This window comes from Lissotriton helveticus, chromosome 2_1 (assembly GCF_964261635.1).
Source record: "Lissotriton helveticus chromosome 2_1, aLisHel1.1, whole genome shotgun sequence".
Lineage (NCBI taxonomy): Eukaryota > Metazoa > Chordata > Amphibia > Caudata > Salamandridae > Lissotriton > Lissotriton helveticus.
Window position 1 is genome coordinate 958,306,633 of NC_136059.1, and position 72,089 is coordinate 958,378,721.

A 72,089-nucleotide genomic window follows, 5' to 3' on the forward strand; every position below is an offset into this window, starting at 1 on the left:
TACCGATTCGGTATTCTAGATTCAGTAAATCAGATGTAGGAAAAAAATCGGTAATTTTTACCAAATCTGTATGATTCTGTAATTACCGAATCGGTTTTTACCGATTCGGTAATTGCCATTGATTCCTATGGACCTTGAGGCCCATAGGAACCTATGGCAATTACCAAATCGGTAAATACCGATTCGGTAAAATTACCGAATTGACAAGGGGGACATGGTGTCACTTTGACACCCTGTTGCACCCCTGATTCAGGCTTGTGTGCCATGTGACACACATACATGCCCTCAGGGCATGTATGTGTGCCACATGGCACAGGTGTACATGCACAGATGTGCATGTACACAGGAATTCATTATTTACCATGCAATAGTATTACATGGTAAATAACGAATTCTTAGGGGCCTGTGGCACTGTTTCCAGTGCCACCTACATATAGATTTACCGATTCAGTATATTTACCGAATCGGTATTTTACAGAATCTGTATATTTACCGAATCAGTAAATTTACCGATTCTGTAAAATATAGGCCCCCTACATCTCACTCACCAAATACCGGTCGGTAACGGCCGAAATTGGCCGTTACCGACTGGTATTTGGTGACCTACATCTGGCCCCAAGGGACTTATTTACAAGCCCTTTGCGCTTCTGGTGCATCACTTTTTATATGGGAAATAGTGACCTACTGGTGGCGCAAGGGGCTTGTAAATAGGCCCCTAGATGTGTAGAAGACAATTGCTTATGCTGCAGGAGCATCAGTGTTTGAAACACTGGGAAACAGAAGAAAAGAATGCCTGTCATAAATGCAATGCCACATTAAACAACACAGCTTCAAATACTGTGTCTGGAGAGAAACTGCCTTCGCAGTTAATGTGTTAGTGAACAGCTCTCCAGAATATCCGTAGCACAAATTAAACTCCCGCGAGATTACTACTGGTACATGCCAGGAACTTGTCCTCATGTGCTAGTGTGCTCCCAATAGATATCTGGAAGGCACTTTGATGATCAAATATGACATGCTGCTGCTTATTAATGCATTTGGTACGATTCTATTAAGCCCTGTGGGGCAGGTCAATGATGGCAATTGTAGTCTTCAGAAATGGACACAACCTCTCCTGGTCGTCTCTGAATGATTTTGTACATTGGCACCTCAGACCTGGACATATTGCCCACAGTAAAGTGCAATGTGGTGCCTCCATATTACGACATATTACTATGGATGAATTACCTGAACTGGAGTAAATGCTTATTCTATAAGAATAAGACTTCTAGAACTTAAGACAAAGCTTAAGAGGAGGCACCAGGAATAGACACAGTGCTTAAAATAAGGCTTCTAGAATTGTACACAACACTCCAGATAAGAGAATCAGAACTGTACACAGCTATAGCTGAGGCGTCCAGACCAAGACATAATAATAATCCAGTTTAGGCCTTCAGAGAAGGACAGTAGGGTTTCCATAAATGGGACAGTACTACACAAAAGGGTGTATGTCACAATATCGAGTGATGAAATGTCATCCTGTCGCAATATCATTATCTAAATATCGACTGCAATAATATTGTGTAGGTATGAATATGTATAAGTAAGTATAGATCTACTTTTCTTAACTCCAGAAGCAGGTACATGGAAGATAAATATTGACAGAACATAAATAGGTGAAGTTATGGATAGTAAATCTACACTTACCTCTATATACTTACCTTTACAACGTTACAATAGTCAATATTCTGATCACGATACTCTGGCCAATGTTTAAAACTCAGTACAAAGGGAGATACAATTCAGGAGGCCTTTAAAGTTGGAGACTTCATGTGAGGGTACCAGAATTAGGCAAACTAGGCTTACACACCCAAATGAAGCCACTACACCAGTAGACATTCTTTCACATGATGCAGAGAAAGCTCAATAACAGGATACAAAGCTTGATTTTAGGCTAACAGAGTTCGACACAATACTCCAGATAAGGTCCCAGAGCTTGACAAAAAGCTGCAACTGAGTGCTAGAAAAATGGACCCAAAAAGAAAGACATAAATGAGCTTCTGAGATGGGAGGCATGCAGAGCACTTTCTATAAAGCGCTTGAAAACCATGCTGCTCTTTCAAAATCATCACCAAGAAAGTTTGCAAAATTAGCCTTAGCATGCAGCACTTTAGAGGGAAGATGTGGATAGATGACTGGCAGTAGACACTTGAGTGATATGTCTGTGGCTTGCCAAGGAAGAGGGAGAAGTTCTCTGGGTGAACCATGCATCTGTTGGTCAGAGAAACCTTTTGTTTTAGCTGGGAAGTTGACCTCCCTGTCAGGCATAATCTGTGGTGCACAGATGCCCCCTAACACAGCCCATAAGACCCTGGGAGGAAGATCACAGGAGTCAGCTGTTTCCTTGTGCTCCTTCTCAGGCACAGGCCTTCCTTTTGCATGCACCTTTCCAACTGCAAGTATCCTGGAAGCTCTCTCCCAAAGAAGTGTGCTGCCCAAACCCATCAGAAGATGTTCCAGCCCCTGGCTTGTGACTGATGCGCTGGCTGCATGGGGCCCTGATTACTTGTCTTAAGGCTGCTCATTTAAAAGCTAGAAGGATATTTCCAAGGGATTGCCTAAAGATGAAGGAAACCCAAGGAAAAGAATGCACTAGCGGGAATAACATTCTGCCCAGGTGCAATCAGGCAAACCCAAGGTGGTGTATAAACCCTGGATCCACAGGTTGTCAATACACTGTTTTTCAATGATTTAGTGTTTTGCCGCTGTTGTTTGGCCTAAGGATGAAGACTGATTGGAACCAAATTGCACCCAGTTAGTTGTGATCTAATGGTCAAGTGCCCTTACATAAGGGGCATGCAGATTAGAACCAATGTATTTTGCCCTCTACCTCTTAACCCTTCCCCCCACACAGGGTAGAGTTCCCTTACCTGTTGCCCCTTGCACCTATAGCCCATGTCCCCACGAAGCTGGAAAAATTGACACAGGTCTTTATGGCCTAACCATGGGCTATATCAATGTTATGTTAGGATTAATGATGAATTGGAAGTAGACGAGGTATAGAAATTGTAGGTCTCTTTATTGAGTAGATGGTAAGTATATAGATGAGAACCCCACCAGGAGCAGCCCACTTGCTGCTCAGCCCGCTCACAACTGAAGCTCACGCTCACACACTCAAACACAGCATTCTAACCACTCACCAACATTCCACTCATTCTACTCTGGCTGAGCAGCAAGACCAACTATGTTTACATACTACATCACCTTCCCCCTTTTGAACGGAAAACAAAAAATGATGCAAGTACAATAATAATACGAATACATAGTAAGTCTGAAAATTGATAACATTGCATCTGAAGGGGAAAAGCCAAGTTAAAATTCATAAAAATTTTGTAAGGCAATTCTGATCCTCATTAACCAAGCAAATGAAAGAGAGAAAGCAAAAGATGGAAAAAAGATAAGAACAGAAGAAATCATTCATAAGAAATGTGAAAAGCATCTGAAAGGGGAAAAGACAAGTTAAAATTCATAGAAAACAATGCAAGGTAATGTTGATCCTTATTAATCGAGTCAATGAAAGAGAAAAAGTTAAAGATGGAAAAAGAGAAGAACAGGAGAAACCACTCATAAGAAATGAGAATAGAGTGTAATAAATAGATTAAGATAGGTGAAGATTGTATCTTGTTAAACTTTAAAATAATTCCAACATTTCATAAACAGATTGCAGATTCAACACGCTGAATAAAATTCCAGTAACGTAAATTAACAGAAGAAGTAGACATCTAAATTGTGATATCTGTGTATCCTAGAGGATATCATTAAGTCAGAAGACTTATAACTGTCCACGTAAATGTGAACACCATCATATCATGAATAAAATAACCCTTTTTAAGAAAAACTATGAACCATGCACATCAATAGATGAGAATTCCACTTGTCGGTGGAAGACCCATAGCCGAAGCCTATTTCAGTCCTAATCTGAAGAAGAATTGAGTGAATAGTGTATTTAAATATGAAGGTTGTAGAACCTAAAAATGTTATACTAAATGGGTACTTTATTATGATGGTTACTCAGCCCCTTGTGCATCTCTTAAAATAAATATGGATACACTGACCAAAATGAAGGGTACTTAGCTCATTGCGCATTTTTAAAAACAAATATGGGTAAACTGTCCCCAAGAAAATGGGTATTTAACCCGATGCGCTAAAATTAAAGTGGGTACATTGCCCTATGTGCAATAAAATTAGTATACATTTTATTTTGCACATGACCAGTTAAAATATGTAAAAACGCTCTATTGTCCATTAAATCTTTTGCACTTAAAACCAAAACGCAGCCCATTGTGCGTTAATCAATTTGTAATTTAAAATAAAGATGGACTACATATCATTGAGCATTTCTTAAAAAGTATGGTTACACAGGCCTCTTAATTTATTAAAATGAGGTCATTGCGTCAAATCCATATATATTACTATACATTGTGAAATTAAACTTCAAGCAAACCACCATCCATATAGCTAAACAAAGTAAGACTAGGATGTTAATGCTAGACACAAAATAAACCAAGAAGGGTAGAATCAGTGTATAGGGTGTGCACTACCCACACTGTAGATTACCAGAATGTGAAGAGACCGGCTCCAACACAAAAATACCCTAAATGAATCAAATAATGCCTAGAACCCTCAGTAACGGGAATCTAAACTAATAAATAAAAAATTTCGTTATGTGGTTGTTATATGAGTAATTTCGCCAGGTAAGTATGTAATAGTATGTATAACATTTACTCAATGTACTAAACAGATCGAATAAAAGCTGTAAAATGTGAGTAAAAGTAGTAAGGTACTCTAACTTAAATCGACTGAACTCAGTAATGCAGATAAAGTAATGTCATATGATTCCCAATGAAACATATAACTACATTAAAATATGGTAAAATATCGAAGTAATGTGAAACTAAAATTTCTTAACTAAGTAATGTTTTTCATGGTGATCGGTGTCTCATCCGATCTCGAATATAGTTAGAGAATTTCCAAAATGAATCTTGTGAGTACTTTTAGTCCATATCAAGACACGAACTAAAGTTGGAGGACTCAATCTGTCAATAGAGGCCAGAGTCTGTGGACGATTATTTCTACCGAGCAGGAAACTTGAAAGTTGGCAGCAAAATGTAACTTGAAGTGGTAAAGTACTGTGTATGGCTAGAGAATAAATCCAAAATGGTGGTACGCTTGCTGACGGCATGCCGGGTGGTTCGCTGTACGCCAGAGCAGCAAAACGTCCTATTGGCAGCACCTGTAACGTCACTAAGGAGTAAGAAGAACGTATCCTCGGACAGAGGTGAGTGCGTGCCTGAGTTTGTGGCGTATTTTCAAAACCAAAATTGGCAGTTGACAATAAATGTGCGCAACAGGTTCTAAGGTTAAAACCACATTTTTGGAGAAAAATTAAAACAAGTCTTACTTGAATTAGTCCTTCGGTACGAAGCATACACAGAGAGCCAAAACCGATTAAAATATAGGGAATTGGTCGAGTATGGTTAGTTTCTCTCACAAGACCAACGTATTCAGCAGATTGTACTCTCTCCACTGTACACCCATCAGGAAATCGGTGGTTGTTGCGCAGCAAAATTAGTTTTTCTCCAATGGAACGAAATTGTGCAGACTCCTCGAGCAAAAGAAATTGAGTAGTTTTACTGCTCGAATTAGTTTAAAGCACAAATAAAAATTCCTTTTTCATCCAGAAGGTGGCAGCAACCTTTCATTCATTCTCACTTTACGAATAAATTATCCAACTCTGACCTGAATGTTGAGATCGATCTCGATCGAGTCAGATTTCTTTCCCGGTCACTTAAACTCTCGTTAATATTCCGTTGTTCTCCGGATTTTTTTTTTTTTTTAGAAATGATCCTCTCAGGTCTTTGTAGGAAATTCGACAGGTAATCTTTCAACTGAAGAAAATTAGACCAATGTCTTTTCTTTTTAAAAATCAATAAACAGCGAACTGTCACATGGAAAGCCCCGAGTCCTGACACTCCAGCGGGCGACAGATGAAGGTCACTGGTGGGGTCTCGGTGTCAGGGTCTTGAAGACGATTCCGTTTCATGAAGGAGCTTTACCTTAATTAATTCTGTTTTCCGTTTGACCATCTTTTAAGGCAGCAGTAAGGCAGGTTCTTCCGGATCGTCGCCAAATGTTATGTTAGGATTAATGATGAATTGGAAGTAGACGAGGTATAGAAATTGTAGGTCTCTTTATTGAGTAGATGGTAAGTATATAGATGAGAACCCCACCAGGAGCAGCCCACTTGCTGCTCAGCCCGCTCACAACTGAAGCTCACGCTCACACACTCAAACACAGCATTCTAACCACTCACTAACATTCCACTCATTCTACTCTGGCTGAGCAGCAAGACCAACTATGTTTACATACTACAATCACGGGGACACGTCACTGTGAAGACTACTTCAAACCTGTCACCACTCCCGGCAGGGTGATTTCTTTAGTCGGGCCATACACATGGTCCTGAGTAGCCAATGAGTACAGCAGTGTCTTGGTTACAAATCTTAATTATGCACTAATTTAGAGTCTAGAAATAGCAATGATAGTAATAATAAATGACATTTTTGCAAAGACAATTAATTTGACATTGGAACGAATATATCGAACACATTATAAACAAGCTAGTAGGATCCATCATTGTGTTTGCTGCTTATCTGTTTGAATATACCCAAAGCCCTACATGCCTTTCTTCCGGGTAGCCTAAGACGAATACAGCCCTCTTTTTGTCAGGCATCCAAGTCCACCAGCATATTGCATGCTGTCATTTAGTGTGGGAGTGTCTCCCACACTGTCTCTCTCCCTCATGGGTAAAACAAAGGTTTTTTTATACAGTCTTTTTCTGAATAAAAAAATATATAAATATTATTTTCTTGCTTTTCATTGTGCTTGGGAATGCAGCAAATGAAATGTGCTTGTGAAAAACAGTACAAAATATGATCCTGGCACGGATGTGCCCGCCTTGTCTTTTACGGGGCCAGAGTGCTGTAATGACTGCCACAACATATTCTCAATATTGTGACTAGCCAAACAGGACCCACCCATCCTCTATGAATGAGCCAATCAGAGCATACCTGGAAATAGATAATCTAGATAGCTCTATCTTTTTACCAGCATTAACCCCTTCATGCCCACCACAAGCACCTTTTTAGAGGCAAATTTCTTGAAAACTGCTGAATGAATTTAAACCAAGTGACAAAAAGTACAGTTTCTGACTGAAGTTCTATCTTTTTGCCAAATGTGGTCTAATTCCATTCAGCACTTTCTTTCTGTATAAGAGAGCAAGCTCTCATTTGGGAATTAACATAGGAAAATCATACTTTTGGAACCCCAATTAACTGGGCCACACTTCCCGGATCGGCAAAAAACCTTCCATGAATGAGCCAATGTGAATAAACTTTTTTCCAAAGTATTTGTGCAGATTTGTCAAATGGCTTCAAACGTATTACAAATACAAAAAAAACACCTTTCCTATGGAGACTCTGACCTATCTACAACTACACACCATTGAATGAGTCATGATGACCATCCCTTTCCTCAATTATGGTAATATTACACTCAGCACATCTGCATACATGGTTTATGACATGGCATTATTCATGTGTTTGTGTGTTTTAATAAAATATATTTACCCAAAATTTGGATGGAAGGGGTTAAGTGTGTGTGGTAAGGACACATTGAAGTGAATCCCTATTTGAAAAGTTGTTTCCCTGTGTAAATTAATAGTTGCATGTAATCTGTGTGACAGTAAAAAGTGTTTTTCTCATGTCCATTTTTCTGTACTTTGGTAATAAACGTACATTTGACCTTTCACTGTGGTAATAAACATGTGAGTGTGTGTTTATTAATACATTTAATAAGAAGGGTTATTGGGTCATATTTAGTTTCACAGCCATGGCACAAATACACACACACACACATGTATTAGTCATGTTATAAACAAATCATGCAGTATTTCTCAGTTTAGAAAAGTACAAGTCAGTGAGTTTGTGAGATATGGGTGAAGAACACCTCATTGAGGTATTTTATCCATGTGTTTTAAGAATTCTCCCAGGAGTTTGCGCCATATAAAACATACACTTTGGTTGTCTATCATGGTTCTCACTCCCTCCAGGAGTGGCCACTCAGTCGCTACCCTCATACATAAATCAGACAGTAGCTATGCCACGTTATACTTTTCCATGCCATAAATATAAGTCAATAATTCTATGAAACTGCTTTCTCCAGTCACATTGGGAAGCAACCTCAATACTCATGGTTGAATTTATGTACAGTTTATCCATGATCGTTATACATAAAACTTCATTTGTAATTCAACCTCAATGTGAGAGTACGATATTTCCTGTTCTCATATTTATATTTCATATATTCAAAGCAGGCACACCTTGAAACCAGTCTGAAATAGCCGCCAGGCACAGAAGAGTTCATGTGTTTTAACCAAGATCTTATAGTCTTTGCTGAGGACACATCTAAAGAGAATACCCACTTCTCAAGGGTACTGATGGGCAAATTCCCTTGCAATCTCTAGGTGTGACTCAAGCTGCGACACAACATGAAGGTCAACATGGTTTCATCCTAAACCTGTGAGATTGATGACATCATAAGGCAAACCTTGAACAGCAGCGCAGCTCTTAAATATATTACGTGACCGACAGCCGCTGCCAGTGCAGGTAAGAGCGGTAGGGCAGTGGGGCCGGGTTGGAGGGATTCGACAGATTTACTAGATTGTAAATAAATATTTTGCCCCACCGCTCGCACCTGCATGGGCCGTGTCTTGAGACTGACCTACACCAAGAAAAGATTACAGGCTGATTTTTATTATGTAGATGGGAAAAAGGCACATGTAATTTGACCCCATTCTTGTTAGCTGAGGTGGTGTCTGTCCAGAAAGAGTTCCATTGGAACAAAGACTCCAATGTGTCCCACTGTGGAATTCAAGATGGCAACTGCCCGAAGGCGAACTGTGTTGCTACCAAGCCCCATGGAGAGTGGCGGTGATACGTGAAGAATCTCTTTCAGTGGCGTGTACCAGTGACAACATGTTGTGAGCTGCTCCTTTCTAAACCAGGAACCTTGTGGGACAAAGGAGACCCCATTCCATGCCGGGAGCAGGGTATCAGAGATCGAATCCACCAAAGCTAGATGTCGACACTGGATGCTGATTTTGGTGAGGCTTCTTGGGACTTCTTCATCCCTCTTCCTGCAGTGAGAAGCTACAGCACTTCATGAAGAGATCAGGGGCACCTATAGGAACCTATAACAGAAGTGTAAACAAAGGGGATTCTTGTCATGTCCAAAAAGAACCACAAACTTCTTTCTTTCAAATTTCTTCCAAAGTTATTTCAGACTATAGCTGGGACCCAATTTGGTTCGGAGTACTGTGATAACGCTAACGAAGGGGCATCAAAGAGGCGAAGAAGTCCTTACGGCTTTACTGGAAGCTCTCCAGAAGAAACAGGTAATACTAAAAATAGGCCGGTGCCTTTGAATCTTGTTTGGGGGCCTTGTAGTCATGAACATAACCAAACTAAATGGAAACAATTTAAACGGGTACCGCTATTCCTGACAATCCGACTTGGATCCGGCCTAAATTGACCCATGTCAACTTCAGAAATTTGCTTATAGAAACATTTATGAAAAATTATGCTTCAATGAATAATTGCATTCAGAATGACTGAATAAAAACTGTATACCCTGGGGTGCAACTGAGACACATTCTGCTAATATTTTAATGCTATGGTATTTTTCCTGTCAAAACGATTCATGAGCAATCTTTTTTCTGTAAACATTTGCGAAATTATAGTTAATAATTTATCATTTTAGACGCTGAAACAAATGTCTGTTTTACAGTGGAAAATTTAAGTGCAGGTCATAATCTGGAAGCAGAACCTGGTCGGCATTATGAAACGTAATGACTTCCTGGTAGTTGAGAAATAGTTTGCTGCAGTACAGTTGGCAGGCCAGAGGAAAAATGATAAAGTAATAATATTTGTGCTTTTTATAGTGCCAAACATTCAAGCAAGACGCCAGGATTGAAATGCAAGCTATCCTCCAGATGACTGTGCACCTTCACTAAAGATGCTGAGACTGGAGCCAGATATGATCCCGTCCCAGAATATTTATGAATATTGTACCATAGGCGGTTCTGCTATTCTAACTCTAGTCTTAGCTAGGGTGCCCAAATGGCATGTTTGCAAATTCAGGACGGTGAGTGTAAAAAGTCAGGCAAAGGATCAAAATTCAGGCCAAATATTCAGGACAGGAGGTCAAAATTCAAGACAAAAAGCAAGTTTTACAGACACATCAGAAGAGATCGCGCAATAGTATATAAGTAAGTAAATAGACAACCACTTATGTACAAGTGAAAAAAACTTATTAGGTTGAGACAATTGTGCACTTCATGGTTTTTCAGTATGCACACAGCTTTGAGCAAATGTGCAGGTCTTCTTGTGGTAACAACCCCCCCCCCCAACTTTCCAGCCTCCTAGGAAAACGCCTGATGTCAGGTCCAGCCAGTCCGGCCTTGCTACCACCCTCCAGTGGTGACAGTCCACTTCACACAGACTTTTTCTCATGTGTATTTAATTTCTTTTATAGTGCTACTCATCAAAAGTAAGTAGGACAGGGTGTCGGAGTCCGTTACATCACACACATATTATATAGAGACAATGGCTCCTAAATGTAAAAGTCAATCTATAGGAAATGTACTTAAGATAATGGGGGTTACAAGGTGTAATCATTCTTTCATCCATCATTCAGTCTTTCACCATTCATTCTGTCCTTCCATCTCTGTGCCCATCCATATCAATATTCAACCAATTGCAAACCTATCCATCATCTATCCTTTCATCCATCCATCATTCCACTCATCCATCCCTCCATCCATCCATTCACTCATCCATACAGCCATCTACCCTTTCACCCATACAGCCATCCTTTCACTCACTCTTTCATCCACCTAGTCACTCATCCTTCCACCCTTTCGGGCATTCATCTATCCACCGTCCCTTTCTCTCTCCATCTCTCTTTCATTTAGCCACCCGTCCGTCCACCCACCCATCCATCTACTCACCATTCATTAATCCATCCATTGACCCTATCACTCATCCATCCATCCATCCTTTCTCTCATCCATTCACCCATTTACTCCTTCACTCGTCCATCCATCCATTCTCTCATCCATCCACCCTTTAACCCCTCCCATGCTCATGACGAGCTGAGCTCGGCATGAGCCACGGCGCTCCGGTGCTCATGACGAGCTCAGCTCGTCATGAGCCGTGGTACGCTCGCATGCGGGGATAATTCTCCTGCTGTGCGAGCGTTCCACGGCAGGTAATGCACCTGTGACGAGCCGAGCTCGTCATGAGCACAGGAGCGCCGTGCCTCATGACGAGCTCAGCTCGTCATGAGCGTGCGGGCGCTGTGCGCGCCCCCCTCCCGCCCCAGCGCTGCGGGGGAATATCCCCCGCAGCCAAGGGGTTAACTCACTCATCCAGCCTTACATCCACCCTTTCACACATCCATCCATTTACCCTTTCACTTATCAATTCATCAATCCATTCATTAGCCTCACGACCTTCAGTGTCCCTTCTCGGGAGGGCCTATGCATAATAGCGGGTAAAATCAAATCAGGCTCCCCTAAAGATCCGGCGTCACCTAAAGTACTGAGGGGGAGCATGGAGACGTTAGAGCCCTATATTAGACACTTACTAGAGCTCTCCTTTAACACAGGGAAGGTGCCGAAAACCAGGAAGGAGGCGGTGTTGCTCCCCCTGAAAAAAAAGCCCAATATAAGCATGGAGCAATTAGAGAACCTGCGCCCCATCTCACTCCTGCCGTACTTCTCCAAGATTGCGGAGAAGGCTGTCAATAATCAGCTGACAGCCCATATTGAGGCTCAAAAGTTACTCCACCGCTCCCAATCTGGCTTCCGCGCACTCCACTCGACGGAGTCAGCAATACTGCTATCAACAGAGACCTTACGGAAATTCGCGGATGAAGGACAAACAGCGGCACTGATCCTGATGGATCTAAGTGCCGCATTCGAGACGGTAGCCCATCACACGCTGCTGCAGGGCCTAAAAAGGGGGGGAGTGGTGGGTAAAGCATGGGAAGGGCTGAAGTCCTTTCTGCTGGATCGCAGCTTTCAAGTGGCACAGGGGCCATATCGATCTAAAGACATCAACCTGAAACAGGGGGTACCTCAAGGGTTCAGTCTCAGCCCAACCCTCTTTAACCTGTATGTTGCACCAGTAGCAGAGATCACTGTGGTGTTTTCCACATTAAAACAGAGAACAGGACATCATGAATCAGGTAAGTGGGTTTATTAACCTCATCCACAAACTGACACAGGTCAACTGACCAAGTACAAAAATCACGTTCCAAAGAAGAATGCAGATCATAGGTTCATTGATCTTAAAGAAAAAGGACAGAAAAGAAGAAAGGAAAGGGAACATTATCACACATCTTCCTCCCTAACAAAAGAAATGAGAGAAAGAAAACAAAAGAAAGGAAGAAGCATAAGTAAGAACAATTTTTTATGCAATGAAACTACACAATAACAATTAAACATAGTCCTTCAAGTAGACAGGAGCCCTACGTGCTCTTTGTCCCCTCTTATATGAAAACAACATGTTGGACCCATTAGGAGGAACAAGTTTTTTTCACGAGTTAATAAGCCTTCAGTAACAGAGAGTTCACCAGAAACCAACGACCACGGCTTCTCCAAGCGAGAATTACCCTTCAAAGAAGAAATAACTTTACAGATCTCCTCATCTTTCTCCAACTCTTTCATCCACTCAGACTCCTCTATTGTTCCCTCAGTGATCTCACACACATTGATATAATCATCCAACTCATCCATGTCATCCTCATGAAAATCCTCTGTATCAACCAATCTTGATAAACAATCAGCAGACCTATTTGCCACACCAGGAATATACTGAACTTCAAAATCAAATTCCTGTAGAGAAACAACCCATCTTCTGATTCTAGAAGATATAGCATCCAAGCCTTTCTTAAAAAAAAACTTCCCTTAAAGGCTTGTGATCAGAAAGAATGCACACTTTAGAACCCCAGATCAAATTTCTAAACTTTCTCAATGCCCAAAAAATTGCAAGAGATTCTTTCTCTATCACAGAGTAATTAAGCTCAGATCCTTTAAGACATCTCGATGAACAACAAATAAGGGAATCTCTACCATCCTTCTTCTGAACAAGAACTGCACCAAGACCTTTGTCACTTGCATCAGTAAATACAACTGTAGGAAGACCAGGAACAAATGCTTGAAGAGAGGGAGCTTTGTTTAGCTCTTTCTTTATACCCACAAATTCACTCTTGCACTCAGGGGACCAATCAAAAACAACATTTTTTGCCGTCAACCTTCTCAAATTATGAGTTTTGTCTGCAAAATTGGTAATAAATTTCCCATAAAACTCAACCATTCCAAGAAAAGAGAGTAACTCCTCCTTATTAAGTGGTTCTTTTACCTTGTCAATAGATTCAACCAAATCTTTCTTCGGAAAGACACCTTTACCAGTAATACGATGTCCTAAATAATTAACCTCTTCTACTCTAAACTTACACTTACTCTTTTTAAGAGACATGCTCGCCTCATCTAAGCGTTTCAACACAGCACACACACGTCTATCATGTTCTTGGATATCGTTACCATAAATCAACAGATCGTCTTGATAACATTTAACACCTATCAACCCCTTCAAAATTCTAGACATAATTCGTTGAAAAACTGAGGCCTCTGATACAAGGCCAAAGGGCATCCTCTTAAACTTAAAAGTGCCCATGGGTGTAATGAAGGCAGTTAGATCCTGAGAGGACTCATCTAGCTCCACCTGGTGGTAAGCGGAAGCTAGATCAAGAGTAGTGAAATATTTCGCACCTTCCAAAGTCCCAACCATTTCATCAATGTTAGGAAGAGGAAATCTATCCACCACAACCTCTCTATTTAAAGACCTCAAGTCTATGCATAGACGAATCTCTCCTGTCGGTTTCTTAGCGATCACGACAGGAGCAAGCCACTCTGTGGCCTCAACAGGCTCAATAATATCATTCTTTACAAGTTTCTCAATTTCCTCTTGAACTTTTGTTTGTTCCATTAACGGAATCCTCCTCACCTTTGCTACTACAGGAACAGCATTATTTTTTAACCTAATGTGAAGTTTGTAGCCTCGCAAACACCCCAAACTTTCTTTAAACATATTTGGAAACTGTTCTGCTAAGTCATTTGACAAATTATCATTACTCTTGACTTGAACAGAATCACAGACTTCCTGAATCTGCACCTGTGGTGAAGCATTAGGATCAAGTTTTACCCCAAGTTGATGTTGATGTAGCCACCCTAACAATGCATCACCTTTTTTTTTGCAACATAAACTTTTCCAACAATAATATGATTTCCCAATTCTATTTCAGCCATAAAATAGCCTAACATTCTAATTGGTTTCTCACCATAACCCAAAGGGGAAATATCACATTTCATCAATTTCACATTTTTACAAAACATGTCATTATGGGCCAGATGTAGGTAATTTTAATTTACCACCTCTTAAATACCGATTCATACCGAATCGGTATTTAAGAGGTGGTAAAATAGAGGGGGGGAGATGTAGGTATTTCAGGGTCGGTAAATACCGAATCGTTAAGATTCGGTATTTACCGATTCTGTAAATACCGAATCGGTATTGCCCATTGATTCCTATGGGCCTTGCAGCCCATAGGAATCAATGGGCAATACCGATTCTGTAATTACAGAATCGGTAAATACCGATTTTTGCAAGGGTGCAGGGGGTGTCACTTTGACACCCTCTGGCACCCCAAAAATAGGCATGTGCGCCATGTGGCACACAGACATGCCCTAAGGGCATGTCTGTGTGTCACATGGCACAGGTGTGCATGCACTCATGTGCATGCACACCTGGATTCGGTATTTTACCACCCAATTGGATTGGGAGGTAAAATACCGAATCTGAAAGGCCTGCGGCACTCAAAGATGTGCTACCTACATATGCTTTTACAGACTCGGTAATTTTACCGAATCTGTAAATACAGAATCGGTAAAATACCGATTCTGTAAAGCATGCTCCTACATCTCAAAATCCAATTACCAGTCGGTAACGGCCGAATTCGGCCGTTACGACCGGTAATTGGCCACCTACATCTGGCCCTAAATAACTTCTCATCAATTATCGTTATTTTAGAACAAGAATCAAATTTAAAATTTATCATCAAATTTTCTACACTAACTAGATGAGAGGGATGATCTGTCTTTTCACAACTCACCTCAAAACACACAGATCTTACTTGAGGTTGAGACCATTTCTTTTTAGAACTATCACCTTTAAACATTTTTGTTCTACAAAATTTGGCATAATGCTCTCTTTTACCACACAAGTTACATAAAACTTTTAGAGCAGGACATATAGGTGAATTAGCTAAATGACTAACTTGTCCACACCTAAAACATGAACACTTGTTACTCAAACTGGCATTAGAGGTGTTAGGAAAAATATTTTGCTTCTCCTGTAATCCTGAAACTTCTTGTTTCTTAATTTGACATACAGTCTCCTCTACTTTTGTTTCTTCTTTTGAATCAGTACAAGATGGTTTCTCTTTCTCTTTCTTTAATTCACCAACACATTTAGTCATGTGTTCAACTTGTTTTGCAATAGCCAACACTTCTTGCAGAGGAGGTTCATCTTTCAGCCAAAGTTCTTTCCTAATGTCATCATGCGCACATCTCAAAACAAACTGATCACGAATTCTTTCATCCAAAGTCTGGCCAAAATTGCATGAAGATGCCAACTTCCTTAGAGAAGATACATATTCTTCTACCGTTTCATCTTTTTTTTGTTCCCTTAATCCAAAGTGATATCTCTCCATTATAGTGCTGAGTCTCGGCAAATAATGTCGATCCAGGTGAAGAATAGCAATCTCATACTCATTTAAGTTTCTTTGTTCCGCCGCAGTTAAATCAGGCAAATGTTCCAAAACATCTTGCCCCTCTCCGCCAAGACAATGTAGAAGTAGTGAATGTTTCCTTTCTGCGCTTAAATTTGTCCCACAAACTCTTGCATAGTTTGCAAATTTTTTTTCCATTTTTTCCACTTTACGTTCGGTTCACCTGGGCTTGTTAGGAAAAAGGCAGGTTGTGTAACATTCTGTATTTTTTTTTTAAATTAAAATATTATTTATTTTTTTACTTTTTTTTAAAAGCTTCTTCTTTTTTTTATATATATATATTTAACCGAATTTACTTCTTATATGTCAAAGACTGAATATACTGTTACTATAAACTGTACTTTCTTGAACAAATCTGATGAGCAAGAATGTAGATTTCAATAAACCAAAGGCTTTCCTTTTTATAAAAAGAAAATATATTCATATGTCATAAAGATTGTTTTTTTTTTTTTTAAACTTAGGACTTAAATTCGTCACAAAAAGAAAAGAAAGTCTTTGTTCCTTAATGTTGTCGAAGGCTGAGAGGCAGTCTTTGTCAAAGGCTGAGAGGCAGTCTTTTATTGATTTAATACGTAACAAAGACAACGTAGAATGTACACATTCTCTTTTTTTTCTTTTTTTTAAACTTAGAACGTTTGAGTTAACAATGGAGAGAGAGATACGTCCATCGGGTGAAACGCAATCCTCAGGCTGAAACGCAACGTCTGATACGTTAAGATGAAGGACAACGTAAGACGCGTGTAACAGAAACGCAGTCGGCCCTTACGTCAGCTTCTTTCACGCGCACAGTTTACGCGCTATGTTTAGATAATCTTTTAATTTAAAATTGTAGCCGTAATTTCTTGAATAAACAATTTTAACATCCCTCCGCTCTCCTCACCGTATTCTTAACCAGGAAAAAAAAAAAGATCTCCTTAGATTTACCGCCGCCGTGAAGTCAACGCTTCCCTTCTTATACGTACAGCCGCTGGAGGAGAGTTCGGTCCTTCGTCGTCGTGTTGAGGTTGTTTCACCAATCGTCGCCAAATAAATGTGGTGTTTTCCACATTAAAACAGAGAACAGGACATCATGAATTAGGTAAGTGGGTTTATTAACCTCATCCACAAACTGACACAGGTCAACTGACCAAGTACAAAAATCACGTTCCAAAGAAGAATGCAGATCATAGGTTCTATGATCTTAAAGAAAAAGGACAGAAAAGAAGAAAGGAAAGGGAACATTATCACAATCACGGACAAATTCGGGGTGGAAGTCGTGTCCTATGCAGACGACACGCAACTGGTTGTGACTATGACACAGCCAGAGGAACAGTAACTCTTGCTTGCAGGAACTGGCGGCGTGGATGGCCAATAACTGCCTCAAACTGAATGGAAATAAGACCGAGGTACTGATTGTGGGGAAGGCTCCCTTGGTGTGGACCTCGGCCTGGTGGCCCCCAGCGCTAGTACCTCTACCCACTCCGAGCGAACAAGTGAGGAATCTGGGGATATGGCTTGATACCAAAATCTCATTTGAGCACCACACCAAACGGGTGGCAGGCACCTGCTTTGGGATACTAAGGGTTCTCAGGAAAACACTGGACTTACTGCCACTGAAAAACCAGGAAAACCATGGTCCAGGCCTTAGTAACATCAAGGCTGGACTATGGGAATGTCCTCTATCTGGGAGCCAACGCCAAGTGCACTCAGAGGCTGTAACGCATACAGAATGCGGCTGCATGCCTGGTCTTGATGCTACCTAAGAGAGCACCTTTGAATAGATCACTGAGAACACTACACTGGCTTCCGATTAAGGAACGTGCAATGTTTAAAGCCTTATGTGTTGGCCACCGAATCTTACAGGGGAAAGGGCCCACCTACCTCCACAACCTGTTAACCCTGTATCACCCATCCCGACAGCTGAGATCTAGCGGGACGGGGCAGGTTCAAGTTCAAAAATTCAGAAGAGTGAGAATGAGAGGGCATTCCTTTCGTGTCTTGGCAGCCCAACAATGGAACAGACTTCCTCTGAATCTCCGGCTGGAGACGTCAGAGCTGGTATTCCGCAAAGAGTTAAAAACTCACCTATTCCCCAAAGAGTAGGGAGGGGCTAGGCTTTGGGGCTGGTGGAATGAATAGCAGCAGAGGTGCTCTGGCTCTGACTTTGGCTTATATAGCGCGGGGACACACTAGTACAGTGTAACCAGGCGCTTTATAAATTCAATAATTATAATTATTATTCACTCATCCATCCACCCATTCACTCGCCTGTCATCCATCCTTTCACTCATCCATCCATCCACTCACCCATCCATCCTTTTTCCCGTCCGTCTACCCTTCCACCCATATATCCATCTATTTACTTTTTCTCTCATCTATTCTTACACTCACTCATCCGTCCATCCTATCCATCCATTCACCCTTTCATTCATCCATTCAACCTTCCACTAATCATCCATCCAGCCATCCCTTCACTTGCACACCTTTTCACATTAATTATGAGCTGAGCCTTTTTCTGCTGAGTTGAAGTTCACCCCTGCTGTAGTTCCTAAAGCAAGGGGTGGTGCGGGGCAAGGCTCACAATGCCCCTGTACATAGGCAATCCGGAAAAGGGGAAGTCATGCATGATGCACAGTGCCACTGTGACATGGTGTTGTTTCCAGGGCTTTAAGTGGGATGAAAAAATTGGAGGGTCTCTCCAAAGGGGGTGCTCGATGTAATTAAGGGCATGGCTTAAAACACCTAATCTAAAAATCTGTGCTTAGCATAGTGTGCCGCCAGACTGGTAATTTGCTGCTTCTGTCACTGCATCCAGATATATAACACAACAAGTAGTGTTACACCTACAAGCCAGAACTATTGTCTTTGTCAATGGTTGCTAGTTGCATAAAAAAAAGCAGCAGCCATGGCTTTGTTGAATATAACATTGAAAATGCATCAGTTTTAAAATGATGAGACAGTGAAAGACCAATAACCCTTTTTTTAGGTTTCGCCTAGCGAACGCAGCGCATGCGCTGCTTTGCCTTAGCAAGACTATTGTTGTGGGTTTGGTGTGCGAAGGGAGACAAACCATGTGCGCACACGGACAGGCGATGTGCACGCGCATGGCGTCTCCTCTCTGCAAACAGATAAGAAAAGTGTTCATGAAGCAGATGAGCCGCAGTGCACAGGCCTTCCAAGGGCGCCTGTTCTGAGCACTTCCCTTTTCTCCTATCTGATGGGCCGTCACACGCGTCTTCTGTTTCCTCCCTCCCCTCGCTACTCTACCCCCACCCCACTCTCTCTGCTGTTCCTCCCCCTCCCTCCAGTTCTGTGTGGGACGCAATGCGACAGCTTGTTTAAGGATTTACAGTACGCAAGCTCTGCCTGATGGCTTTGGAGCGCTTTATTGAGCACCAGATCATGTTACTTTAAATCTGATGTATTTATTTCTGTTAAGGCACAGGGAGATTACGTCATTTAAACAGTATTTATTTTAAGAATTACCTGACTTCTCTAGTTCATTCAAGCTATGCCATGATGACATCTAAATATGCTTTTCTTTTGTGTGGTGCTATTTCATGCCCAAGAGTTGTATTAAAAACAAAGGTGTGGCATTTGCCTTCTCCGCCATATTCGGTCACTGATTAGAATGTGGTGAGAAAACCCAACACAACTGGTGAAGGTTTAAAGGAAACATGTTCTCCGTTGTGTTCTCAGCTGGCAGTTTACATGACCCCTGAACCAGTGCCTCTCAAGCGTGGCTCGAAGGACAGGAAAAGGGATGTCTAGCTTCACAGCGCTCATTGTTCTTAAACGGAAAAATGCAAATGGGAGTACTCCATGTTTGTATAACTTGTGCTTGATACGCACACTAACCCGTCATGATGAATTGTTTACTGATTCCACCAAACTGGTTGCTATATGTACAATCTCAGGAGAGCATAAGTTCATCACATAAGTTTTTACACTGCAGCAATGGTGTGAAGGGCTCTAAAGCAAGGAGGCAATCGGCCTCCTCCCATCCCCGTTTTTTGGAAGAAAGAGACAGCTATTGGTGGAATGGACTCTTCAAAGCTATCAGCTCAGTGCCACTGTACCTGCTGTACTATCCACAGCAACACCCTTTTAATTGTGCAGACGTGGAGCTACAAGCCTCCATACATGATTATTAGCCAAACACCACATCCTAGTTTGAAAGGTGTCAAAAGACATGTTTTAAACATATGTAGATCATGACCATATGGAGTTGGCAGACACGTTTATATCACATGTAAAACCATGAACATCTGGAGTTAACAGAAATGGAATAAATGAACCTGTGTTTGTTTTTTTTGTGCATAGGAGTGTGAACAGGTCTGTAGTTATTAACCGCTCTTCACCATGTTGTAATTGGGAATTGCCACGGATAGAAAGAGGAGGGAGCCTGCACATAAGATGTGTGTTTCATGTACACCATTACTCACGTTTGGAGGGAAGTGGGCTTCCTGTTAGCACAAGTGATGTCAGCTTTTCCACGTAGCATGGATTCAGCATTCATTTGTTTTTTGGAATGCTGATATTGACTCATCCAATCTGAGTGGAAACATTTCTGTATCTGACTACTGTCATTTACTTACTAGGTTCAGTAGCTGGTAGATGAAGCAGACAGAGGTAGTGGCCATGTTTTTTCAGTTTAATAAAGTTTTATTTTGTTTAAGAAGAGTACAGCATAATACAACAGTATACAAAAAATCAGAACCAATGTGAAAAGACAAGGAAAGGGAGATGAAGAAGAGAAGTGGTTCAGATGATGTGAGAAAAGGAAGAAAGGATCAGAAGAAAGTAGGAGAAAAGGAAAAGAAAGAGAGAGAGAGAAAAGAAGGAAGAGTTAGGAAGAGGAGGGGGATGATAAGTAGTTAGAAAAAGGAAGCCAGGTAAGATCAGATTTAATTTTTAAGGTGACAGAAGAAGAAGAAGCAATTGCAATTCTATGCTCATCACATATGAAATTCCACCATGTATGAACAGACAGTTTAGTATTATCCTTCCAACAGGACAATTGCAATGAAAAGATCAAATAGTTTAGCATTATATGAATGTAAGTCTAAAATATCAGATTGAGAGCCTAAAAAAACATGTAGCAGTGAAAAGGGAACAGGGAGATGAAAAATACGCATGTAAAAATCCCAAACTGAGTTCCAAAAAGCAAGAACAGAGGCGCAATCAAATAGTAGATGCTTGAGTGTGCCTGGGAGAGAGGCGCAGGACCAACAGAGGGGGGAGGACGTGGGAGAGAATTTTGCAATGCTAACAGGGGTGATAAGAGCTCTATGATAGATAAAAAAAAGTGACTGAGTAATTCGAGCTGAAAGCGATGTCTTAAACAATTTGCACCATAGGTGATCCCAAACATCAACAGAAAATGAGATAGAAAGATCAGTTTCCCAAGCAGTTTCAGTAAGAGTTTTAGGTCTAGGCACAATAGTATCTAACACAAGTTTATAAATTAGAGCAGCTTTGGGGATTTGTTGGGGAAACAAAGGGTATAGAGGAGTGGAAGGAGTAAGGGAAGGAAGGGAATCAAAAGTAGGAAGGGTAGATAAGTGAGATAAAATGGCAGAAGTGATAATGTCATATTCTTTACGAAAGTGAACAGGTAGGTCAAACATGGTTTGCATTACAGGAAATGAAATAATGGATGAATCAGAGAAAAATTGATATACAAATACAATGTCCTTTTCTTTCCAATACTTGAAATAGAAATATTTACCCTTATACTTAAGATATTTGTTGTACCACACACTTGATGAGAGAAAACATTGCAAGGGAGAATGACCTTTCGAGAATACAGTGTGTAGCAGAGTATGTGAATATTTCAGTACAGGATGGTTAGTCAGAAATGAACAATTTGACATAAAAAGAGATTGTTGGAAAGTAAAATCCTTTAATAAGGACCGTTCAATGTGAATCCACTTGGGCAGGGGGGTATCAAGGAAATTAAAGGCCAATGAGAAAGCTTGCTTTATTAGAAAGGCGTAGTGGTATGATTTAAAATCAGGAAAGCGAACTCCACCTTCAGATTTGGGGCTTTAAGCTTATGTAAAGCAATACGGGGTCTTTTATTATTCCACAAAAATTTGGAGCAGATAGAGTTCAGCCGAGTAAAATATAAATTAGGGATCTTCATGGGAAGCATGGAAACAGTGTATAAAATATGCGGGGAAATCATCATTTTAATGGTATCTAATCGACCCCACCAGGAGAGGAAAAGTGGGGACCAGGATTGAAGGAGGGATTGGATTTTTTGAGTGAGAGAGGCAAAGGTCAATTTAAGGATTTGACCCAACGAAGGGGAAAACCAAATACCCAAGTATTTGATCTTGGAAGGGCACCAGGCAAAATCAGTGGAAGCAAACATATATTGGTAACAAGTTGAATTTAAGGGTAAAACCTCCGTTTTGGAAAGATTAAGCTTATAGCCAGAGACAGATGAGTATAAGCGAACCTCGTCCAAAAATGGAGGGAGGGAAGAGACAGGATTGGCCATGTAAACCAGGATGTCATCCGCGTAGGCCGAAATTTTCGTCTCAATCGACGACAATTGGAACCCATTAATTAGGGGGTTTGAGCGGATTCTAATCAGGAATGGTTCAAGGCAGAGAATAAACAATAAAGGGGAAAGAGGGCAACCTTGTCTCGTTCCTCTTGATAAGGGGAAAAATTTCAAGAATTGATTATTGACAAAGACGCTGGCACGTGGAGCTGAGTACAGGAGTTTAACTAAAGAGATAAAAGAGGGGCCAAAACCAAACCATTGTAATGATTTAAACATAAAATTCCAATTAATGCGATCGAAAGCTTTCTCAGCATCCAGGGAGAGGGCGGCTAAGGGGGCCTTAAAATTTTTACTGTGTGAAATAACATTGGCAAAAACACAGGCATTGTCAGCAGCAAGTCTACCTTTCACAAAACCGACTTGATCTGTGCAGATTAAAAGTGGGATAAGGGATTCAAGACGGGCAGCTAAAATTTTGGCAAAGATCTTGCAATCGTAATTAATTAGGGAAATGGGGCGAAAGTTTTTACATAAAGAGTGGTCTTTGTCAGGCTTGGGGATTATGACTATCAGGGCGTCCAAAAAGGAGCCAGAAGCCTTAGCGTTCGTAATAAAGGAGTTAAAAAGTTGTGAAAGGTGGGGAATAAAAATAGAGTGCAAGGCGGCGTAAAATTCGATAGGGAGACCATCTGGGCCAGGGGCTTTCGATTTTTTTAGAGAGGTAATTGCCTTGAGGATTTCCTGAGGTGTAATGTCAGTTTCTAATTGTTGCAATTCAGTAGGGAGAGATGGGGGCGAAGGGAGAGCGTCGAAAAAATGGGAGAGGTCGTCGTCAGTAGGATGAGTGTCATCAGTATAGAGGAGTTTATAGTAGTTATGAAAGACGTCTGCAATATCCTCGTCTGAGGTAACTAGTGAGTTAGATGCATCATTGAGAATGGGTCCAATTGATTTTCGTTCAGACTTAATTTTGAGGTAATTCGCCAACATTTTGCCAGCTTTATTCTGACCCCCGTGAAATTTAGATTTAATCTTCAAAAGGGTGTTACAGGCTTCAACTGTGGCAATTTGATTGAGGTCAGATTTGGCTTTGATAAGTTGGAGGAGAGCGTCAGGATTTTTGGAGGAAAAGTAAGAGTGTTCCAGTGTCTTGATATTGGTGAGTTGGGCATTGTATTTAGAACGATTGAGTTTCTTTTTTTTAGAAACATAGGAAATTGTGAAGCCACGTAGGGCAGCTTTGAAGGCATCCCAATTGTTCGAAATCGATGTGTCCTGAGGTAAGTTGAGGGAAAAGTATTCAGAGATGAAATCCTTAACGTCAGACATAAAAACTGAATCTGACAGGAGGAAAGTGTTACATTTCCAGCGGCTAAAGCAGGAGGAGGTTTGGGTGAGGTCAAAAGTGGCAGAAACAGGGGCATGGTCTGAAAGGAAAATAGAACCAATTTCGGACTGCTGGATCGCAGGGAGAAGGGACTTGCTGACTAGAATATAGTCGATTCTGGATCGGGTGTGATGAACATTCGAGTAGAAGGTATATTCCAGCGAATCCGGATTGCATGTTTTCCAAACATCAAAAAGGGGACGGGAGGCAATGGCTGACTGAAAGGACTTGTGCGTCTTATCAGGCTGGAATTTGCAGGAAGATAGCCTGTCTGAAAAGGGATCTAACCACTGGTTAAGGTCACCAGCTATGACAATGTCGGGGCAATCAATGGAGGAAAGGAGGATTTTGATGTTAGACCAAAATTTGGGGTCAGGGCGGACGGGGCCATATATATTCAGGTGTACCATAGTTTTGTTTTGTATGATAACTTTAGACATAACCCAGCGACCCACATCATCAGCTTGAGAAGAGAGAATTTGAACATTCAAACCTTTGCGAAACAATATAGCAACACCACCTTTTTTATCAACAGCAGGAGAAAATACAACTTGACCCACCCAGGCCCTCTTGAGTTTTAACGATTCAACATCTGTACAATGAGTCTCCTGGAGAAAAACAATCTGAGAATTCAACTTGGATAAATGAGATAGTACCTTTTGACGTTTAACAGGGTTGCCGAGACCACGAACATTCCAAGTGACAAAATTACACATGACGGAAGGCAGGAGAAGGGGGTGACATCCGGGTCCAGTACACTGCAGGGAAACAACTACAAGGCAAGACAATGCAAACAAATATATTACAAATGAAAATCGAGTACAAAATACAGACGAAGGCAATGAAAGTCAGGTAAACAGAAAGATACAAAGGACGGGTGAACATATCGAGCATAAAGAGAAGAAAAGGGGAGCAAGGAAAAATACGATGAGCAACAAGAAGCAGGGTGGAGGGGTAAACAAGAAAGAGAAGGAAACAAAGAGGAATAGGAGAAGAACATGCAAGGCCTGTGAAATGAAGGACAAAAGAAGAAAGATAGAAAAGAAGAGAAGAAACAAACAGATCATGGCAGAGAAGCCAGATCTGAGAGAAAAGAGAATACCAAGACATTAGGAGCATGGAAACGCCGGCAAGGGCGCCAACCCCACAGAGCAAGGGAAACGCGGGAAAAACAGAAATAGGAGATAAGAATAAAAGAAAAGTCATAGGAAAAAGTTATGAAGGAGAGACCAGGACAAGGCCACAACAGTCGTCAAGACATGAGTTAATTAATGCAGTGAAGAAAGCAGAAACAATTTCAGTCATTGGTGTCCATAGTGGAAGTAGAGACACTTTGAAGATACGCTCGAAGCTTCAGAGGATCATCAAATGTACGGGAACGACCGTTGTGAGTTATTTTGCAGAGACATGGATGCAGAATTCCATATTGAATGTTTAAGTCCCTCATATGAGGGCGAAGATTCAGGAACTCCTTGCGACGTGCATTCGTAGCGTTTGATAAGTCTTGGGCAATAAAGATGGTATGACCTGACCAAATGAGGCGACGTTTCAGTCTTGCAGCTTTAAGAACAGTCATTAATTCAGTGAACTCAAGAAATAGCAGGATAATGCCCCTGGGTTTGGTCGGGTTGGATGTGAGACGGCCCAGACGATGAGCACGCTGGATGTTTAGAGGATTGGATTCTGGTCGGAGTTCCAAAAGATCATAAAGGAATTTGCGAATGAAGGACACCATGTCCGCCCCCTCAAGGGACTCCGGAACGCCATAAATACGTAGGTTATTCCTCCTGTTACAATTTTCAAGGTCCTCTGTGTGTAATTTCAATTGCTGAATTTCCTTTTCAAGAATGGGAATTTTGGTGGACACATCCTGGATGTCACTGATGCGTTGCTCTAGGTCCAAAACCTTGCCCTCCATGACAACCCATCTATCTTCTATCTGCTTGAGCTTCTCGTTAGTTGCAGACATAAAAGGTTGTAAACCACGAACCTCTTCTAGGATGGAATCCAACACAGGGTTCGAGGAAGAACGAATTGGAGACGGAGGGTCATTCTTGAGGCGTTTTGGTTTGGTACCAGTGACGGAGGATTTCGTGTGACCCCCATCTAGAGACATTGCGGCAACAGAGGAGCACACTAGGAGGAGCGCAGGGATGAAAGCCACACCACAAGACTTAGACCCTATATGCAGAGCTCGAAGATGCAGTAGGAAGGAGGAGGTTACATATGAGGTAAAGAAGAGCAATGGAGAAGCAATACCTCAAATCCACAGGACAGGCGTCAAAATTGAGTGAAAGTTAGTTCAATACGCAGGCAACAAAACCATCCAGCAATGGGGCATGAGAGAAACAGCAAAGCAAAGCGTCCACAAGATATGAAACCTAGAGGGTCAATTAATAATCCACAGAGGGTTGTAGGCAGGTGGGAGAAAGATGGCAAGCATTGCGCAGGAAGAGCACCACAAAATGGCCGTCGTTATGAAGTGATGACGCAGTCACAAGCAAGGAAGGGATGAATGGTGCAAAAAGTCACGAAGGTAGAGCAGAGGATCATGCTTTGACCATCTACAACATACCTTGTAAATATGAGCCCAAACAATGAAGCAGGAGGAGTACTGGTGACTGAGGAGGCAGATTCGTGAAGAAAAACGGGACGCGAGCTCGGCGGCACAAAATGGCGGCCGCTCGCGTCCCGCGACTGCCAAGGAGAACAAAATGGCAAAATGACACAAAAGCGGCAGTTAAAGCATCCGCCGCATCTCGCAACACGCGCGGACCATGTTCCGCCGTGCGGGGATGCCTGCAGCTGGTCTCCGGAGCCGGGAAGAGCACCAGGAAAAGTTCAGAGAGTCCCGCGTCGCCTCGGAGCTCAAGGAGGCAGCGCCATCACTCGCCGGCGCGTAAGCCACGCCCCCCGTAGTGGCCATGTTTAATTTCATGTGTTGGGTGGCATGGCAATGAGGTATTAATAGTCACATGTTGTTGGTCACTAACAGCTATTATTTTCTCTCTTCTCAGTTCAATTCCTCACATCTAGCACATAGCAGTGGGCCGATAACTACGATTTAAAGCTCAGTGCAGTGCACTGATGTTTAATTATTAATCTGGTGACACTGATATGTCTCAGAGCTAATCTGGCCACTGTATACCTAATCTTTCAGTATGTATACCATTAGTAGGAAAGGAAATTAGCATCTAGGTAACAGCTGTTGATTGTGTAGTCTCCAACAGCAATGACATGCTGGACAAAGTGATGGACAAAAATGCTTGAATTAATCTGAACGTCTGGTAATTACTCTGTGTGCACTACTTTCCACACTTTTGTAGCTTCTGTGTACTAATCCCTTCAAAGCCCAACCACCTGCACATTTTTCTTGAGCCAACATCCCCGTGCCTCTGTATTTTTAGTCCGGTTCAAATTGGAACATTGTTTGTGAATGAAGAGGAGAACGTGTAGCTTTTAAATGACACTCGGCAGTAGATGACTAGGACTAGGTCTCTGTATTATTGAACTTTGTCCGTCGCTGCAGGAGCAGCTTACTTGCCTTCCAGCCCTTTTCCAGGCTCTACAGTCACCAGCGCGAGGAGCAGCGTGTGAGCGAGGTCGCAGAGGAGGTGAGAGGTGCGGCCCCGGGACTGCGAGGACCAGCAAGCAACACCAACAGCTGGTCCTCTTCCCGAGGGAGCCGCGCCCCCTCCCAGTGCCACGCCCCCTCTGACCCAATAGCTACTAAAGAGAGAGTACACCACGCAACGCGGGACACGCGCGGGTCGCAGCCCGGGCGAAGCCCGGGCCAAGGGCGGGCCCGTTGTTGCCCGTTAGTGCCCGATAGAGACCGGACCGGGCCACCCCCCATAATTCAAGAAACCTCAGCCAGTAGACCACAATTATGCCGCCGAAAACCAGGAGTACCGCAAAGACAAAATCCAAGAACGCCCAGGAGGTAGCACAGATAACCGGCCCCATTGACTTATTCATCTCACGAACCCACGAGGTAATCAATCAGAGTATCTCCCTTCTTGAAAAGAGAGTGTCACTGGACCTCATGAATGCGAAACGATCATCCCTAGGTACCATAGCAACTGCCCCTTCTCCCATTCATCTTAACTCCCATAATTGTTCCCTTCCCGTGTCTGTGTCTGTACCCGACATTAATACAGTTCCATCTATAGTAGATCTTTCTGTAACTCAGTCTGAGTCTGACCTATCATTAACTTTAGACAACTTAGAGGCAACCCCTGACTTGGCGGCCTGTCAAACTCAGGAAGAATTCCAGACCAACTCAAATTTGCACCTTCAAGGAGAAAGGGAAGGAGCCATCCCAAAACAAGGCAGCACAAAACCCATTGACAATGCAGCAGCCACGGCTCCTTGTTCAGGTCACGTTATAGACCATCTAAACCTCACGACACAATCCCTGCAACAAAACACACTTCTCCCTCCTGCAGCTAATTTCCCTCATTTCACAACCCTTAATGAGGCCACTGACAACCTCTGCAGAACATGCAAAGTTACCTCACAAGTTTTGACCACAACAAAAGATCTCTTGTTTCAGTACCTGAAACCCATCCAACTCAGCATCAGAAACCTGGAAGCCCAGCTGACCATACTTTCTGCAACAATTCTTGATACCAATACACGCATAGAAATAAAGGGCCAGCGAAATGCCCCGCAGTCCTTAAAAACCCATCCTCAACTACAACCACCTAAAGCAACAAAACGATCAAATCCGACTGCCCTACCCCCAAAAAATCACAAACAAAATACTACGAACCAAAATCCACAAATCACAACTCCCCGATTGCAGCAGAGTAAAACCACCGTGGTGCCGAACCAACAAACATCTAATACAGGCCCGGCTACCCTAGACACTCCAGGACCTGTGACAAATAATCCCAGCAATTTTCACTCTATAAAAAAGCCAGTACCTCTTCCACCAAAATCAGTGGCCCCTCAGTCTTCTCCTAAAAATTTCCCCAAAAAAACACCAGCAATCAGACGTCCAGCTCACTTGCCCCCAGAAGCCACTCCGTATACAATAGTACTTACCGGTGTACCAGAACTAACCCATGATACACCTGAAACTGCATGGTCACTCAAAAACAAGGTCATGCAATGGCTAAGCATTAACAGGCCTTTAGAACCCCATCACTCGGGAGGGATCTCCACAACCCGCAGGGTAGTATGGGTAGGTAAAACAACAAAAACGACCTGCGGGGACTGCATTATAGTAACTTGCAGAGACCCCTCCGTAGTGGATCACATCTGCGCGTGGCCCTCGCTGGAAAAAAAGGGGGGAATTGATGCTCGGCATCTTTCTTTCTTTTATCCTCCAGCAAGACAACCTCGCTATACCCCACCCTGGAACTGGCACCAGACTCCTAAAGAACCATGGAACCAGTTGGAGTATACCTACGACCACGGAAGCAGAAATGCCCCGAGAGATTGGCCAAGGCAATACTGGCAAGATAGGCCCCTTCAATCCAACGAAGGCTGGCAGAGCTTTCCAACGCAAAACCGCTTCGACTGCCTTGAGATGGTCGATTGACCACTCAGGGTTGAACCCAGGAACATAAACACCATTATCACCCCACAACTAACAAGCCCAATTCAGCTCCGAGCACCCTCGGAGCCCATTCCCTGTAACTATAAAAACCTATACCCAGAAACGTCAATTGTCTCCCCTAACACTCTTAACAATGTTACCCGCATAACCTCCATAGATCCAGACAGAACCACCACTGGCTTGTACCATCAGCAAATCACAACTCCTAAAGCTTCTTCTAACCCTCCACAGGCCCAAATACTTCAATCGCCAGTAATCCAGACGGCGAATACTTTGTTAGTTACACCCCACGTCTCTGCTGACTCCACAAACCTGAGTTTTTCCACTGCATACTGGAACATTGCAGGCTTGCCCTCAAAAATAACACTGGGGTTATGGCTTGATACAGCCAGGGAACATCAGATACTGTGCCTACAAGAAACTTGGTGCACAACCCCATTACACCTTGCGGGATATAAAACCTTGTTCACCTCAGCAGTGCAGGGAAACATGGGTAGACCAAAGGGGGGGCTCACGACCTATGTTGCTAATACCCTCCCCCTCAGAGTGAAATTACTAAAGGAGTCCCCAACATTTCAAATCATGCAAATCATGCAGATAACAGCACCCAAAGACAATAACTATATATTCATAAATTACTATAATAACTCTGGTACCTCGGACTGCTGGTTAAACCTAGAAGAGATCGCCACATTTTTATCTTCGCTTCAAAACGACAACAATACATCTGCAACTCATATCATCTGGGGTGGCGATTTCAACTTCCCTTTGTGCCCAAACCACAAAAATGGAAACTGTGGTCTCCAAAACGAACTTGGCAACCCTATACCTCACTTTGCCCACTCGATATGTGGAAACAAACTTAACGATATCCTATTCTCCTTAGATATGGATCACGTGAACGAACTGGTTGACCCGCAGCAGGATTTCTTACCTACCTTTCATGGGCGAGGTTACTCCACAACCATAGACTATATAATAGCCTCTAATTCACTCAAAGGGCAACTAGCGAACTTTGAAATCGGGTCAAACCCAATAAGTGACCACTACCCGCTCAGTATAAAAATTAACATCGAACGGGCAAGAGCTCACCCTGAAAAGCTGACCTCCCTTAACCAGCAAACACTGTCCATCAACAAACTGAATGGGTATACAGTTAAATGGGCCAAGATCGACCCGGAAGAGGTGACACAGAGGGTCCTTGGAAAAACTGAACAATGGCTATCCAAATGTATGTCCCTGGAGGCACCACCGCAAATAATCGTCAGATGTTTCCAGAGAATTCAGGAAGCAATAAGGGATGAGCTATTTGTCAATTTAAAAAATAAGATTAAGTCCCCTACCACGAGATGGTTCGACACCGCTTGTCGGAAGGCACTTTCATCTCTTAAAGAAGCCCTGCGTAAACCTACGAGAGATCCCCATGAAATCTCTTACCTGAGAAAAATATACAACTCTGCAAGGCAAGACCGCAAAAAACAAATCAAGCAAGATCTTTGGCTACGATTACACGATAGTGCCCGAAGAAAAGACAGCACCGCATTCTGGCAAATCATAAGATCTCCCTTCTTGGCCAATAGTGCAGACACCGAACATCTTGATGTGGCAATAACCGAGGAAGACTGGGTTTCTCACTTTGCAAAAATTTTTGGGACACCCTCAGATTCCGCAGCAGATAACCCAACACACGTGGTCCAGCCAACGAGTAATGACATCTATCCGATTAAAATACACTTTCATCTTAATGAAATTACAAAAGCAATCAGGGCTTCCAAAACAGGCAAGGCCCCCGGCCCTGACGGTGTTCCAATGGACTTGTTTCTCCACGATGTAGACTTTTGGTCGCAGATAATCACCCGGGTTATGTCAGCAGTAGCTTCGATCGGCCTCTTTCACTCATGGTCAACTTCAATCCTCTTACCCATTTTCAAAAAAGGCGATCGCAACGATCCCGCTTGCTACAGACCAATCTCCCTTCTGGACTCCATGGGTAAGATTGCAGGTCGAGTACTCCTGGACCGATTACAATCTTGGGCCCGGGAGAATAACATCATAACCGACCTGCAATATGGTTTCCAGAGGGGGCTCGGGACCGTGGAGCAGGCCCTCAATCTTGTTCTCCTGGCTGGTAAATACGTTCACGCCAAAGGAGGAAACATCTTCCTCGTCTATGTCGACTTAAGTGCGGCATTTGACTGCGTCCAGCATGCGAAACTCTGGCAAATACTAAGCGACCTCGGCGTGGATCCCCCGATAATAACTTTTCTACGAGAACTCTACTCAAATGCTGAAGGCCGAGTAAGATTCGGTATCAGCGGCGAATTGTCCCGTCCATTCCAAATAATGAAAGGAGTAAGACAGGGATGTGTACTGGCTCCCTTCCTGTTCAACCTATATACAAATGGGCTTGAACAGGCTATGTTGGAAGGGAGCCAGGACCTCCCCCAGATAAACCATCGCCCGATACCCACACTGTTGTATGCTGACGACTCAGTCATTTTAGCACGGACTTTAAACCAACTTCGGACACAAATCAATAAATACGCAGCATTCATGGACTCACTTGGTCTCAAAATAAACATCAAGAAAACTTTCACAATGCATATCGGTCCCAGGATTAAAAACCCCAAACCAATAATGGTTGATAACAACAAACTGGAAAAAAACGCAGTTTACCCATACCTGGGAATCCTAGTGGACGATGCAATGAATTGGCGAAAGGCAATTGAAGCCAGGAACCTTCACTTCCGACGTGCAACATCGGCACTAACCTCTTTCTCGAGGAAATTGGGGAAACCAGCTCCACCCGAACTCCTGACCATATACTATGCAAAATGCCATAGCGTGGCCACTTATGGAGCGGGAATCTGGGGTCATGGAGGTATCGACCAGCTACAGGTCACTGAAAATGCTTTTATAAAATACATTTTAGCCCTCCCTCAAAGTTCCCCGATACTAGCCTCACACCGAGAGCTCGGCATGGAATATATTATTGACACCGTCCGATGCCAGCCTATCTTACTGTGGCATCGAATATGGTGCAACCCTGAATGTCACCTAACTCGCTCCCTCATCACTGACTGTTTAGCGCTTACAAACTGGCGAAAAATCCCGTGGCTAACCTATATATGTAACTTTTTTAAAGACCTGGACTGTGAGTCCTACTTCGAAGAACCTCCCTCAGTGGAAGACATCTCTAGGAAACAGTTAAAGTTAATGTGTATGGGCCATTTGAGGGATCTACGGAATCAGGCAGAGATCACTAAACCACTAACTGAAAAAATCTGTGCCCAACAGTCTGGAAAATGCATACAGCCCTATCTGACGTACTTCTTATCTAATCATGAAAGGTTTTTATTAACAAGACTACGCTTTAATATTTTCTTTCGTTTAGTTTCATTTCCGGAAACGCATAACTGGTCGCGCAACTTGATGAACTGTCCCTGTGACGGAATCTCCCCACAATCTACGATCCACGTTGTCCTTTTTTGCAAATATTATAAACTACCAAGGAAAACGTGGATTATCCCGATTCTCCGAACTAGTGGATATAGAGAATCCTTTCCAGCATTTCTTTACTTGCAATCTCTAAAATCATTACATGAAGCTAAACTCATAGTGACTTTCCTTAAAGCAGTCTTAACAATACGTCGTAAGGTCTCTAGTCAAACCAGTACTATATAGAACTGTAAAACCTATTTTTTCTTTTTTTTACTTAAAATGTCTCTTTTATTTCTGACTCTTTTTAACTTACTCATGTGTTCAAATTTTTAGTATGTACTTTTCATGATTATTCAAATTGATAATCGAATAAAAGTTGATGAAACTGAAACTGATAACTCATTTTAATCAAAACACAAGCAACCCTTAATGCTATTGGCCTGAGCTAGACAAAATTATCTAAACTGCTGCCTGTGACCAGGTTTTCTTGATAAAATGTAGACTGTTAAGAATATCCTTTTAAAGGGGTGTTATTAACCCCAAACCGACTTACTGGTCCAGCAGAGATGCTTGTTTGCCTAGTATGTTTAAAAGATGCAGGTCTCATTCTTTGTATGTAAGTGTGGTTACATGACAGGTTCTTGTGACAATGCTGGAGATATGCTGTTCACACACAGACCTACTTGTCTTAGAGAGGCCGTTTGACCAGTTCTTACTTACACTTGCTCTATGAGCTTGCCGCCTTACTTCGTGAAGCTACCAGTACCGGAAGAATTACAAAGGAACTCCTTTTAACACATAGTCTGCTTTAAAGTATTGCCCACCACATAGTACATGAGACCTCAAAATTTTCTTTTTAGTTCTATAAATTAAATTTGACTCCAATTTTGGACTTTGCTACTACTAGATTATGAAGTTTCCCACTTCCTGCTCGTCAAATTTCACCAAGTTCCTTACTGAGTCACAATAATAACTTAGCCTTAAAAAAATGTTGGGCTGCACCCCATTATATAGGGTGAAACACATGTTGGATGACAATTGTAATAGTAAATAACCAAAAAATTTAGATCTAAGGGATCGTTTTGTTACTTTGAGTACAGCTCACAAATCGTATGTTAGAATGGTTCAAGACATTAATAATATTACCAGAAGCATCCAATAATAACTGTCTTGCTCTCTGTATATGAACTTTTATACCTTTGAGTGAATAAAGCATAAACCAGTAAGATTTTGGTAGAAGCATCTGCCTTAGGATCAAATAATATTATTTGTGCTGACCTGCAAGAGTGCACATTTTAAAAACGTGATCAAAAGGACTAATGCTCAAAGGGATCTTAAAATAATAATAATGATCATTTGGACACAAATTATTATTATTGGACATTAACATAGGACACTATCTCTGTACAAGATAATAAACAAGCATTTGCAATTGTATAGGTCTCACATTTGCTAGAGTTCGAGATATTGGCATTGTAAATGGCAACACCTTTTATTTATGTGTTTTGAAAACCTGCAAGCAGTGCATAAACTTGCACTTAGTCCTAGCTTACGAGAAGCAAGGCTGGCAGTAAAAGAAGTGCAGTTACTGCCAGCCTTGCTTATCATAAGCAACAACAGTGAGGACAAAGTACATGTTTACATATTTCTTGCAGGTTTTCAAAACACATAAATAAAAAGCATTGTCATTTACAATGACAATAGCTCAAACTCTAACAAATGCAAGACCATTTGCATTGCAAATGCTTGTTTAAACTTGTTTCACCACCTTTTCATGAACTGGATTGTCACCTAGAAGCATGGGTGTCTTTTGTTCATGTCTTCCACCTGACTGAATGCCCTGTCTTAGTCCTCACAGGAGGAGGCCCACCACATGCAGGAAGAACACAGACTGGCCCATTGTCATTCTCTATGTGGCAAGCAGCCGCAGACAGAATTACAATGGGCGAGGTGGGGCTGCTGTTGTCCTCAGAGGAGTGCGAGGTTGCCCCATCAGGGAGCTGAGGCTAATGGCAGGGGAACAGTGATGTTCCCCAATGCCCATAATTACGGACAAAAGGCGTCCGTAAAAGGGATCGTCACAGACAACGGATGTGAGATCCAAATTACAGACGGTCTGTGAAATTTACGGATGGTTGTTCACCCTAGTCTTAGCGTATTGGGTGCAGATGATCATTAAGTAAGGCCACATGGTCACTCAGGGCGCTGAGTACGGCCTTTCATGACTTCTTCCTGAAAAACGTAAACGCCCCATGCCAGAGAAAGTCTTACCGAATAGTCTTGCTTAAACTAATCTTCTTCACCCATAGAATGATTTCTATTACAATCCTGCATCTGGGCCTTTCAATGCCCTGTATATGTACAAGTTCGGCACGGAGAAAAAGAGTAAACATTGGGGCTGAATTAGATTGTGGCGGAGAGGGTACTCTGTCACAATGGCTTTGGAATACCCTCTCCACCAAACTGAAGGTCCGCCTCCACTACTGACATGCTCCTCAGACAGCCAGCCGGAGTATGTGCCTTTGGACAAATCTCCACCCAATTTTGAGCGAACAGTGTTATATGTTTTTTGTTTTTGCTGTTTGCCAACACTAGGTAAAACCTGGGGGTGAGGAATGGTTAAAAAAATAATGACCCCCACACCATGCGAGAGAACTCCCATGGTGTGGGCTATTAGTTTTACTTTTTCCAAAAACAACCTTCTACTTTTGGATTGTTTTTGGAAAAAGTGAAACATTGGAGAAGTTTGATGGGTGAGCCTAATGTATGACGGAATCATCTGTCAAACTTTTACAACATCAACAGGAGCCAGCGTGATGGCAGTTCCTACCAATGTTTAGAGTTGTCTGCAGGGTTGGTGGACAACTCTAAATGTGTGGGGCATAGAAGTCAAGTTATGGCAGTAGTAAAGTACTCCACCCTACTAAAAGACTTAAGTTTGCTCGCCAATCTCTCAATCAGCCCCATGGTGTTTTCTAAAGCAAGCCATGCAATCACAATCTCTTAGAGTTATTTTACTCTAGCATAGTTTAACACAGAGAATCATTGGTTTATCTTCCATCCCATTTGCAGAGCTGTTGTGGGAAGCATTATAGTAGAAAGTGAAATGATTTGATAATTGTTTCAATACACAGTATTTGAAAGTTTATAGTTTATGCATAATATATCTTAAGTTGGATGAGGAAATTAATTTAGTTGTCAAACTAGGAAGAGGACACACAAAGATAACATTTTAATCTAGCACTCTTGGTGTGCCCTGAGATTAGGGCGATCCTCCATAGGTTCTCTCCCCCTCAACGTCCTGTGTGCAGGTGCATGCTAGTGGCAGTACTTTAGAGTTTAGAGTACATAACATTTATTCAGGGGCAATGCTTATGGTCCTTCTCTCTTGAATAAGTCCACTGCCCTTGGATATATGGGTTGTCATTGATATGTATTTTTTATGAGTGTACATCAGTTTTCAAATATAATCACCAACATCAAGATGTATGACCCCACAAATAGTTTGTGATTACTAACAGATCAGTCGTCTCTGTGTTACCCTTAGAGGATTGTGTATGAATGGCGGCTACAAGAGGGAGGATGGCTACTGCCCACAAAGAAAACAAGAACAGCTTGTTCCCAGTTTATTCCTTAACAGTTTCTACATGTGCAGGAAGTGTCTGAGGGGAATACACAAGGATTCCTGCTGGTACAGGTCACTGAAATTTGTACAAGTTGTACAAGACCAACCCCCCAGAGCATTCTGGAACTCCAGTGCAACCACCCTAGTGGATTCTGGAAAGAGTGCAAAGGGTGCCCATCCTTGAAGCTACTCTGGAAGGACAAAACAGACCTGGGCAGCTGCCCAATTGTGAAGACCTGCACATATACGCTGACAATCAATTCCAGGATGTTGAATTACTTCTTTGACACCCACACCCACGTAGACTCTTCTGAGGTCATTCCAGAATGTTAAGATGGGCGATGCCATTTACCTCTTAGCTGGAAAGAGGTGTGGAGGCCCTGTGAAACTCTGCTGGTCTTCCCTTCTGGGGTAGGGATTGACTTTTCCCACTGGAAAGACCACTGCCAGCACAAAGAGAACAGTGATGGTGACACAAAACCTTAAAGTACTCTATACTTTACATCTTTTTCAAGGAATGCCGCCTCAAGAACCAACTGCTACAAGTGCAGGTGAGCTGAGTAAGAAACAGAATATCCAAAAACCTTGGAGTGCATTTTGATGATTAACTGTTGTTCAAAACACAGGTCTCCAAGGTTTTATCATCTTGCTTTTTCCATGTCAAAGACTTCGGAAATATGTATGTCAGGGAGCTCTCACACCAGCATTTTTCAAGCCAGTCTAAGCCTTTATCTGGACTATTCTAATGCCCTCTATCTAGGGCTACCTTGTTCTACAAAACACCATCTACAAGTGGTACAAAACGCAACAGCCCTTCTTTTGTTCAAACTTCCATGGAGAGCTTCTATTTCTGGTAACTTTACAAATTTGTACTGGCTACCTGTTCCGAAACATGCTATCTTAAACAGCCTAATATTTGTTTCAAAGTGCTACATGGAAAAGTTCCATCTTTCATACATCAATTTTACAGCCGATTTCTTCCTAATCCATCCCTTCTTTCTTCCTTGGATCACCTTTTGGCAGTTCCAAGGATTAAAAGATTAGGGCAAGGTTGGCGTACTTTCTCCCATCTAGTATCTAACTTTCTTTCTGTGGATTTGTGGGCTGCCCATGATTATTTGTTCTCTAAGCTGAAGACATGGCTAGCTCCAATTTTATCAAACACTAGGTACCCTTTTAGGTGCCAGGCATCTAGTGCCAGAACGCCTTTACTGGCATTTGTGTGCTTTAAAAATACTGAAAAGAAATAATAAAAAAACATTCCATATTTATGGACACCAAGAACAGAATTCTTCTGCCTACCTACTTCAATGCCTCTGGTATGGTAATGATTACCAGTATTATTACCCTGGCGAATGCATGTCACCCAGTCAGGCGAGATGCCCTGGGTTGTGTGCAAGTGACAATAAATACTAGCATCACAAGAAACAGGCAGTGCCCAGTAAGCATAGGAAAAAGATGCTGCTTATCTGACAGATGAGACATTCAGCATCTCATTTGTACAAAGGGCAGGCAGTGTCCAACTGGAAATGGAAACAAAGGTTTCCTCGTTGACAACGAAATTCATCATTAGTGACTAGAAATGTAGAAGAATAGAAAATGGTTAGATTTAAAGAAGATTTATGAAAAGTGTTTAGCTGCCAGATAAAAATTGGTTGTTTTAAGAGCGGATTTGGGGTTCAAGGGCAAACAGTTTTGTGAGCTACTTTTGCAACTTATTTATCTGCTACACTCAAGCGATCCGATACGGGCGGCCAAGATTTGGGTCGACCCTCCCAACGTTATCACACCGCGGGGATTTATTTGGGTATTTACTTTAGAACGGACAATTACCATTTTATTTATTCAGTGGCCAACAACCTTCTTTGGCCCACTGTGAAATTATGGTGTGTCGAACCCTCAACACATACCAATAATGGGTTAAACCCTACGGAATTTTCCTCTATTTGATAGCCCTGACGAAGTTCAATGTGAACGAAACGCGTTGGCTGAGGAATTTGTTTTAATTGGAATTGAATAAAAGAACCTTGAAATAAGAATTGGAGCTTTCGAGCACTCCTTTTTGGTGCACCGTCCTTGTACATATGAACTTTGGGATCTGCTTTGCAGGAGAGTATTGGTGCGGCATACTCTGGACGTAGTGTGCACAACATATGGACTTACATATCATACTTTGAAATTATTCTGTGCATAACCTTGGTCAGCCGTTTCTTTTCTTTCTAATCAGTTTGAAGCTTAAGTTGAATGGGAGGATGAGATGCATGAATTAGAAAGCGAAAGATTGAAAGGACATGTCAGATCAAGAGGTAGATTTCGAAATTTATGGGGAGAGACACATGAGAGTAGAATGCGTAGATGGAGAAATGCTGACATGTGTGATGGCATGTTTCCAGTTAAATTAGTGGATGATTATGAAGGACGAAAATGCACAGAAAAGAGGAAAAATATAGAAACAGGGAGAGAAGGTTATGGTGACAGTGAATCAGAGGATGCTGTGCTAGAAGAAATATTAAATAGGAGACTGCCACCGTATCAACCAGGTTCTTTATGGACTACACCTAAAGCTCTGCCCGTAGATGAAAGAAATAAAGAAACCCCAAGACAATGTTCTAATTTTAGAGATGTACCCAAAAGATTAGAAGTGAGATATAATCCAAGTACTTCAATAACAGAACCAAGACTTACTGGTACTCCAAAGCAAAATAGTGAGCGAGAAAGCATAAATAGAGTAGAAAAATGAGTTGAAGAACAAACAAGTACTGATGAATATATATACGAACTACAAATGCGTTGACAGAGAAAATACAAGAATTAACGAAAAACATAGAAGCAGTAGCAGTCCCAGTAACGATAGGACCTGTAATTCCCGTGTTTGAAAACCAAAGAATAAAAGAACCAAGTTTGACAATTCCTTTGCAACAGAGTTTGCAAAAAGTGCGAGGAAATATTTATCCAGGTTTGTCAGAAATTAGACAAACAAATAATGTAAATCCGCCTGACTTAACTTTCAATCAGAGTTTACCCTACAAATATGCAACTGGAGCAGAGTCTGATTCTGCTACACCTGAAAAGTGCGTAGAGAAAATAGATTTAACGCAAACTCCTGTAGGACCATCAGAGCAAGAATTAAGTGATTGGATTAAAACTCTGAAATTAAAGGAGCATGAACCTAAAGTACTCGATGTAGCAAGATTAAAAGTTGACCTGGAAGAATTAATTATTGGAACAATTGGAACAGATAGACTAAAAACGTACCAAGATGATGAACTCATGTTCATGTGTAAAAGCATAACATGGAATGCGAAGTCTGTACATGATCAGTTAGAGGGATTGGCAAATTAATTTGTAATAGAATTTGCAAGAATAAATCATTGCAGAAATCCTATTGAGTGGATTTTTCAGAAAAAGACATTGAAAATATGAATACTGCCGGAAGGTTAACTCAAATAAAAGAGTTGATTGTGCTGTTACGCAGATGGGGAGATGTGAATAAATGGAGAGTGAAATGGGCAAAGAAGAAAGAGGAGGCTAGTGATAAATCCACATTAGCGTTTCCAGTCAGAGAAAAAGAGACAGTCGTAAATGAGTTCCCTATGAGAGAAATACCTGGAGGAGGATATGTACATGTACCATGGAGTAGACAGGATATATTATAATTTACAAATGATTCCACAGATTGAGAGAAAAGCCAGTAGAATGGTATCGACAAGTGGATCGATTTGTGAAAGTTTCAAAAGTGCTATGGGTTGATTTAGATGGATTATTTGACATAGTTGTGCCAGCAGATTTATGGACCGAATGTAAAATAACTGTGAATTGGCCAAAAGAGGAATATCCTCGAGACAAAGTAACAGGTGCTCCGTCTCCTGAAGTAATGCGTAAATATGAGCAAGTGATTGTGTTTTTGAAAAATAAAACCCACCAAAAGAGACAGATTGGGTTAAAATAGACAGGACACAGGAACCAAAAGAATCTGTGCATGCATTTTATGAAAGATTGTTGTTGGTATTTAAACAATAAAGTGGATATGAAGAGTTGAGCGAAAATGACATGAGTCATTTTATATATCGATTTGTATATGGATTAAGATCAGAAATTGGAGATATGATTAGGCATAGTATGATAGGATGGCAGTAAGGTTCTGTAGATGATGTCTTAAGAAAAGCAAAATATACAAGTGAAGCGATCGATGCCAAACAAAAGAAGCTAAAAGAAAAAACTATGTGGGCACAAGTGAAAGTAGCATAACACCAAGTGGCATAATTAGAAAGTAAAAATGTTGATGCAAGTCAGGGAAAACCAAAAGGAAATTTTCCAAAAACAAAATTAGTAGGAAACATAGAAGAGCTGAAGAAAAAGTTCCCTTGTCATAATTACGGTAGAATAGGCCATTGGAGAAAAGTGTGTAAATATCCACCAAGAGTTAATCCAGAAAATACATCATTGAATCCACAGGTGCAGAATTAGGTAATTCAGCAGCAACCACAACAGCAGCAGACAGTTACTCAGCAAAGTCAGGTGCCACCACCGCCACTTCCACACAGTGTAAACCATCAGAGATACAGTGCAGAGACAGGATTCAGCGGAGGCGAACAGGTAAATATATCGCTCAGAGTGAATGTGAGTCCCCAGTATTGGTTACAAGAGGAAGGTGGGAGTGAGTCAGATGAATGTTTCTGATGGTGCCTGAGAGAGGAAGAAGAGTGTGTGCTTGGAGCCACTCTTGAGGTAGATCAGTCTGGTCCATTTGTGAACGGAAAGGTGAATGATGTAGAAATAACTTTCCTAGTGGACACTGGTGCTACCCGTTCTACTGTTAGGTCAGTGGAAGTCCAAAATCTTCCTCTCTCGGGAGACAAAATCCAGGTTGTAGGTGTAGCTAACAGACAAAATAAAACTTATTTGACCCAACCAGTTGAAGTAGAAATTGGAAATCTTAAAGACATGCACCGATTTGTGGTGTGTGATAGTAGTCCCGTAAATTTGTTAGGACGAGATATTCTGTGTAAAATGAACTGTGCCATATACTGTTCACCAGATGGCATAGAGTTGCAAACTCCACACGAAGATAGCCTGTATAAAATGACAATGCTTATGATTGAAGCAGAGCAAAACAAATTGTTCCCTGTGTTTGATCGAGAAAAGATACCTGATGAATTAAAAGAGGTAGTGAAAGAGAAAGTGTGGGAATTCACAGGAGAAGATATTTGGTTGATGAAGGATGTAGACCCTGTAAAAGTCTCTGTAAAAGAAGGTGCAAATTACCCAAATATTTCTCAATACAAAATGACTGCAGAAATAATTGAAGGAATAACCCCAGTGATAAACAAAAAGATTGAACAAGGCATATTGAGAGAAATAGAGAGTAGTCCTTGTAATTCACTGATTATGGGAATGAAAAAGCCAAATGGAACATTTAGAATTGTACAGGATTTGAGAAAGGTAAATAAAATAGTTGTCCCATGTTGTCCAACAGTACCAAATCCAGCAGTGATTTTATATCAAATTCCCCATGATGCAGAATGGTATACTGTGATTGATTTGTGTAATGCGTTCTTTACAGTTCCATTGCACCCAGAAAGCCAGCCAATTTTTGTGTTCAGATTCGGAGATCGTATCTTGGCATGGTGCCAAATTCCTCAAGGGTATACTGAAAGTCCATCTATCTTTAATCAGTTACTAAAGAAATCATTAGAAAGTTTGAGCATGCCTGGAGAGTCTGTGTTGGTTCAATATATCGATGATCTCTTAGTGGCATCAAAGACAAAAGATGCATGTGTAACAGATACTATTGCATTGCTAAATCATTTAGCAGAAGAGGGACATAAAGTGTCTCCATCAAAATTACAATTTTGTCAGAAAGAAGTGCAATACCTAGGTCATAAGATTGCCAAAAGAATACGACAAGTTACTGCAGAAAGGATTAAAATGATACAAGGAATGCAGCCACCAAAAACCAAAAGACAAGTGAGAATGTTTCTAGGAATGGTGGGTTATTGTAGACAGTGGATTTGTGGATTCTCACTGGTTGCAAAGCCGTTACAGACATTAACCAGAGCAGATATCATAGACCCTATAGTTTTGACCAAAACTGAGATGGAAGCATTTAAACAGTTAAAAACGAGTTATGTGAACCTCCAGATTTAGGGATGCCCGATTATGAAAAACTGTACTGCAGTGAGCGAGAAGGATGTGCATTGTCAGTACTAATTCAGAGACATGGAAAACTGAGAAAGCCAATAGCGTATTTCTCAGCTGTTTTGGACCCTGTTGCAAAAGCATTGCCAGGTTGTCTGAAAGCAGTAGCAGCTACAAGCGTCAGTCTAGAACAAAGTGAAGGAATAGTGATGGGATTTCCTGTAAGAGTGTATGTACCTCACTCTGTGGAGATTCTCCTCACTAGAACAAAAACACAGTACTTGACCAACAATAGGATGACCAAGTATGGGAAAATAATTCTGGGAGCAGAGAATGTGACAATTTCTAGATGTGTAAATGTGAATCCTTCCACATTATTGCCTGACAACATGGAAACAAAAGGGCAGTAAATGGCAGAACTTCCACGGATAGGCAAGGCGCCAATACATACAACAGAGCCAGCTGCCTATCTTGCATCGAGTACATTCTTCTCAATGTCAGGCTTTTGGGGAGACCTAGTTAATATGAGTGTGTGCAACACCACAGAGAGTGACCATAATCCTCTCTGTTTAAGTATGAACCTTCGGTGGGAAGCTCCATATTATCTGAAGAGCAACTCACCTCCGACACTCACCAGGGAAATTCTCCCCTCAAATAGTAGCAGATCACTAAAATGACGGAATGTGGCTGTGCAAGACAGTAAGATCCTAGGCATACAGCATAACATGGCAGTAGGCATATTAGAGCTCCAGTCCGTGGTTGCCAGTGAAAGTAGATTGGCTGGTGCAACTACTGGTCACTCCTGTACCTTTGACCGAATTAATGTTCACTTTACCACCCCTAGATTGGACTATAAGTCCAATAAGTCGTCAAGAGTAGGACACTCATGGTATACCAAGGATTGCAGATGTGAGTGAATCCTCCTGGCTGCAACAATCAGGGATAAGAACTGCCCCCTGATCAGAATTGCCAGGAAGTGCTATAAGGCCACCTTACACTCATCAAAGACAGCATGGGATGAATCCCGTTGGCCGCAACTTACGGAAGCAAGCGTAGCAAAGGATGCCAACTTATTTGGTCTTTCGTCACCTGGGGCAGTAAACCAGAAGCGCCGCCGCCACCTAATCACATTTCTGCCCAAGTATGGCATGTTTACTTCTGGAAGCTGTACTAAACCCCGGAGGGTTTGCCCACGGTGGAGATGGTGGAGTCTGTTGGACACCACTCAGATGATGCTCTTTTTTCCTTTGGAGAAATTGAGGCCCCAATAGGCAGAATAGTACCGTCCAAGGCTGCAGGACCAGACGGCATACCGGGTGATCTAATTCTATCCGATATTTCAAATTGGGCCCACTACATTCTTCTCCTGGCAAATGCAATAGCTAAAGATGCCCCAGTTCAAGGGTCTTGGAAAGGAGCAGAGGTGGTCCTAATTTATCAAAAGGGAGCCAAAGATGACCCCTCAAACTACAGGCCCATAAGCCTGATCACTGTCCACCAGAAGTTCTTCAGCAGAGTTTTGCTACAGAGGATCCAGCTGTGGGCAGACGATAATGCCATTTTATTGCAGTTCCAGGAAGGTTTCAGGGCTAGGATAGGGACCATCGATCAGGCATTTCAGCTCCAACTCATTTACTGGAAAGAGGTAGTGATTGGCAAGGGCTAACCTTTATCAATTTAAAAACTCCCTTTGATCTAGTCCCTAGGAGTAAATTATGGTTGGCACTTAAAGATATGGGGATCCCACAGTTTATCTTTGACTTTGTAGTTAGGTTGCATGAAGAGACCTATGCACAGATCAGGTGGGGATTGCAGGGACAGTTGACTGACCATATTCCTGTCAGCAGGGGAGTTCAACAGGGTTGTGTCTTGGCTCCCACCCTATTCTCCCTCTACATGAATGGAGTGGTTAGTTTCCTGCAAAAAGACCTAGCAGATGCCCCAATCCTGGGCTGCGACAAGGTACCGACCGCTTGTTCGCAGATAACACCCTGTTGGTGTCAAAGAGCCCAAAGCGCTGCAGCGACTTTTGAATAGGTTCCAAAGTTCTGCAATACCAAGGGCTGGTAATTAACACCTTAAAACTAATTTCATGGCCTTTAACCCCCACTGGTCTTATAGAGGCAGCCCTTGCTCGCTGGAACCCCCTTAGAAAGAGTTGGTACCTTTGATTATCTTGGTAGTCGTCTCTCAGACAATATGTCTTGGAAGCACCACCTAGCAAAGATGCTAATGAGCCATAAAAGGGTAGCGGGAACACTTGGTCGCATAGTAGACCGGTAGCTCCAGCCCTTCAGGTCTACGAAGCGAAGGCAGTTAGCACAGCATTGTACGGTGCAGAGTTGTGGGGATTTGAGAAGGCCCACAATCTCTGCATATCTGAGCACAAATTCCTTAGGGATCTAGGGATGCTGCCCAAATATGTTCCCCTCACACCCCTTATGCTTGATATGGGCATGTGTTTATAACTTTTATGTTGTGAGCTGTCGTAATAAAGCTTATACAACAACAACATTATGTATATATGTTTATATATGTATATGTATATTTGTTTTTGTTTTTTGTGCATTACTTACAGTCCTGAGGAAGTTCAATAGAACTTGAACGAAATGTGTTGGCTAGATGTTTTTGATCTTTTGATCTCATAGTTTCAAAAACTGGATTTGAATAAAGAAATAATTTTTCTAATGGACTTGAAGACTCATTGTTATATATGTTTATGGGTGCACCATTCCACCTTTTTTCAAGAGAGGCAATGGCTGCTTCATATTGGGTTGTTCTAATCGCCCTCAGGTGCTTCCAAGTGGACCTCCTGTCGAACGGGAACCCCGGTAGGTAAAAGTAGGGACGCATCTATGGACCGTGACATCTGTGTGAAAAGGAGTAATCCTACTCTGGGGCGAGCCAGAAACCATAGTGAAAGACTTGGTTATATTTGTACGGAGGCTTAAGTCAGACATAAAAGATACAAAATTCTCTAACAGTTTCTGAAGGCCCCGGCCTGCCCTGGCAATGAGGATACAGTCGCCCAAATACTTCAGAAACCGGTAGTGGATGATTCCCAGCTTTCGAGGAATCAGCTGTGGTGGCAATGAGTTTCATATAGATCAGTAATATATCAGCTAAATTAAAAAGGTGCCAACACACAGCCCTGCCTAACACCTTTTCTGTTCTTTATTAAAGAGATGCATTACCCACTAGGGCCAAATCTGATGCTACCCTCGACAGTGTCATGCAACTGAGCAAGAAGGTTGATGATATTTGTGGGTTAGCACTCTTGGTTAGTAACATATTCCACAACTTTGTCCTGACTAAATTGTCGAATGCTGCGCTAAATTCCATGAAGGCCGGGTAAACACAAACTTCTTTAACGAGGACATAGTTGGTCATAATTAAGTGGAGGTTCAGGCACTGGTTGGCAGTACCCAGTCCAGGCCTGAAGCAGTATTGAACTGGAGTTAAGATGTGCTTCTCAAGACCCCAACCTTCTAACTTATCCAACAATACCCTGCCCAAAATCATATTTGTGGCATCTATTAAAGATATGGGCTGGTAGCAATAAGGAATGCCCCCTTCTTAGAAATCGGCCTGCACCAGAATTTAGGGGGCCAGCCAGGGACACTCTAGTAATTAATCTCATCAGTAAGGAGGCCCAGAATATCAGATTGGAGATTGCTCTTGAACAAATCGGCGGGAACACCGTCTGCCCAGGCGGCTTGTTACACGGAAACCTGCTTATCGCCAAAGTGACTCCATGACAGTAAAAGTTAAATCCTTTATACAGCCCAGACTAGTTATTGCAACCTCACTAACGCTCTCAGAAGGGGTCCAGTCATGAAGGTCATATAGCTTGGCAAAATGACTAACCCAGACATAGTTGGGGACGTTTGTATCAGTACTCAAAAATGGTCTAGTGAAGGAAAATGGTCCCTTGACTGTCCTCCAGAAAAGTGCAGAGTCATTGCAAGAAAATGCAGCAATCAGCTGCTCCCAGGCCTCACTCCAAATCACAAAGTTTCCTACGACTTCTGATTTCACCCTGGTCTCTCAGGGAAGTTTTTATTGTGTTGATGAGGCTGCTCTGGGCTTGTGTGCAGGATTTATCAAACCACTTATTTAAGTTTGGAGTTTTCAGGTGCTTGGGAGCCATTAACTAAACAGATATCTGTTTACAGATCTCAGCGAATGCTCCTAAAATGGAGTCAGGTTCAGATTCCTAAGATAGCGAACTGCTCATTCTTTGATTCCAGAAGCTGGCTAAAGTGAGCCTTTGGCTCCACATCCTGCCACCTCCTCCGCACCCCCCGTTATTGGTATATTTAATCTGTCCGGACATTTTATATTCTGTTACAGACAAATCTACACTGAGGCTGAAGGCCAGGGGGTTGTGATCGCTCAAAAAAGTGGGCAAAACTTGAAACCCGCAAACCTTCATCGCCCAGCTCTTTGGGAGTCCAATAAAATAGATCACCGGCACTTACTTTATGCATCAGACATTTACTGAGAGCAAGACAGAGAAAAGCAAACAAAGTGGAAAGACAGTGGAAGAAAAAGATGGAAAAACACATCATAAATGGAGAGAGTAGGTGCTTGCATGAATCAAATAAAGGGGCAGGCAGTATCTGATAGTTGATTAAAGAGGCATGAGGTGGATCCAAGAATATGCAGCCTTGGTATTGGGCCTGTCAACAATAAAATGCACCAGCACTGGGCTTCTTAGCAGAGCTTTGAACACCGGCACTCATGTTTTTTTTACAAATTAAGCACATGGAACAAGGCAAGATGGCTGCCGAAGGGGAGCTCTAGTGAGGAGCGCCGGGGCTAGGGATCTCCAATCTTGGATTAAATCCCTAAGTAACCCCAGAGCAACCCCCAACACAACACAGGACGAAGCGGAACAACTGCTGCTTGTCTCAGAGTGAAGAGAAAGCAAAAGAAAACTTCGGAAGCAGGACGCAGGAAAGAAGAATCTGATACCTGCTCAATTGGTCAAGACGGCCTCCGCTCCTCGGACGACGGACTCCACGGGATGCGAACCGCCCGATGTGGAGCGGCCGGGGAGGACACACAACGGACCCAAAAAATATAGAAGGAGTAATCGGTTGTCACCCTGGTCTGCGCGTGGCCGGGACCTCGGAGGAGACACTGGCAGCAGCGCCGGTGCCGGTAGAAACAAACGGACCATCGCGGAAGGCGGAGGCGGAGCTGGGAGACCCTGGTGACCTCAGGAAAGGTATGGTCATCCTCTCCCCCTGCGCAGCCCCTCTAGCGCACAACTCGCCCAGAATACCGAAAAGGGAAAACGAGGCATATTGGCAGTGAAGGAGAACGAAAAAAAACGGCGCGCCTGACCTTAAAATGGCGGCCGCATAAGACGAATGTGCTGATTAACAACTCAGGGGCATAGACAGGGAAAGGGGACTGGCGACTTGAAGAAAGGAAGTAAGACTTCCCAGAGGCCCCCTAATGGACAAGGAACAGCGACAAGGGACAACTATTTTGGACTGAAAAGAGAGAAGGGACCAACCAATTTGGAATGTAAAGAGAGTAGGAACGAAGAAAGTGATAAGGGACTAAAGAACTGCATGAAGGAAAGAGAGAAAGTCCTTTCCCCCCAGGAAATAATATGCTGATTCGGCCAACATCCGGCACTGACTAACTTATCACCAGACAACCCTTCTCACAAAGAAAGATAGTCAATCAAGTCATTTAATTAGTCAATCCATTAATTTAATAATTAAGGATGGCACCCTAATTACAAAGGATCGATCAGAAGAAGTTAACTTAACTACAAAGGATCAATCAGAGACTCTTTAGACAAATCTCTCTCACTACATAGGCAATGGATTAATTAATTACTGTGGATGATTCCATAATTACAAAAGATAGAGTGAATAAGGTAAAATAATTATAAAGGATAAATTAGAGGATACCCATTACAGTGAAAATATACCTACCACTATGAAACTGTAGCTCGGAAGTCACTCCAACCTCTATATCTGACATGATCACAAAGGCATAATAAGAGCTAACCAAACTATAAAGAAACTATATCTACCACCAGGAAACAGTATTACTGGAGTTACCTAGATTCCTATATCTACCATGATATACCAGCAGGAAAATACATAGTACAAAACACCAGCAGGAACCACACAGTACAAAATAGTCAAAAGGCTTCTGAAGACCCACAACGTGTAGGTGAAACAGAAATGGAGGGAAGATACCGAGAGCCGTCCGGGTCTCACGCAAAGAATATAGAATATCCTTCCAATCTATCCAAAAATGCGGCCAAAAAATTCAAACATTACACATTGAGAAAAAATGCGGACACTCTGTTTGCTGACCCTTATTTTGACAGAGTTAAAGGTATCATGATGAATGACCTGATATTCTATACAGACAAAACAGCTAAATGGCGCAATGCCTTTACAAAAATGCTGTTCACAAAAACTGTAAAAAACATACCACATGGCACAAAAATAACGACCTCAATAACTAAAAGATGTAATACAGAAGTATGCATTACTATGTATAAAACAGGAATAGTGCTGATACAAGCAACCAACAAAGAACTCGAGAAATTCGAGATAACTTTCCAAACCTTAAAGGAATCCATAGTAGGACCAAATCACCAACAAATCATGACCCCACCAGACATCACACCTGACAACGACGACCCTGTGACTAGAGATGCCAATACAACGGACTGCCGGAATAATATAATCTCTAACTCCGAAGATTTACCTGAAACTGTGATGGCAATACCGGAGATTGAGATTGAAAGGATAGCGGTATATAATACCCTTGGAAACAAAGAGAAGAACCAGACCTCATTGGAAGAGCCGTTGCCACCACCATTCGATGCCACTTCACTTGAAGAGGGTAGCTCAGTTCAGAGTGAGCCCCCCTTTGAAGAGATCTACGAAAGGAACAAGGTAGAGGTTAGCTACCTTCCCCAACCTCCCTCGAATACGAATCTAGAGCCCCATAGATCCTTACCCACAAAAACTCCCCCTACATCTAACAACACAGGAAAAAATGGCGACACCCCTAATAGAGCCAGGAATCACAACCAAACTAAGGACACAACGGCAAGATATGTGGCAACGAGAACAGACCATTCACGGAGGAGAGCAAAATGCAGAACGATAACAGCCAGATCTATCTCACATAAGAAATCATCCCGAACACAGAATGAAGTCAAGGAGCTCAAGAAACTAATAGGCAACCTGGCACAAGACTCGATGAAAGTCTCAAAGACAATCGGGAAAATCTGGGAGATGACGATAAATACGCACACTAAGGTCTCGCACATCCAGAATCTTGTACTCCGACACAACAGACCAAACAGGACCAATCCCTTACCAAACGAAGAAGCCCTGGCCCTACTCCGATCTTATGAACAACCGGCTCTGCGAAAGGAGGAGAATATCGAAATTGTACCTATTGACTCTAATAGATCGTCCAGAAAGAATGATAGGAAAGTAATCCACCACAACTTACAACATATCCAGGTAACTGCAACCGAAACAGAAAATGAAAAGAGCGCTAACTCACAGAAAACCCTGAACTGCCTACTACTCAACTGTCGTTCAGCAACTAAACATGCATCAGACATAGCCGCCCTAATCATTAACAAGGAAATCGACCTAGCCATCCTCACGGAAACTTGGCTCAGTGAATCATCCTCTCCTTCCATGGATCTCCTAGTACCACCACAATATAACATTGTCAGATTAGACAGACCGAGGAAAGTGGGAGGAGGTATAGCGTGTATTCACCGCTCAGAGATCGAGGTCAACAAATTCCAATCGGACCCTATAGAATCCTGTGAATACCTTGGTCTTAATGTAAGATTACCAAAAAATCAAAGCTATAACCTACACGCGTTCTACCACCCACCTGGAGATAACGCAAAGTTCACAGAGCATCTTATAGAGATCATAACTGCCAACTCTAACCCGGATGCCAACAACATATTCCTAGGGGACTTTAACCTCCACTGGGACGACGACAATGACAAACTAGTTAACTCGATCAAAGACTTTCTCTACGAGCTAAACCTTACACAAGCATGCACCCAGCCCACTCACTCACAAGGAGCGACTTTAGACTGGATTATTTCAAGAAACAAAGAGACATCAATCCTCGCTATAGACCCGTGTGATTGGTCGGACCATCACGCCATAACATTCACAATACCTACAATGAAAAAGGGCAGGACCGTGCAACCCCGTAAGTTCAAAAAATTGATACGAGATACAAAAGAAGCTAATATGGAACTTTTGGTCGAAAGATGTGAGAAAGACCTGAAGCCTAGTAACAACAGGCAGAATGTCAATGAGCTGACGGATCACTACTTAACTTCGATCGGTAAGATAGTTAATGACACATTGCCTCAAAAGTTAAAAAGAGTCTCGGAAAAGCCAAAAAATCCTTGGTTTAATGAGGCATTGAACGAGGACAGGCGAAGACTGAGAATGGCTGAAAGGAAATGGAGACAACATCCATCCTCCCCCGAGCTGAAAGCCCTCAGGAAAATAAGGAAACAATATAACAAAAAGATAATCAACTCCAAAAAAGAATTTATAAGGGCTGAACTGGACAATGCCAAAAACAGACCACGAAAACTCTTTGAGATCCTAAAACAACAGTCAAATAAACTAACTAAAACGGCACAAGAGAACCCGAAAAATCCCATAAGCTGCGAGGAATTCTCCTCATTTTTCACGGAAAAAAACAAACAGCTAGAAGTTGAGCTCACAAGTGCAGCTGCTAATATCACGACCCTTCCCTCATCTGAAAATGAGGCTAATGTAACAACGGAAGATCTCCTAACAAAAAATAAGGCAAATTGGGACACATTTGAACTATATGACCAGGGAAAGATCGCCAAAACACTAGCAGAACTTAGACCGAACAACCACTATCAAGACCCGTTACCGGCAAAATGTGTAAGAGAAATCAACCACACTCTAGTTCCGATCTGGACTGAGATAATAAATGCATCACTTGCACAAGGGACAAGGGACCCTCCCTGACTGCCTAAAAACAAGGCAGGTAGTTCCCATCATCAAAAAACCGACAGCGGATGCAACAGACCCGAAAAACTATCGACCAGTGACCAACATCCCTTTACTCGCCAAACTTATTGAGAAATGCGTGCAGGGCCAACTGAGTCAACACATCGCTAAGTTCTCATTACTTGATGACTGCCAATCAGGTTTCAGAACAGGGCACAGTACTGAAACTGCGATCCTACATATTGTTGATGACGCCCTACAAGCCCTTGACCAAAATCATGCGTGTCTACTGATCCTTCTAGATTTGTCATCTGCATTTGACACAGTAAATCATGAGATCCTGATGACCAGGCTACAAGACAGGATGGGTTTATCGGGAAACGTACTGAAATGGTTTAACTCCTTCCTGCAGAACAGGACTCAACTATTCCTGGTCAACCAAGCAATCTCCTCCCCATGCCCTAACGCAATGGGGGTACCACAAGGTTCAACATTATCCCCAGATCTTTTCAACTTGTATGTAGAACCCCTCACGGAGATTCTTCGAAAATCACAGATCTCCTACCATATGTATGCAGACGACACGCAAATATATATGAAGATCGCCTGCAGTGATGACATTGACCTAATGAATGCAACTTTAAAGAAAGCGCTGCAATGGCTAACAGCCAATCATCTGAAACTTAATGCCAACAAAACAGAATTCCTGTTAATCTCACCGACAAGGAGTCAACCAGAGGTAAAGGAATGGGCGAAACTGGTGACTGCGCTTAACTGCACTCCGACCCTAGTTAACTCAGCCAAATCACTAGGAATTACATTAGACGAGAACCTCGACATGAAAGAACACATCAACTCAATGGCTAAGAGCGCCCGTTTCCACTTGAACTATCTAAGAAAACTGAAACCCTTTATCTCAGAAGCGGATCTAAAACTTGCCATCCAATCGCTAGTTATTTCAAGGATCGAATATGGCTGCACCACGTTAGCTGGCCTACCGAAAACATCGACTGCACCACTAAAAGCCTGTCTCAACGCAGCGGCAAGAATCATCACGGGAACTAGGAAATTCGACCACATATCTCCTCACCTGAAGGCACTAAACTGGTTACCTTATGAAGCTAGAATTAAGATGAAGATAGCCTGTATTACCCACAAAGCGGTCCACTACAACACGCCTAGATATCTAGCCAAGAAAATTAAGCTATCGGGAGGTAACAGACCAACTAGAAGCGCTAAAGAATTGCTATTGAAGCCGGCCTTCTTCCGAAAGAAAAAGACATATGACCGAGCATTCTCCGGAGCCGCCCCCAGAGTCTGGAATTCACTCCCTCCTAACATCAGGAAGATTAAAAACACTGCAACATTTAAACGGGAACTGAAGAACCACATGATGAGTAAATACCCTACATAAAGATCCCTACAGACCACCGGTATGAACATTTATGCCAAAAGAGGATCAGACTCATCATGAATAATCTGAAGATCAACAAGACAAAGGACTGATTACCGCTCAAACACCGGCTGTACACTTTACTGCTACCTCATATTTATGTGATCTCTACACTGTATCTCCCACCTGAAAAGATACTACCACTACCTTACTTTGTTTACCTTTATGATCCTTGCTACTAGCTAAACTCTCTCAACTCTCATTGCGAATTACTCAGGTAATTGTACTTATAATACTATGTAACCCTACCTCACTGAGCCGAATATATGACTATGACTCAAGCTATACGTTATGCACCTCTCAATGCTAATGGCACAGGCGTTAAGAATATATTTATCTAAACCGCCCTAGATAGCATATCACCTTCTACCTCATATCTGTTTTGCTGTTATAATTGCTATTATAATGTCAATCTGTAATCTTCTATGTTAAGCGCTCTGATACCCACGGGTCTTGTTCGCGCTATATAAAACACTATAATAAATAAACATGAATACTTGGTACTGTTAGGATTCTGCCATATAAAGGGACAGATGCTTGTGGGCAATGCTTAATCTGTAAAAGTATAAATGCATGCCCAAAGCTTTGCTTAGAAGCCTGTGGCCGGTGCTATTGAAGGTTGGGGTGCCAAATACCAAGGTTGAGTAATCTTGATTCCACCTCATGTCTCTTTCAGTCACCACCAAACATTTGCTGACTCTTTATGTTACTTTTTCTGGTTCTTTTTCATCCCTGCTTTCTTCCTTTGTCACAGTTTTTTCATCTTTCACTTTCTTCCCCTTTCGTATTTTTCTCTCTGTTGCTTTAGGTCCAAGCCTGATGAGAAAAAAAAATTGCGGTCCCAAACAGTGAGTGCTAGTAGGCCTCACCAGGAACAACCGGCTCAAATTTATGTGGTGCACTACTGGCATACAATTGGCTGCCTGCGCAGGCACTCTTTCGTCATGTTGCAAGAGTGCCTGTGTTGCAGGGATGATTGTTTTTGTTCAGGAAGGGATACCTTCCTGCACTAAAACAATAATTGATGGAATTTTCCTCACTCTTTGTGTGCTGCAGAATGCAGTTCATATAGAAAGAGGAGAAAACGAGGAGAAATAAAAGTATTTCTCCTCATTGTGCCACTCCTATGTCTCCCAAGGCCCATATTTTGTAAATCTGGGAATATGTCAGATTCCATAGATGTGTGGGAACACTCACAGCAACACCCATGCAATGCCACTTTCAGGCAGAGTAATGCATGAATGGGGCCGATATTTACAATGCCATGAAAAGTCATGCATGGTGACTTAATAAATATGACTAGGCACACTGCACCACCGGTGCATTGAAAAAGTGATGCACCAGTGGTGCAATGGCCTTGTAAATGAGGCCCTAAGTAGGCTCATGCAGATCATTATCAACTTTGGCCACTACTCAGGCTACACTATGAATTGGCCATGACTGCCTCGGGACTGCAAGATAACAATAGTAATAGAAGGGTTTTGTTACCTGGGCATATATATCACCACAGATCACAAGTTATTCTACAACAAAAATCTCTCACTACCGCTGGATAGATTGAGGCGAGATTTCACCCACTGGAGGTCCCTACCCTTCTTGGCAGAGCCGCCCTTTTTAAAATTATGTCCTTACCCCATTTTATTTATGTGCTACAAAACACACCTTACCCAGTGTAAACCTCCTATTTTAAAGCCTTAGAAAAGAAACTTAGGACATTGTTTTGGGATGAGGACCCGGACAGATTTGCATTACATAAACTCAGCAGTGGATGATATGGGGGGATAGCCCTGCCTAATATCCAGAAGTGCTACTGGGCAGTCCAACTTACTACCATCAATAATTGTTTTTTTCTCCCCCGGACGATCCCGCATACTGGATGGACAAGCTCATTATGCAGCTGTCGGGTTACCTTAGGGCTAGGGATATTGCCCTGTCTGGCCCAATGGCAACTATGGTTAATCTCTGTCATACATCTTTGAAGACCCTGGGATGGAGCGGCAAAATCACACAAGCTACTCCCTTATGGGATTCTGTGGAATTAGGCACCCTGGGAGCGCAGCCTCGATTTGATATGTGGGACTTAATTGGATTTTACAGAGTAGGGGACCTCTGGGCCACAGAGATGTCCTCCCTTGGACGGACCTCCAGCACAACTATAAACTATCCCTTGCCGAGGTTTACCGATAACTTCAGGCGCGTAATGCACTTAAGGCTGTGTAGAAAGGCGAAAGGAGCGGCGCTCCCCATTATCTGCCTCTGGAAGATCATCTATTAGACATCCGTCTGCCACAGGAGGCGACATCCCAGATATATAAAAAGTTGCTCAACAACACATCTGATGCCTTGCAGCACTTGAGGGAGCAATATGTTCAAGACCTTGAGGAGCTACAAGATGATGAACTCTGGCGTCCCAGAGGGAGGTGGCCATACGGGCAGGATTGTGATTGGTTCGATTAAATCTACTACATAGATCCTACTATGCCCAGACTGCACTGGTTAAGACGGGGAAGGACGGAGAGTTTTCAGCATGGTTGTGGGCAAATAGGCATTTTTACCATATTGTTAAGAATGCCCGCACTACAAAGTTTTTGGGCAGCAGTGGTGGCATGTATGTGTGAAGTGACTGGGGGCAGGGTGACCGATTCTACGAAATGGTGTCTACTCAATATCTATAGAGCAATGGGCCCGAATCGCATGGGTCAAATATGGTAGGCCTTGGGACTAATGAATGCTAAACGTAATACTGCAAGATTGTGGAGGGCGGAGCAGCAGCCCAGTTGGGGGTCTGGAAACATGATATGGATTGGTGTATGTTGGCTGAGAGGACAGTATTTGAAGGATAGGGTTACCCCTGAAAGGGGACAAACATCTGGGGGACATGGAATGCTTGCAGGGACAATATTTGCAATGATTTTGCTTCTTCTGGTCTGATAGGTACGCTGTCAGGTCCATCTGTGTTGCTCACAAATGTCGACTGAGATGATAGGTGGGAGGGGGGATTCTGTCGGGTATATTGAGTGTTGTGATTTTTATTCTATCTATCTAAATGTCTGTGTAACATTATGCAATGCATCTGTCTTTTACTGAACTGTCAATAAACATAGTTGGTAAAAAAATATATCAAGCAATTGAATCACAAGCACAAGAGAATCAATTCACTAAAAACTTACAAAGGAACACCATTGCATTTTTGGATGTGGACATAGTACTCGGAAAAGAGCTCCAGCATCTATACAAACGAACGTACAGGGACTACATATTGCACTATAACAGTTTCCAGAACTATCCTCTAAAAGCAATTTCAATACTCTCTCAACTTCCACAAGTAAAAATAATTATCTCAAATTATTCAGAGTCCAGGAAACAAGAAGAGAAAATGTGTGCTAAGCTTAAAGAACAAGGGTATCTGAAGAAGAATTGCTTACAGACAAAAAACTAGCAGCTACAACATCATGAAAGACCTACTCAACAACAACAACAAGAGCAAAACTGAACTTATGGCATGCTATACAAAGAACCCAGTCCATTGGTCCATTCTCCAAAATACATGTTTGAATTACCACCATCGTTGGTATACCAGAAGAGCAAAAATATTAGAGATATGCTATCAAGAAATACAGAAAGAACACACAACAATGGTCATTAGCCAAACCCAAAAATGGGACATTGCTATGTTTAACCTGTATCCAATTTGATAACAAAATAAAAGAAATCAACTAACATACCCAGATCGATCATAACTTTTCAAAAAGGCTACACAATATTCAAAATGGGCAATAGCCATTGTACACAGGAGAAATGTCAGAAAATTCAAACAAACATTGGCTAAGCTTAGCCTAGCCTCTCATCTAGCAAGAGCTATTGGCTTTGCCTATATGTTTTAGCAATGTTGTACACCACAGTGGCTACTGTTCAGCATGGCTAAAAGTTACTGTGGTAAAGGAAGAGTGGCATAGAGTGGAGTGTTGTAAAGTGGAGTAGAGTGGAGTGTTATGAAGTGATGTAGAGTGGCGTGTAGTGGAGTACAGTAGAGTTGAGTGAAGTGGAGAGGAGTGAAGTGGAGTGTCATGGAGTAGTGTACAGTGTTGTGGAGTGTCATAGAGTGGAAGGGCATAGAGTTGAGTGGCAGAGAGTGGAGTATAGTGGTGTATTCGGTGTTGCATAAAGTAGAGTGTTGTAGAGTTGAGTGGTGTAGAGTGGAGTAGATTGTCATTGAGTGGAGTGGCTTAGAGTGGAGATGTGTGTCATAGACTGGAGTGGTACAGAGTGCAGTGGCAAAGAGTGCAGAGGTGCATGGTAGAGTGGGGTAGAGTGCACTGGCATAGAGTAGAGTAGTGAGGTGTAGAGTGAAGTGGTGTAGAGTGCACTGGCATAGATTAAAGTGGCGCAGAGTAAAGTGGTATATAGTGGCATAGAGTGCAGTGCTGCAGGGTAGAGGGTCGTAGAGTGCTGTGGTTTAGAGTAGAGTGGTGCAGAGTAAAGTGACAGAGTGCAATGGTGTGGAGTGGCGTAGAGTGCAGTGGTGGAGAGTAGATTGCCATAGAGTTCAATTACGTAGAGTGTATTGGTTTTGAGCAAAGTTGTGTTGAGTACATTGTTGTAAATTGCAGTGGCATAATGTGCAGCGGTGTAGAACAGAAGGACGTAGTGTGGAGGGGCGCAGAGTGGAATAGAGTGGCGTAGACTGCAGTAGCATAGAGCAGATTCTTTCAGAGTAGAGTGGAGTGGCGTAAATTGCAGTAGTATAGAGTAGAGTGTCATAGAGTGCAATTGTGCTGGGTAGATTAGAGTGGCTTAGAGTGTATTGACGTAGAGTGTAGTGGCGTAGACGAGAGCGATGCAGAGTGGAGTGGCGGAAGAGTTTAGTGGCAGAAAGAGCAGTGTTGCATGGTAGAGTAATGTAGAGTGACATGGCATAGAGTGGAGTGGTGGAGAGTAGAGTGGAGTGGTGCAGTGGCGTAGAGTGCAGTGGCTTTGAGTGCAGTGGCATAGAGTGCAGTGGCAGACAGTGCAGTGGCGTAGAGTGTGGTTGCAAAACATTCACACTTTACCACCAATTAAAAATTGGTGGTAACCTGTTCGCAAATTCCTTTTGAGAATGTCCATGGGTACACCACCTACTCCTAAAAAAATCAAATGAAACATTTAATTTTTCTTTTGAAAACATTAAGGAAAACGGGCTGCATTTGAAAAAAAAAAGATTGCTATATTTAAAAGCAATCACAGACATGGTGGTTGGCTGACACCTGCAGACTACCATCCCTGTGATGGCATCAAATCCTAGTGGGTCAAAAATTGTGACCTACCTCCTTAATATTTATGAGTTAGGTCTAGTTGCAACCCACTAGGAATCGCTAATTTGGAAATCAGAGCCAGGTTTCGCTTTAGTAAAAAATAATAACGATTACCAAATAGCGAATGCCAAAAAATCCCTATTTAGTAATCGCCTTTATTAATGTTCGTATATCTAGCCCATAGTGTGGTACAGTGGAGGGGCACAGACTGTTGTTGAGTGGAGTATAGTGTTGTTGAGAGGAGCACAGTGGATTGGCATGCAGGGAAGTTGGGTAGAGTGGATTGGTATAGAATGGAGTAGCACACAGTGGAGTGGTGTAGACTGGAGTGACATAGAGTGAAGTGACAGAGTGGAGTGGGGTAAAGTTGAGTGGTGTAGAGTGGAGTGGCGTACAGTGGAGTGCATACAATGAAATAGCATATAGTAGAGTGGCGTACAGTGGAGGGGTGTACAGTGGAGTGGAACAGCATAGAGTGGAATGTTGTACAGTGGAGTTGCGTACAGTGGAATAGTGTAGAGTGGATTAGCGTAGAGTGTAATGGCGTAGAGTAGAGTGGCATAAGCTAATGTGTCGTACAGTGGAGCGGCATACGGTGAAAAAGCGTACAGTGGAGTGGTGTACAGTGCAGTAGCATAGAGTGGAGAGTGGTAGAGTGGAGTGGCGTACAGTGGAATAGTGTAGAGTAGAGTGACATGGAGTGGAGTTGGCTACAGTGGAGTGGCGTAGAATGGAGTGATGTACAATATAGTGGTGTACAGTTGAATATTGTGAAGGCATATAGTGGCATATAGTGGAGTGGTGTAGAGTGGAGTGGCATAGAGGGGAATAGTGTAGAGTGGAGTCGGATACAGTGAAATCGCATTCAGTGCAGCGGCATGGAGTGGAGTGAGGTACCGTGTAGTGTGTGCAGTAGAATAGTGTAGACTGGAGTGGCGTAGAGTTGAGTGGTGTACAGTGGAGTGGCTTAGAGTGGATTGTTCTGGTGTGCAGCAGAGTGATGTAGAGTGCAGTGGAGTAGATTGCAGTAGAGCGCAGTCATATAGAGCAGAGTATAAGAGTTCAGTGTCGTAGAGTGCAGTGTCATAGAGTGCACTGACATAGAGTGCAGTGGCATAGATTGGTGAAGAGTAGAGTGGTGCAGAGAGCAGTGAGGTTGAGTGCAGTGGTGCTGAGTAGATTAGAGTGGCGTACAGTGCAGTGACGTAGAGCTGTTAAGTGATGTAGCATGTACCAAATGTTCAAGGCCAAAATTTAACAATGCACTAAAGATGTTCCATAGTCAATCTAATATATCTCAGACTGCCAATTACATGATAACAGAGATCACAAGTATGTCTTCCAGAAACTCATTAACATATGATAACTTAATGCAAATAATTCAAACTTTGAGAAATATTTTCTCGGATACAATTATTTCACTTACAATTATATCTTTGTTCAAGTTACATTAAAAATAGAGCAATACACTAAACATTTTCCATATTACACCTACACATATCTTACAGTTCCAATTGGGTAGTGAAAAACATGAATCAAGTTTATTACTCAAAGAATATTAAAATCTTCGGTTTCTGTTTAAAAAAGGTGTACCTCATACAGTAAAACATCCACCCCATATGCAACACTTAAATCTTCAATTGTAAAGCATCCTTACTACATTTGGACATCCAAGCAAATACTCCAAAGTTGCATTACATCATACTTAACTCTTTAAATGTTTCAAATCAGTGTTATGTTTCCAAAACCATTGTGTTAAAGATCTCCCCCAATTAATGGAGCCTACATAAAAGAATTAAAACAATATAAAAAAGAAAATTCTTCTTAACTCATTCTCAAATGTGTCAACTTTTCTTGCACCCGAGGTTTACACCAAGCTTCATTGTTTGCTTAACAGGAGAAGCATCACTGACTTTATGCTTTATCCGCCTCAAAAGATACAGTGCCATTTTGTCTGACCTTATATACTCACTCCATCTCCCACCAATATACATGGCCAAACCCAGAACCAGAAGAGTCCCAGAGACCAAATGAGAAAGAAAAACTGCCCCAGAAAATACGGTCACCCTGCATGTAATCATATGAATCAAATTAGGATTGTTACCACTTATTCTAATAACAGAAGAACATTGTTACTTTAGAAGATCAAATTCTGATTAGTAAAAAAGAAGCGAAAAAGTAACAACAAAAATGCTCATTATGCTTACATTTCTAAAAATATACTTTCCATATCATATACTTTTCTTGGTTTATTTGATCCCACGCCAGTTCTAAATCATACAAACTTACCATTATGGTGTGTCATTGTTCCAAACCCATGCAAAGCAAACTAGTTCCATAACCCACTACAAAACACTACTATTCTATCTACTAATCCACAACTCTCCATGTAAAAATTTGTTACATTGAAATTCTTAAATTGATTCAAGCCTTTTCAATAATGACACACATTAGGATTAGCAAACTATGTTAATGAACAGCAAACTCAATGTTCAGCTTCCTAATATATATATATATATATATATACACTTACTGCTAATTCAAATGGTTGGCTCAGGACACACAACTCAATATTGTGTAACAAATTTCATAAAAGCACAATTTAAAATACCTGGAAATATTTCAGCAGCCTTTCAGGCTTACAAAAGTGTATATAGTTCCTGATCTATACTTAAACCCTTTTTAACAGTGTTCAGCTACTCCATACAAAAGGTTTTCCTAGACCTTAATATGTGCTCTAAGTCACCACCTCTTTTATTAGTTTTAGGTTGGCCAATACCTAGAAATCTAATAGGTATATCAGTTGGCATAGTGTGTTTCTCCTTAAGGTGAGTTAAAATAAGGTATCATTTGTCTACAATTTTTATTGCTCTCAAATGTTCTCTCAATCTCATTTTGAGTATTCTAGTTTTAGAACCCACATACTGTAACTCGCTGCTGTATATAATAAGATATACACAATATTATGAATTACAATTAATTTACAGTTAATAGTAAAGTTGATGTGGTAACTCCTCTTAATGTCACAATCTGTAAATGTTTTTGGCTTATCAGTAACACATTTACAGCAAATAGAAAGGGACACATTTGTAACAATCTATGGTAGCTATGGGAGCCATTGATCACCCTCCTGATTTGCTTCACTCTGAATCACATACTTAGATGTGTCACTAGGGCTTAAAAGTGACTTGAGGCTCAGGAATATGAATACATGGTTAATCCATTCGATATTTTTAAGTCATTATCTAAAGTTAGTAAGGACCAATATTAAGCTAAACATTTAGACACAAACTCATGTCCCGGGTGATAAAACTGATTTCATCAGTCTGTTGTTCATTCAATCTTCATTTTTAACAAATTAAATCTTGGTACTTTAGCAATTCTTTCCTTAGTCAATCCCACTGTGTTTCTCCTGTACCCTCTTTCTAAAAATCAAGCATCTATAATATCTTCCTCCTGCCCGTATTCTGTCACTGAATTGCAACTTATATTAGCATTGAGAAATTCTCCATAGGGAAGGTTATTCTTTTGCTTTCGTACATGTGCTGATTCAGCATGTAATAACTTATTTTCAGCAGTAAGTATGGCCGAAATTTGACGCAAATTTGTGCGAATACGTACTCGCGGTCCGCAAAATTCACGAATCTGTGCGAATTTGCAGATTTTATATTTTTGCGTGTTCGTGGGTTTTTTTTCAGCGCAGCTACCGCGAAGTTACCCATGCAGTCGTAAATGGGCGCGACCATCTTGTTTTCAGTGTTCGCGTTGCGTATTTCCGTTTCCGGGCGCTAGTTGCATGCTCGGGTTAGGTATTTCCTACGTGCGGGGCGCAATTACGTGCTCACGGGGGAAAATATCACGCAAACTTACCCACGTGGTCGCAATGGGCGCGGCCATCTTGTTTTTCATTCATTGCTATGGTCCTGGGCATGCTTTTTCTATCCTGCTTTAATCTTTGCAATCCTTTGTTTGTTTAACTTTTTTTAATCTTTTTTACTCATTATCTATCCCTCTATTTTTCTACATCTATATTTTGTGTGTTTTTTCAACTTTTTGTTACTTTAATAACTACTTTTTTTGTTTAGCTCTCTCTTTTCTTTTATTTACTTTTTTCCCTATTATTTTCTTCTGTCACCCAGGACCATGGCAAAGGCAGCCGGCAAGTCTAAGGGGAAGGGTCCCGCACCCCGTAGCCGGCTCCCTTGCGGGCGCTTAAGGGGGGAGGAAGTAACTTCCCGGGAGATCTTTAGCGCGGTGGAGGTGGCCGTACTGGTTTTCTTCATCCAGCACCACCTCCCCAAGACCGTCCCGGCAGGCCCGGTACCCGGTACGGGCTCTGGGAGCGTCGCCAGCTATGGGGGAAGGTGTGCCGGGCCATGTATCGGGAGTCTGGGGTCCGGCGCACCTACAACCAGGCGACGCAGCAGTGGTCCGACATCCTGGACCGCGAACACGACATGCTCGACCTGCTTGGTGTGGAGATCCCTGGGCTTGGTGAGTAGTAATAGCTATTTAATCACTTCTTTGTTTTCTCCTGCTCTGTGTTATTATGATATTGCAAATATTTGTTTTTTCCGAAGAGCAAGAATGCTGCTGATTACATTGCAGGTAAATTATGCTTACTTGTTTTCAATTTTGTGCTCATTTGGCCTGAGTGATTATGTATGAGTGTACTTTACAGAACTGCGTAATGCTAGACACTAGAGACTCAAGTCCAGTCCTTCCTTTGTACTCCTACCACTAAGAAGAGATAGTGGTGGTGGATTGATAGTTTGATTATATTATGACTGGTTATTTAGTAGGAAACTTTTTAGTGGTCTGCAATCATGACGGACTGTGTCTGTCACTTCGCGTGCTGCGGAGTGCTGCCTGCCAGTCCTAGTAGAACCTTTTTGTAGTTGGTTTAGTGAGTTACATATCTTTCCAAGTAGACGGTCCGCGAATCCAGCAATACTAATATCCTAGTAGACCACATCAGATAGGACAATACATTTAGTGCAATTGTTGTCTATTTCCCCGAAATAATTTGTTATTGTTGTGTCTTTCTTTCATGTTGTACATCAGCTTCCCCCAGGGGCAAGAGGACAGAGGAGGAGGTAGCGGCGCCGGCGGAGCAGGAACAACAGGAAGGCCAGGATAGGTCCGCCGAGGGCTCCTCTGCTGGTCCCAGTAAGTTTTCCTGTTAATATTATTAATTATACTTCCCATTCTTTTACAGCACCTATTTATTCAAAACGTTCCTCATAATTCTATTTTTTCCTAAATCGTCTTTGATCTTCTTGTAGACTGTTTCTAAATTCTTATCCTGCCTCTACTATGACTCTCTGTGCTACTACTAGATTATTATTAGTCTGTCTGTGTAGCTAGCTAAGCTTGCACATTTGGCAAAAGGTGTACTGTTAAACAAAACTCCTATTCAGCAATAGCTCTAGGCACTGAGTGCAGTCGTCTGGGTTGTCCGTAATGTCTATTGAAGTCTTCTAAATGTTTATGCTTTGACAATTCCCAACAATAAAATGTCAATGGCGACCAAGAATATGATACTAGTTCACTTTTTGATTGAATAAGAGGACATACTACTAGTGTTGCAGGGACTATTCTGCGCATACAGAACTATGGACAAGAAATAGGGCATTGGTTATAAATTATAATAGGCGCAGTTCGACTTTCCACATACCTCAGTCATAACAGAAGTTGAACCCCCAATCTCCTTACTGACTAGCTAGTGTGTCAGAGAGTCATTATTTAGCTCCCGAACACAGCGATGATCCCCAATGATTATACAACCCAGAACATAAGACTATGGAGTCAGAGTCCCGACCTCTCAGAGTCACAGACTCATGCTTGCAAATTGCAAACCCTTTCGCTCACTCACTCATGACCAAAAACCACAGAGTCTATATAAGTTTTAAAGCTTTATTTAAAGTAAAACAACTAGCTCTGTGTGTACTCTGTAAAAATAAAAATTGTGCATTATATTAAAACATTTATTAAAATCAATGTCATATAACAAACGGTGAACGACTGAAAAGTGGCTGATTTCACACATTAATTGTGGGAGAGCCCTCCCCTGGATGGAACTTAAAGTCTTGGTAGGGATGATGGTTGACGACTCCCCCTAACATATGATGATGATCTTGCTCTTGTTCGTAGAAGGGAAGCTTCTGTCTGTTATGAGAAAAATGGTGCGTGTTAAAAAGCAAGCATTCCTCAGTTTTGTCAAAAAGTGTAGCATCACATGTTATGGCTCAGCATAAATAAAAAACACCCTTCCCTGAAGAAAGGGACATTTTTAGTTTAGACTAGAGAGTCACAAGTTATTAAATTTGTTTATGTAGTACTAGTAACATTTTTTTATTCCTAGACAAAATAGGGAGTGGAGTATATGGCATCTAAAAATATTAAATGTATTTTCTAGGCGTAACACCATCAGCACAGCCATCCACCAGTGCCGGGGCCAGCACGGAGGTGGGCACTCCAGGGGCGGATGCGGTGCCACAGCTAGCAGGTACTGCTGTGGGGGATGCCACGGTAGTGGCGGCAGTGGTAAGCTAATATATTCTTTACTTATTGAGATTGCAGAGTGGGCTCTCTGCAGGGGTGTATATGTTGTACAGTACAAGTACACTTTACTGTTAAGAAGACTTACAAATTTAGAACTAAGTTTTTGTCAACCAGGTAGAAGACAGTCACCCTTGACTTCTAATTAGCAATAGTATTAGCGGCGGGAGTTGACCAGTAACCAATGGCCTCCTCTAAATTTGACTTCAACTCAGCTGTGAAAGTTTTATTGAGAAGCGGAGTCAGATCAGAGATGAACTTGATGGATGGGATGAACGAAAAGGGAAAGAAGGGTGTAAGGAAGGACGAGCGAGTTAAAATTAATGACTGGCAAAGAATGATACGTGTTTTTGAATGCTGCCCGAGGTGGCTGGGAATCTGATGCATGGCCGGTTGAAGGCTGAAGCAAGTATGGGTGGGAGGAGAAATAAAAGAAGACTGCCTGGGTGGGTGAAACAGAAACTGTATGTGTGCACAATAGATCCTTTGGTTCAAATTCAAATGCAAGTCAAGCACGGATGCATGGCTGGTGGTTCACAAAATTAAATAAAAAGGCTGTTTTTCGGTGAGAAAAAGTAAGGTTTGTAAGTAAGGTTTGTCCCGTTGAGACATTATGAAGAGTGATTGACATTTACTTTGAATGGATGAAGGCTGGGATGGTATCTTCCTCATAGATAGCATAGGTGTATGTAGACAGAGTAGACGGTCACTGGATGAAGAGTGTTACTTTGAAGAGCATGTAACACTGCACCACTGTGCCAGAGTAGCAAAGCCGAGGAAAGAAATTGTAATTTTTCAGAATACTACCATGACTAGTAACAGTAGTTTGCAAGCACAGCATATATCCGGCAATTACGGGGAGTCGGGGACCACTCACTACCACTTTTAATAATTGTTTTACAACTCTGTCATTGACATTGATGTGTGGCCTCTCGGTGTTCAGTCAATCAAATACAAAGCACCTAAAGTCATCCCATATGTAAGCAAATATCATGTGAAGGAATAGATGATCATATTATCTTCTTCATTTTCCTTTTGTAGTAGTCAGGGGCAGGCCAGGGTGAAAGTTAAATTAATTGAGCAGTAGCCCTTGTAACAGAGTATGGCCAGTGCCACCCGTAATAGAAAAGTAAGAGCTTCACCACCTGCATGTACTGGACTAGGAACAGTAACGCAAGTCTGTGTCATCATGTTTTTCTCGGGTGCAAGTTGACTGCGCTAGCATTATGCCGGCTTCCACAAGTTTACGTACCAATTTCGCTAAACAAGAGAGAAGAAGAAGACTGGTGTACTATCTGAGTCTAATGTAGTGAGTCCATATAGTGCTAGTAGAATTCCTGAAACTCCCTCTAATGTTAGAGCAGAGGCCGACGAAGTGGGAGGTTAGATAGATACATGCCACAAATGTTATGTACTGTGCTGGCAAGTTGCTAGTGCTACTGTGACACAACTTTCTGCTGAATTATTTTGTGTTAATCTTAAAGAGCATTGGTTACAGTATGTTTTTCCTTCTTCATATAGATGCTCCTTCCAAACTAACAAGGAAGGAGTTGGCTAGACGGGCCCAGCAACGGAAGCTGGAGGCAATTGTCGCCGAATATCAGCGGCTGGTGGCCCAGGAGGAGGAGAAGGACACGCAGTCGCAGTCGACAACATCCACAACAGCTGCATCCTCCTCCGCTGCCCCTGGGTCATACGGTCAGCGCAAGCCTTCAGCGGTACGGAGCCGTGGTCCGGCAGCCACCCGCCGTCGCCGAGCAGCAAAAAAATCAGCTGCCCCCCACAGTACCTGCAGGTGCAAGGCGAAGCAGAAAGCCCTGCTCAAGGACCTCCGGAGAGAGCTGCATGACCACCTGGCCACAGGACACTGCCGGCGAAAATAGAGGAGAGACTGTCCCTTGCCCCTTTTTTAAAGACTTTTGGGGGGGTGGGAATTGGGTGTTGGGGTTTTTGGACTTTGGGGACTTTGATTTCATGGACATTCGTTGGGGTTAGGGTGGGTAGTGGGTCGGGTCTTCTTGTGGGATAGTTTATTTTTGTTAGGGTTAAAATAATTATTTATTTCAACTTAAACATAGCATACATGTATTTTTACTGTTTTGTGGGGAAGGCAGGGGGGGGTTAACTGTACGTTTGTTTTCCTGAAACTTAACTGGCTGGTTGATTCAAATTGTCTAATCGCCCAAATTTGCACAAAAGTGCCATTGACAGAGTTAGTGAATTCAATTGGCCTACTACTTTACTAGTACTACCGTCAGTCTCTCCTCTCCTCCTACTCCATTATTCTTCCTCCCCCACAATGCTTATCTTACCTGTGATTCGTGTTTGAGAATAGGTGCTAGGCACTGGGCTGGCCGCATGGCAAATGGCGATTAAGGTTGGCTATGGAATCCTGGACGGATGAAATGTCATTGTTGTGGTGGTAGTAGTAGTGGTACACACTGGCACTAGCAGTATATGAAAAAAAAGGAAATGAAACATTGAGTGGCTTGAGCGGAGCATTAGAACAGTACGATAGATAGTACAGTACACATGAACAGTGCCATAAATTGTAGCCTAAGCAATGCTAAAGTATTCAAAATATAACTACTAGTTGCGTGGAGTATGGGTACTACAAGAGATAGTACTGAAGGTGAAGGACACAGCAGCGTAAGCATTCGTGACGTGTAGGAGGAGGATGTTGTTGATGATCAATCCACTTGATGGCGCACATGAAATTCTGATTTGATTTGCAAATACTCATGGGTGTATGTCAAGCAGAATAAGAATAAGAATATATCCTCGGATTCCTTCACCAGCCTTGAAATTGATTTTCTGTTGCTTTGACCTTATCCTCCCCCGCAAGTGTGTGGAATTATTGTTGTCATTTAGTCACATGTCAATGTAAACCACACAGCTCGGGGGAAGAGGGTTAGGGTTTGAAAATTGGATGGGGATGGAGGTTTTTGGGAAAGTTGTGTGGAGAGAGGAAAAAAAACACAGCATGGACAAACAACAAATGAAGAAAACCAAATATTTGGATATGAAGATATCCATAAATCTTATAAGGGACATAAAGGAAGTGCACTGCATGCATGAAGTTGTTTGCTAAATGGATGGTTAGGTTACTGAAAAGTAGTACTTACTACAACTTACTAACTATAAATAAACAATTTGACAGTACAGGGCTGAAGTAATTACGCAATTTCACTTGCCTATCTGCCCTCAGAGAGAATAAACACTTATTAGTACATTAAATTAGTTTTAAAAATAGCAAAGAAACTTATCAAATAGCTCTAGGGATGAATTTGAAGCAGAGAGCAAACGCACAGAGTCACACTCATAGAAGTTCACAACAATAACATTATTTAAAAGATAAGGAGAAGTGAAGAGGATACTGTAACTGTATGTTGTAGTTGTCCTGTTCAATTTGGGAGGTTGCATGCATCCAGCCATTCCTCTTATTCGTGTTACTCCTCCATTCCATCTGATGCACTGTTGATCAATCTTGGTGACCAGACACACTGTCTACTGCCTGCCTGGCGGATGCGGAATTGCGGATTGCTAATGGTAAGCCTGAGTTAATGTTTTTACCATCGCAACAGGGTAAAAGCCGGCCTGTAATTGTTGAGGGAAAAACAGGAAGTGATATTAAAACACCACGGAGAAAAAATATAAGGTACAGTGTGTAGTGCAAAAATAACACTTTCAGTTTCAGAGGCAACAGTATTACATACAACAAGCATCATTTCTAAAGTGCGTACTCTGAGTCTCCTTTTCAAGGATAGTAATTAGCACACCGCAGGCCAGGGCCATGCAGACGGTCAAGGCAGGCACCACTGAGTGAACCAACCTGATGTAGCATACCTCTTTGACACTGACAGACAAAGCATATCTAATTGTATGCAGCAACCCACATAGCCGCAATTTTACATGAATTGCTGTCTGGACTCTGGCATAACAACACTACACTGGCTCGACCACTCCATTCCACGACTCGACAGACATGTAGTTCTGCTGTGGTTATTGTTGACTTGTTTACCTGTTTGCCACTCACGAAATGGCCATAGTTCTTCCGTAAACCGACGATGATGATCTAGCATCCATCCCAGTGAGTGACTGTAAAGAATAAAGATATTATGTAACTTTGATCATCAAGACTCATCATCATCATGGTATTGGCAAATTCAATGTTGTTCATGCAGTCACAGTCTACACACAGTGAGTCCAAGGACATTTTCCATATTAAAGAATGCAACGTAGTGGCCCCTGCAGTAGAAGTACAATTTGAATTAAACAAGGTAAATACAGAGTAGACTTGAGTTAGATTTAGTGTGTAAAAGATTAAATAATAACAGAACACATATGATTCATTTCATGCACAAAAAACAAACAGCGATTGCTTTCAACAGAGCCAGACAGCAGTGTTTCCACTGCATGCCATCTCATTATTCATTACCTGGTCCACTTTTTTTCCGCATCTTGTTCTTAAAGTTAAGGCCCACAGGCCAGCCTCTCGTGTCAATTTCCGAAGTAACAGTCAGCATCAGCAATCAGCATATAGTCAGTAATTCCAGTCCCACTTCATTTGAGGGGACTCGTCTACGAAGCGACAGTTTCTTGATTCTGCGTAATCCAGCCAACTGCCTTGAGGGAAATGGATAGGCGGAGTCTGGAGGAGGAGGATAGAGGAGCATGACTGAGTTGTGAAATTGTAAACTTCAGGAATGCAGACAGCGGCACCTTCAATAAGGAAATAAGACGAAGACAGTGCTGGTGATGGATTTGTTGTGATTAGAGTTTTCTTGTGGTAAAAGTTGCAAAACAAAGAAAGACACACAGGAATAAAAGTGAATAAGGACGAAAAAAAAGGAAGTCAGTATTTCAGACATAGGTGTCGGGGAAATAGAGCTCGTCCTCAAACTCTGTGACTTGCAACTGGAGTAGGTCAGCTAACAGAGAAGATCTTCCGTCACCTAAGTCGGTGTCCTCCTCTTTTTCCTGCGTGGATTCACGTATTTTGTAATCTGGTGGTATGAAGTGCTGATTCATCTTGGTCATTGTTAACCTCTCCACATTTTTGGGTGAGAGGCGGGTCCTTTTTGAAGTTACAATGGCACCAGCAGCACTGAAAACACGTTCAGAAGGCACACTTGCGAGTGGGCAAGACAAATAATTTAGAGCCAGCTTGGTGATCTGTGGCCATTGACCCCTTTTCCCATACCAATACATAAATGGGTTGTGATCAATGTAGACCTATGTTGGGTCATCCAGATAGGCCTGCACCATCCACTCAAGGTCATCCAGGGCTGCTCCACTTTGCGTACCATCTGTGGCCTTTGCATCAGCACTGGAACGAGCAAACCCTTGATGAGTTATCTAATCCGCTTTCGACAATATTATGGCTGGGCCTGGTGCAGGTGAGGATGATGATGATACGATTGCTGCTGTCGGTAACGGCTCTGAGGGAAAGTGACTGCCTTCAGCCACAGAAGTGGACCTTGATGCCGGATGGCCCGCTGATTCAGTAGTACTTCTGCCGGTTCCTCAATTTCCTGCCGCTCTTTCTCGAACCGAGTGGCTGACAGAGCTAGCCAATGTTTGTACTTTGAAACATCTGCTTCTTTAAAAGGAATGAATGTATTGCTGGCCAGTGCCTTTTTGTACCGTGGATCCAGAATAGTGGCACAAATGTAATGTTGATCACAATGTATTTCATTAAGCCTTGCATTGTCAAGTAGGCAGGTTAGTAAGCTCTCCGCCAACTGATATGCGTCTTGCTTGTCAGTATCATCTTTGAACGTTGAAGACACCGCCTTCAGTTGGTGCTCTAGCATGCGCAACAATGGGATAGCTTTGCCCAAAGTACAGTCCTCCCTGCTGACTTCACGCGTGAAGACCTCAAAAGGACAAAGCATATCTGTCAGGCTTTTAACTAGGTCCCATTCCTCCACCTCTAGCCTCATGTCTTTCATAGAAGAACCCAGTGCAAAGACATACTCATTGATTACCAAGCACTGCTCAAACAAACGCTCAAGCATGTAGAAGGTTGAATTCCAACGTGCTGCCACCTCCTGGATGAGTCCTCTGACTGGCACTCTCCGGTCACGTTGAATGATCCTCAGCTGCTTCCGGGCCCTAAAAGAATGGTTGAAATGTGTGCAGATTCTTCGGCAGGTGGTCAGTAACTTGCTGACTTTGTTTTCTTTTTTCAAGAAATCTTGAACAACAATGTTAATACTGTGCGCCAAACACGGCACTCTGAAATAGCCACCATCTTTCATGGCCCTAACTATATTACTGCCATTATCCGTGGAAACATAACCAATCATGTGCTTTCTTGGATGCAGCAATTTAAAGACCTTATTGTTAAACTCCTCCAAAATGTTTACTGCAGTATGAGATTTCCCCATGGCAAACATGGCTACTGTTGCATGTTTCCGACTAGCTTGATAAATTGTGGCAGTGTCAACACCTGCAGATATCTTGTCTCTAACCCCTGCAAAAGAGATCCAGTGTGCAGTGATGCACATGTAATCAAGGGCTTGGCAACTGGTCCACGTGTCTGTTTTCAGGTGGATAGTGTGAACAGCACTCTTCTGCAAAGCTGCCCAAATCATCTCCAGCACATCTTGAAGTAGTGCTGGAACAGCAACTCTGGCAAAATAGGACCGGCTAGGAACCTTCCATTTAGGGCAGACTGTTGCCACAAATTCTCGAAAACCCACCCCTTCCACGAACGAAAAAGGGAGAAGGTCCAGCGCTAACATTTTAGCCAGCATTGCATTATAAAGACGTGCCGTTGAGTGGTTGCGTTCAAATGGCGCCTCCAACCAAAACATGCTTTTAATGGTGGACTGGACCGTTTTCCTACTTCCTACTTATGTATTATTCCCATGCATAACAATTTTGGCGATGATATTGGCTTATCACCCTCACGACGTGCAGCTTCTTCTTGAGGCACAACGGCGGTGACTTTCACAGTGAACCAATGGACCCTGTCTGGTCGTGTTCTTGGCTTAAAGGACAACTTCCTTGTGAATCGGAGCAACAAAATTGCGAACTACCATCCTGTGCTCATCAGTGGAGTCAATTATTGGTGGGCGTATTCC